We start from the raw sequence: 72,089 nt of genomic DNA on the forward strand, positions 1-72,089 counted from the left end.
GACACATCATTGGGTTTAGGGCCCACCTGGATGATCCAGGATGATCTCTTGAGATCCCTAACTTAATTACATTTGCAAAGACCCTTTTTGCAAATATGAGCCTACTCACGGGTTCCACGGGTTAGGGGGTGGACATATCTTTTTTTTTTGGGGGGGGTCACCATTCAACCCACTAAGCTCTTTAAAATGGGAGTTTTACTAAAACACGTAGCTTCATATTACAGTACATAAAAGGACAGGAAATATGAGGGACTTTTTAAAATACCACGCTTTATCAATACCAAAACAAAATGACAAAAAATAAAAACAATTGACAAGGCAAGATTCACCTACCAAACACTCAAACGAGGGAATAAATCTTTTCTTTGTAAAAAGGATTCACAACAGAGCTTTCCATGGCAAACTATTTCAGTATATTAATATGTGATTGTTTACAAATTTCATAAATTCAAAAGGATACAGAATTTTTGGAGTATACCTCTCCTAACCCTTAACATATTTCAAAGCTCTGACAGGGATTTTAAAGCCTTCAATTTGCTTCATCAGCTTAAAGCTGAATTTGACCCTTTGCCCTTTAGCAATAGCATGAACTGAGAGGCAAAGAAATGGCCCAAATAGCTTTCTTATTGGTTTTCTCCCAGAAAAGCAAGTGATGAATTCTTAAAACCCAGTTCCTTAACACAGTTTACATATCAGAGTAATACCCCTTCACCAGGGAAAGAACAAAATTAATGTGTTTTTTAACTGAAATTCTGAAATTTAACTCAAACTATATGACCCTTCACAATGCTTCTAAAAGCACAGGCCAAGTCCTCCTTTTAAAGAGCAATGGATAGATTATCAAATAACATGAGTCAGTTTTAGAGAGGGCTGTGCCAGGAGGTAAATGAAAAAGCCTTTTACAAAGGTGAAAATGTGAGAAGTGAAAATATAACATCCACACAAAAACATGTACAAGAATGTTCATGGCAGCATTACTCATTTCTGAAAAGTGGAAACAACCCAAACATCCATCAGCTGATGGATGGTGTGCTGGTTTGGATGTATTATGGCCCCAAAACACCATTATCTTTGATGCAATCTTGTGGGGGCAGATTGATTAATCTTTTTTATTCGGTGTGACCTTTTGATTGGATATTTCCATGGAGATATGTCCCACCCAACTGTGGGTGATGACTTTGATTGGATAATTTCCATGGAAGTGTTACCCCACCCATTCAGGGTGGGCCTGAATTAGATCACTGGAGCCATATAAATGAACTGACAAACAGAAGGTCCTCAGAGCAACTGAGTGATATTTTGAAGAAGAGCTGCAGCTAATAGAGGACAAAACACCCCAAGAGCAACATTTTGGAGAAAGCCATTTTGAAACGCAACCTGGAAGCAAGCAGACGCCAGCCACATGCCTTCCCAGCTAACAGAGGTTTTCCAGACGCCAATGGCCATTCTCCAGTGAAGGTACTCTATTGTTGATGCCTTACCTTGGACACTTTATGGCCTTAAAACTGTAACTGTGTAACCAAATAAAACCCCTTTATAAAAAGCCAATCCATTTCTGGTATTCTGCTTAACGGCAGCATTAGCAAACCGGAACAGATGGATAAATAAAATACGGTCTCTTCAAACAATGAAATTATTATTTGGCAATAAAAAAAGAAGTACTGATAACATGTTACAACATGGATGAACCTTGAAAACATTAAGTGAAAGAAGCCAGTCACAAAGGACCACATATTATATGATTCCATTTAAATGAAATGCCAGAATAGGCAAATCTAGAGAGACAGAAAATAGATGAGTGTTTATCTAGGGGATTCAGGAGGGGAAATGAGGAGTGGTTGCTAAGGATACGGGGTTTCTTTTGGGTGATGAAAATGTTCCAAAATTGGGATGATTGCATAACTCTGTGAGTACACTAAAAACTACTGAGTTGTACACTTTTAATAGGTGAATTGTATATTATGTGAATTATATCTCAATAAAGCTGTATAAAAGAAAAAATATGAGTAATCAACTATATCAAATGCCAGTAAGAGACCTTGTAAAACAATGACTGAAAATGGAATGTTGGATTTTAGCAATGTGTAAGTCATCTGTGACCTTGGCAAGGGCAGTCTGATTGGAGTGAGTTCAAGAGATGACAAAAGATAAGGGGACAGCAAGTAAAGACAACTCTTTTAAGCTGTTTTTCAATAAAGGAGATCAGAATGAAGTGGGCACACCCAGAGAGGGCTACAAGGTCAAGAGAGGATTTGATGAGACTCATAACAGCAGCTTTGCATGCTAGCAGGAATGATGCAGAAGAGAAGGGAAACCGGTGATGCAAGAGAGGGCAGGGATAATTCAGGTGTAGGCAGGAGGGGATGGAAGTCGGTGCACACTGGGGGGCTAGCCTTTATATGAGCACAGTTCATCTGTCAGTGGGAAGGAAAGAGCACATGGATGTTGATGCTGGCAAGCTGGAGGATTCAGGTGGTAGAAAAGAGAAGTTTTCAGTTGCCTTATTCTGGGTGATATAAGAGGCAGTTGAGAAGGAGAGGGAAAGGCAAGTAGGAGAGTGTACTGGGGAAGGAAAGACAGTGGATTTCCAGGCATTGCTGAGGGCTGTGGTCAAAAATGAATAGAGCAGAGTCGGCAGGACTGTGTTTTGCTCCAACCATGTTCATCTTCTCCAGTGCAGCAACTGAATAGATGAGAGGCAGATTTTACCAAGGTTGGGTTTTGGAGTAATTATCATGAGCCATATAAAATCTAGAGAGCAAGGAAGGACATGAGGGCAATGAACAGGGAAAATGTGGTTGGGTCAATGGATTGAACATTCTACAAGTATTAAAGAAACGATGGAAGGGGTAGTCTATGGTAGATTATTGTTCAGATATATTCACACACACACCACCTCCAGGGTGTTAGTGTACTTCCTTGCCCTTTGACTTTGGGCTTAGCCATGTGACTTGCTTTAGCCAGTGAAATATGGGTGGGTATGCTGTCAACAAATGTTTGAAAGGCTGTGTGCAATTGGTATTGTGCTGCTGCACCTCTGCCACTACTGAGGGATTAGCCTTCACCTTCTGGGGGTCCCAGGAGGATGAGAGACATGACGTAGAGCTGTACCAGCCAACCTGCCCCAGCTGAGCCCAGCCTAGATCAGCCAGTCCCCAGCTGACTCAGACACATGAGTGATCTAAGTGAATGTTATTTTAAGCCACTGAGTTGTGAGATGGTTAGTTACTAAGCAAAAGCTGACCAAGATAGGGCCCAAAGGGGACTGGGCTAGATAGGTGTGGTGGATCAGATATATCCAGTAATCACTACACAACCCTACAGAGGTAAGAACAATTATTGGTCTCCTTTGGAGGTGAGGAAATTTGGACTTGCTCAAGTTCCCACAGGTAGAAAACAACAAACCTTGGATTTGAATCCAGGTGTGTCTGGTTCTAAAGCCACTATAATATACTGCCTCTCACTAATTTTATCCTCCTTCTAAACTTGGTTCAGAAAATCTTAGCTGTATCTTAATATCACTTAAGAAGAATGTCATTACATAGTCCCTTCCCAGGAAGTAAAACCTCACTGAGGAAAGTTAACTTCATTAGTATTTACCTATGAAAATCACTATAAGAGGTCCCCAGAGCAAAACAGGGACACTTCCATATGTCAAGTTTTTATATATGGGAAACATTTAGATAGTGGGATTTTAACTGTCAACTTATTTTTAGACTACGGAATAGAATGAAGAAGACGACAATCTAAAAACTCTGTCTTTCTGTGTACAACTGATATTGAAATAAATAACCTCCTTCTCTCTATTGTCAAATTATATTAATTTTTATGAGTTTATCTTATATATTTAATACTATAAAGATACATTACCATAGTAATGGGTATAAATGGATAAATTATTTGCTATGTCTGCCAATGTAACAGTTTTCAAAGCACACTTGATTACAGGAGGAATTTAGACAGGAGAGTTTGACAAGGAGGGTTAAGAAGTTTGAGCTAAAAGACAGAAAGGCTGTATTTGTCTACTAGTGATCTAATGGTTCCTGAAGCCAAAGATCTCAAGAAATTCCTAACAGTAAGTGCAAACTGATTTTAAAGATCTGTCAGGAAAGGAATAAGGATTTTCCAGGAAACAAGTTTTATTTATTATTCAGAATTGCCACCAACTTTAAAGTCTACCCATGATTTTCAAGCATGGTAGGCAAATATGGGTTTTAAGAAAAAAGAAAAAAAAAAAACTAGTGGTTCTGAGCTACTACTTATAAAACACATAGTCAGGTAAGTAAGTGATAAGAGAGTGAAGTCATATTCAGAGTAAGGAGTTTGCTATTTTCCCAACAGAATTAAAGTTCTGGTCCTCAGTATCTCAGAAGGTTGTCCAAGGCTATTGATTTAAATAAAGGACATAGGATTCTCACAATATTGGTACTTTATTTTTAAGAGTAAGCATCTGAAAACAGGTAATGTCCACAGTGGCTCATTCCAAGTTATATATGGAGCAGAAAGAAATCAAATACCATTTCTTCTATTGTTAAGTATGGGTTATTTTATTGTAAAAATGTAAGCATTTACAAATCAGTCTGTTGCAATTCAGTGCTACATTAGCATAAATGTAATTCCAAGAGAAAGAAATGATGCATCTGATAAATTCCAAGCAGGAATAAAGGGCATTAAGCCATGATGGTGCTAATGTTATTCTCAGAAGAAAAGGATGCATTAATGTGTTTTTCTTATAAGGAACTTAGAAAAATAAAATTTCTGGGTGGATCATTTTATCTTTTCTTTTTGTATAATTACAGTCATGATTTTATGTAATACGCAATACATAAACATACCCATTTCACCAAGATGTTTTCTTTCCAAATCGTATTTCTGCTAGAAAATTTCCTCCTCATCCTTTTAACTGAATAATCCAACCAACTGTCAAAAGCAAATACATGTTTCTTTGAAATGATCGTTAAAGCCCTTTCATTGTCCCCTAGGAAGACAGTATTAAAAGCCATTAGTGGATTATTTGCTATAGAAACCTGGATCATAACTTTAAAGACATTAGCTTATATTTGCCAAGTAGCTCAGGAGAGTCTTCTATCCAGAGATGAGTGGGTTGTGCGTGTACACGGTAGGCTTTGCTTCTCCGGGGCCCGAGCCTCACAGATTGGCCTTCTCCTTCGCAGCCAAGTGAGATCCATGCTGCATATAGGTGTGAATCGCGTTCTGTTTAAAAAGAAAGGGACCAGCAGGTTGAGTCAGTCACTCAATGAAATGAAAATAATAATGATTCAGCTTTTGTTCACCTTAAACTATCTTAAATGGACCAGAGATGAAAAGTGTGTGTTTTATGGGTAAGTTCCTTTTATCTCAAGTGAGTTTCTGAATAGCAGCTTTAGCTGCAGGTAATGGCCCCTGAGGAGAATAATGCCTAGAAGGAAACCAAACTATGCCTGATCTAATCCGGGACACTCATCCTTCTGCCACCGCCAGGCTACCTGGGGCTCACCTTAGGTTTCTCCGCGTTGTATTTGTCCAGGAGAGCCTGGACCCGAGCCCCATAGTCAGGATGGACGTCACTGAAGTTCTTGACCTGAAAACAAATGAAAACGCACGTAAACATCACCCCAAACCCCTACTATGCCACTCCCCAGTATATCTGTTTCAGTGTTTCTCTGACTGGGGAGGAGGCAGTGTGGAGTAAGACTTGAGGGTCCAGTGAAGACCCTGACATACACTGGCTGAGCACCCCTGGATAAGTCACTTAACTTGCCCCCTGCTTCCATAAAAGGAGTGAGATAATGAAGTCTACCTCTCTGACTATTGTGAGAAAGATGCATACAAGGGGAAGTGCATTTACTGCCTGTAGAGAGTTGAGCTAAGAGTAAGTACTAAGCGAGTTACAGTGATGTGTATCATGAAATGGGCCCAGACACTGCCTGAATTTAAAATGAAGTGTACAAAGACACCGGACCTTCTGGGCAATGCCACATGCGTCAAGCAGAAATTCCTGGCCAGAATCCGAGACCAAGCAGAGAGCAGGAGGCAGTGGGCATCATGGACCCATATGAAGCCTTATCCTTTCAGCATATGTGAGTGAAGAATGCCAAGGGCCTGAGCCCAGTTCTGTTACTGACAAGCTATCTTACCCCTTTTCATTAGTAAAACAATGTAAGACCTGCCATGTCGATCTCACAAAGCAATTACCGGGCTCTCTGCTGGAGAAATCAATAAACAAACAGTGCTTTTTTAAAGAATTATTTTTCACACACACACACCTGCACACACATCCATGAAAGAGTTACAGACACAGATTTCTGCCTGCAGAGAGTGTCCAGCTCCTACTGGTACCTGTCCCCATGTCCCTGAGCACATCTCAGCTGGCAGCCAACCCAGCTGCCCTCATGAACAGAGGAGGAGGAACCAAAGGACAGGGAAGTTGTGGTGTTTCCTAGATTTACAAGAAGCCTCCTCTGTGGGAGGTCAAGAAACCAGAAGTGAGTGGCCATCAGAAATATCCTGGCAGCTAGCTAAAGAGCTCAGCCTGACATTTAGAAGCAGCTCGATTCTCAGACCAGAAAGTGTTCAAGTTTCTGGTTTGCTTCCGAAGAAGGGTCAGATGTCACGACATTGAGCCTTTAGACAGGCTTCACACTACAAAAATGTAAGCTGTACTTCTCATATTCTAGTGTTTAAGGAAAATCGTGGTATGGCCCACATTCTGATATTGGACATTTACTATCCTGCACAGAACATGGCTACAGCCAAATTAAACGATAAAGAAGTGAATTCACTCGGAACTCAACTAAATTATTACACACTGGATCAAAGAATATTTATACCATATAAAACATGAAGAGAAAGCAGAGATTTATTGGAAGGTTATTAACATTATTTTTGGAGTCCCCTTAGAACAAGTAAAATAACAAATATCACTTCCTTTTAAGCTGCACTATCTTCTCCTGCCAGCAGATGTCACCCTTTAGCTTTCAAAATAAGCATCACTCACAGCTTTCTTCTGGATGAAAAGTTGTGCGTCTTTCAGATGGCCAGCAATGTTCTCACATAGACGGATCCTCTGCTCTTCATTCAGCACAGTGGTATAGAACGTTCGCACCTGCTCAGTGGAAAAGTGCAGACAACTGAACAATCAGTTTATCAGGAACCCAACTTACTTTTTAAATCATCAAAAAAAATTTTAATTTAAGAATAATTTAAAATTATGGTTGAAACTCTCATTTGTATTTGAGTCCCTCATTAGTTTTAAGAGAAACAGGAAGATTTCAGTCATTGATAGTAGCTCATAACTGCTTTTTTATTAATGTCTTTCGTAGTCACTGCTTATAAATCCCTTACAAACAGAAGTCAGGATAGCCTACAATTTAAAATTCCCTACACTCAATACTGACAAGTCCAGAATGTGCAAGCTATCATCAAATATGAACTTATCTCATTAAAAAGAATATAACTTTTCTGCTAAGAGATGATATGTCTATATCTATCACCATACAACCTTTGTTCAATTTACCCAAAACCTTGGAGAAAAACTAACCGACTCATTGAAATATATATCCTTAGTTATTCATTAGCCAAGATTCTTCGGCAAGACAGATGCTAACACAGTGACATTTTGCTTAGATTTTTATTGGGTTTGCCTCTAAAATAAACACCAATAGATTAAAAAAAGACAGGAACTTAACATCAGCTGTATGAAGGCATCCTAGTATCTATCCTCTGCCCATCTCTGAAATCAACCATGCTAGGCTGTAGCTATGATTTCACGCTAACATTTCATTCATTCGTTCTTTCAAAAAACAGTTATTTATTGAATAAATGTGCCAGGCTCTGTTCTATGCACTGTTCTGTTACTGTTTAGAAAGTCGAATAATATCTAATTATCCAAAATATCAAGTTCTTAAAATATTGAAATATTCTCAGCTTTTCTAAGCAAGTTATCAAACAGCAGGCTTATATATAGTTGAATTTTTACAGTCTGAGCAAAGTTTAACTCTGATACCAAAGTTTAAATATCAGACCATCTGGATTTAATAGATACTAACACAAACCAATCAAAATACTGCATTTTGAGGATTTCCTCAGATTTGTCTCCCTATTCACTAATACCCTCTTCTGCTGTATCCAACATACTGTTTAATACATCCACTGAGTCACTCTGTTGGATTTTTATTTCAGACTATTCTTCATTTCCAAAAATTTCTATTTGGTTCTTTTTCAAATTCACCTGTTTTTTCCCTCCCACAACCTATTCTTGTAGTAGAAGCTATTCCTTTCTGTATTTCCTTAAGTGTGATTATATTCATGCCTATTTTAAAGCTCCTTTCAGATTATATTACCTATACTCTTGAGGTTATGTGTCTACTGTGACTGTATGGATTTCCCAACTCCACAGGTTAAGTGGCATGCAGATAGCTTGAAATTAGCCCTGAAGGAATATTTTCATCATGAAAACTGACAAATGATTTTTTCCCTGGAGGATTTTCCACCCCAGAGAACCAGTTGTTAAAGATTTACAAACACAACACTGAAAAGAAAATACGTAAAATATTTTCCAGGAATGTGGTTAATCTACAATTTTAAGAGGTAAAATATATACATATATACACACACACAAAGATAGACAGTGTACCTATTTCAGCATGTGGCATAAGAAGACTACTCTGCAAAAAGTATGTAATTCTTATCACCTAGCCCGTGCTTCAGCATTCACCACTGTTGAGGTAAAAAGCAGGTTGGGACTTGAACCATGAAGAAGACTCCAAAGTGATCTGATGTGTATATTCTCATGCCTGGCTAACAAACACCGTATATATATAGCTCAGTCACTCAATACAGGAGGGCGTGGACTCCACAAGTGTAACAGCTGTTCTATTTTATTAACCAGATCAGGTTTCTGAACCATTTTGTAAGCTCGACACTTTAAACATAGATCCTCAATGTCAGGATCAAATTCTTTTTAAAGGAAAAGTGACATTTTTACTGGTCAATATAAAGTAAGGGAATGACTTTTTTCCCCTCTTTAGTGAAACTTTTAAATTTAGGTGTAGCATGCCTACAGGAAAGGGTAAAAGTCCTAAGTGTTAAAAACAATGACTTTTCAGTGAACACAACTGCGTAACAAATACCCACAGCAAGAAACAGAACATCACACACACCTTGGAAATACTCCCAACAGGACCCTCCCGGTCACTATGCCCTCTCTCCTCACCAAAGGTACTTTTTTTAACTTCTAAAATCATAAATGTGTTTTGACTCTTTTTGAAATGTATATAAATGGAACCATATGGTCTATACTCTGGAGTCCGGCATTTTTGCTCAGTGTTGCTTGTGAGATTCACCCATGCTGTTGCTTGCTGCAATAATACCTTAATTTTCATTATGATACATTGTGTGACTATACCACTATTTATTTATCCATTCTATTGTTAATGAATACTGGGCAACTGTGAACACCTTTGAACACTTCTGCTATACATATATCTGTCAGGTACATACTTAAGTGTGTACTTTCTAGGTCAAAGGGTATGCATATATCCAGCTTTAACAGATAATGCCAAAGAGTTTTTCCAAACAACTGAGTCAATTTATACTCATATTAGATTTAGACTTTTTCCCCATTCTCATAACACTTGGTATGATAAGTTTTTTTTAATTCTAGCTATACTGGTGGGTGTGCAGTGGTATCTTTCTGTGGTTTTATTTTGCATTTCCCTGAGGACTAACAAGAGAAAGCACTTTTCTCTATGTCTTTCAGCCATTTGGATATCTCCTTTTGTGATGTACCTATTCAAGTCTTATGCCTTTTTTTCTATTCAGTTGTCTGTCTCTTTTATTATTGCTTTGTAGGAGTTCTTCATATATTCTGTATATGAGCCCTTTGTTAGTTAGATGAATTGCAAATATATTCTCCCATTCAGTGGCTTCACTTTTCAATCTCTTAATGGTGTCTCATAATGAAAAGAAGTTTTAATTTCCTCTCCATGAGTCAATTTTGATGATATCTACTGTTCTCTTTCACTAACCATCCCTTCAGCTGTGTTCAGCCCCCTTTTAAACCCACCTACTGAGTTCTTAAATTCAGTTCTTGCATTTTTTAGCTTAATATATCTCATTTCTCTTTTTATATCTTTATCTTCTCTTATTAAATTATCCATGTTGCTGTCTATTTTCCTGAGTATGTTAATCACAGTTCCTAGACCTGACAAGTCCTTTATATGAATTTCTGGAGTTCTCCTTCTAATGTCAGATTTTTTCCTCTTGGTTTTCATCATTAGGTCTTATGTGTTGGGCACGCTTGTTAATCTATTATTTATTGCTGGAAATTTGTGTATGAAAAGGTTCAGAGATAATTTGAGGCTCTACGTTCCTCCAAAGAAGGTGTATATTTGCTTTTAGCAGGCAATTATGATAAAGGGAGATCATCTTAATCCAGGTTCCAAAGCTGCATTCAGTTGCGTGAGGGCAAGTTTAGTTCAGATGTGTCCTTATCCTGAGGCAAGCCCTTCAGGCATTCCAAATGAAAGCCTCGGGTGGTAACTATGGGCCATTTCCTCTTCTGAGCAGACCCTGAACTCAAATTTTGTCCCCTCTAGATCCATGAGACTGCAGTAAGCTCTGCTCAGCATCTTGGCCAATGCTTCTGAACTGATACATGCCTCAAGAGGAAAGGGCACCAGATATCAAGCTAGCCTCTCTGTACTCCCTTTCTGTCTGGGATCTTGGCATCTCAAATCCTTGTTGCTTTGTTAGCTCTCCAAAGTCTTCACACAGATGCTTTTGTATTTCATCTAGCTTTCCAACGTTCTCCATGAGAAGATAAATCTGACATAAATAGTCTGCCAGAGCCAGAAGTAGAAGTCCAAGTGAATCCTTTTTAAAAGTAAAAATCTGGATCTTCTTCTGTATTTCCCATGCAGTTTGAATGGTCAAAAACTTACGCAATGAACCTATACCTGTGTTTTGACTGCTTAAAAACATGAGTCCTATAAAGTAACAGGAAAATCTCTCAATAAAATAAGAATGAACATATAGTAAATTTTAATGTGTTAGCAATAGATTCATGATCTAAAATTAATTTTTACAGGGGTTGTATGAGCTGACTTAACCTCTGTATAAATCCCATGCAGGCAAAATTCGAGAGGTAGGCAGTTTACTGTAATATACTTGGTGTGATGGTTAAGTTCATGTGTCATCTTGACTAGGTTAAAGTGTCCTATTGTTTAGTTAAGCAAGCACTGGCCTGACAGTTACTGTGAGGGTATTTTGTGGATTTAAATCACTAGTCAGTTGAATGCATCTGTAGCTGATTACATCTACAATGAACAAAAGACTGCTTTCAGCTGAAAGTTTCACCCACTCAGTCGAAGGCCTTAAAGGGAGAACCGATCATTTCAAAAGTCAGAAAAAAGAATTTCTATCTCTACTTCAACCAGCCAACTTTGCATTGGGAATTCTTCGAAATCTTCATCAGTTCCCAATTTGCAACCTGCCCTATGGAATGAGGACTTGCCAATCCCCATGGTCACATAAGCCAATTCCTATAACAAATGTCTTAATATTTAGATACATATATATATACACATATAGAATATTTATCACTTTTGTTTCTCTGGAGAACCCTCACCTATATATTTGGCATCACCTGCATCACCAAGAATAATGTACTTACTATAAAAGGCTTCCAGGACATGTGTAAGTTCATCTAAATGTGGTTTATATCCTACTATAAAGTAATTTCTTTTCATATATAAATATACATATGTGTGTGTGTGTGTGTGTGTGTGTATTCATAAATGTCAAATGAGGATACCTTCACAGTGAATTAATTCATGTATTTAATTATATTTTACTTGGAATCTGTGCCAGTTTGGATGTACTATGTCCCCCAAAATGCCATTATCTTTGATGCAATCTTGTGGGGGAAGACATATTAATGTTGATTAGGTGGGAATCTTTGGATTAGGCTGTTTCCATTGAAATGTGACCCACCCAACTGTGGGTAATACCTCTGATTAGATTATTTCCATGGAGGTGTGGCCCCGCCCATTCAGTATGGGTCTTGATTAGTTTACTGGAGCCATATAGAAGGAGCTCAGTGCTACAGCTGAGAGAGACATTTTGAAGATAGCCATTGAAAGCTGATGCTGACATTTTGGAGAACGCCATTGTGAAACGCAACCTGGGAGCAACCACACGCCAGCCACATGCCTTCCCAGCTAACAGAGGTTTTCTGGATGCCAATGGCCTTTCTCCAGTGAAGATACCTTATTGCCGATGTCTTACCTTGGACACTTTATGGCCTTAAGACTGTAACTTTGTAACCAAATAAACCACCTTTATAAAAGCCAATCCATTTCTGGTGTTTTGCAAAATGGCAGCATTAGCAAACTGGAACAGAATCCACATTCAGAAACTGAGAAACTAGGAATAGGTCCTATTCTACTTTAAACATTAACACCAACTAACCAAGCAGAGCTTTAAGACAACCATACTTTTTACCTTCATTCTTTTCTTCTATGTGGTTTAAGCTACACTGGACACATCAATGAAGTGGCTGCACACCCACAGGTCCTTCTAAGTCTAACAGCCTCTTTCATGGCATCTACTGAAAATATAGCCCTTAGGCAGCGACAGTTGATTGAAAAGTGGATAGGCACTTGACCTACAGGCAGTTATCACAGGCCAGCCAAAGGCCAGCAATGTATCTTGGGGTAAAAAGATTAAATGAATCAATCCAATTCCCTCTCGAGAATCTGATATAGGAAGTATTGTGAGAAAGTATGAAGGGTGGTCAAAAAATAATAATAATAATACATGGAGAGAGAAGCCATAATGTAGAGTCAGACCATGGTCATGGCACAGACAGCGCAATGGTGAAAACAGAGGCTATGAGGCAGAGAGGAGAGAAACAGAAGGACAGGGTAAGAATTAGCAATTGGCATTGGAAAGCAGAAGTAGACAAATGGAGAATAACAGAGTCACATGAATGGCGTGCCCTGGAGTACAAATGCCCACACTCTTGCAACTGAGGCTCCTAGAACTATTCTGGATTCAGTTTTGTTTCCTTTGACTCTGGGCTGTACTTATACTTGCTCATTTCTTGAACTTCTATGAGGTTACTGGATGGGAACTGAAAAAGAGTCCCTGTTGAATTATCAACATTTTTTCTGGACCACCTCGGCATCCATCTTACTTTGGCTAAACCACTTGTGGTGGTTTGACCCGTATGTATCCCAGAAAAACATGTTCTTAAACTTCATCCATTCCTGAATGTGTGATCCCATTGTAAGTAGGAATTTTTGGTGAGAATGCTTCAGTTAAGGTGTGGTCCAACTCTCAGAATGAGTCTCAGTCCTATTACTGGAGTCCTTTATGAGGGAATGAAATTCAGACAGAAAGACAAAAGCCACAGGAAGCAAGAAGCTGGAGGTCAGTGGAAACCAGGAGAGAAGGGAGAGGTCAAGAGAGGCTGCCACATGCACTGCCATGTGACAGAAGAGCCCAGGACCAAGGACCAACCAGCAGCCAGCCCCACAATGCCCGTCTTCAGGAAGAAAGCATCATTTCCAGTCTCAAAACTAGGAGCTGACAAATTCCCATTGTTAAAATTAACCTATCGCATGATGTTTGCTTGAGCAGCCCAGGAAACTAATATAGATTTTGGTAGCAGGAGAGTAGGGTGCTGCCATGGCAAATACCAAAGTGTGGAAACAGGTTTGGAATTGGGTAATGGGTAGGGGGTGGAAAAATTGTGAGGTTCTTCATTGAAAAAGCCTAGACTGCTCTGAAGACACTGTTGGCAGAAATATGGATGCTAAAGGTACTTCCTATGAGGCCTTAGAAGGAAATGACAAATGTGTTATTGGAAATTGGAGGAAAGGTGATCCTTGTTTTAAAGTGGCGGACAACTTAGCAAAATTGAGTTGTCAGATGGAAGACAGAACTTGAAAGTGATGAATTCGGATAATTAGCTGAGGAGATTTCCAAGCTAAGTGTGAAAAGTGAAGCCTGGTTTCTCCTTGCAGCTGAGAGTGAAATCTGTGAGGAAAGGAATAAGCTGAGAACTGAACTCTTCAACACAAAGAAACCAGAAATTGGTGGTTTCGGAAATTCTGAGCCTATCCAGATGGTACGCTCTGAGACTACAACCAGAAGTGGCTCTCTCAGGGACCTCAGTGAGCTTCTGGAAAGCGAGTCCCTGAAGCACAGGGCTCCATGTGAGGGTTTAACTGATGTGGACCCTGTCAGCCATTTCAGTATCTCCAACTCTTGGGGCTGGTGAAGCCTGTGTTCTCGGAGAAGCTGGCTGCACCCCAGTGTTCAGAGGTGGGGACTTTATCCCAGGTTTGCAGAAAGCCTGGCCACCATCCAATACTTGGAGAGGGTGGAGCCTGCACCCTGCGTTCAGAGAAAGTAAGGCTCTGCACAAGTGCTTGGAAGATGTGGAACTGCTGCTCCATCAGGCCCAAAGGACAACACATTGATCCATAGATAATCTCAGACCTTGACATCTAATGGAGTTTGGCCTGCTGATTTTCAGAATTGTTTGGGACCTATGACCCCTATTTTCCTTCCAATTTCTCCTACTGGAATGGAAATGTTTATCCTATGCCTGTCCTTCTGCGTATACTAGAAGCAGATAACTTGCTCTCTAGATTTCATAGGTCTAGGGACAGGGGAATTGTGCCCCAGGACAGACCAATAGTGATGAGACTTTGTACTCAGCATTGTCATTGAAATGATTTAAGGCTTTTGTGATGTTCTGATGGAATGAATGTATACAGAAAGAACATGTCTTTTGGGGGTCCAGAGGATGGAGTGTGGTGGTTTGGAACTGTATGAATTCCCACTGTTTAAACCAATCCATTGCATGGCATTTGCTTGAGTAGCCCAGGAAATTAAAACACAACTTGCCTTACAACTGACCTTTGGCCTAGTTAATAAGCAGCTTTCCAGCCCTGGGGCATAAACTTTCTCCGAGCCCAAACCCACATTTGCAGCCGCCACCCACACCACCCACACACCTCACCCAAAACCCACAACTGGTCCCAAATGATAAGCTAACCTTCCCCACCACCCTCAGAACCCCAGTCCCCCTTCCTTTTCATACACATTTGCTTTAAACTAACCAATCCTTGACTCCTGCAGGAAATCTACTAGCCTCTAACCCCAGACCACAATAAAGGCACAAGCCCCATGTCCTTCTTGCTCTGCTTGTGTGCTCCCCACCAGAGCCAATCATGCTTCCCGATGACCCATCAAGGCTCCCTTCTCTCTGGGACATGTGAGTAACAAACTGTCTTTTATAGTCTTGGTTTCCCACTGTGTCACACCTGACCTCCACTAGGACCCAAATTTAAAATCCAATTTAATTATTTCAGAACAAGTGGTGCAGTGAGCAGAGTGTGCTGTTCACAACCATGGGAAATGAGGCATAATGCCTTTTGGCTGCTCCTGGCTTACTAATGGCCCTCCCAGATAGCTATTCTACCTGGGAAGAGGCCACGGCTTGCTGGCATCTGTCCATGCTGCTTTGTGTGGCCACCTGTCACCTATGCAGGGTGTTCCCTAAGCTTCCCACCCTAAATTGGTGGTCGCAGATTTGAGTCCTCCCCAGAAGCCGCAAATGCTCAGCTCTAGTACAGAAGAGGGGACATCCTGTGGTTTTTAGTGCTCCCCCAAATGGGATGCCTGGCATCAGGTGACCCTGACACTGAGAAACAATGACTACCTAATGAAGATCTTGTTGCAGTTCCCAAAGAAAGAGCCTGCAAGGCAGGAGACAGGTGACCACTACCTGAAGGGAGGCAGCTAGAGCTAAACGCACATGGGCTTGGAAGGGAAGGTGTAGACCCACCCAGCCTGGACCACAGCAGCTGGGAGACTGCTGGGGGAGACTCCAACCGCTGTGTCTGTGGGCCACACATCCGGGTCTTAAACCCACCCCTCGCTTGAGGGGCACACCTCATCCATGGGAAGCGTAATGGCACCCTGCAAACAATGGTGCTGCTAGAGTCTGCGAGCCTCATGTAGCTGCTGCCCCTGCTGCTGTCACTCTTTGTCCCCTGAAACCACGGAATATAGAAATTCTAACCCCTGGTATGAGGTGCCCAAAGAACTATCAAGTAAAAAAAAAAGGGGAGAGGGAGCCCTGAGCATATTTGGCCAGTTCCCCTCTAAGCCACCAGAAGAAGTTTCTGAGTTGCTTAAGAAATGTAAGACTCCCATGCAACGTGCATGGGCCCCATTCCGTGCTGCTGCTTACCAGCTACAAAGCTCTGGTGTTGTGCTCCCACGGTCTGGGGTTGAGCGTGATGATCCCACCACTATCATGCCAGTGAAAAAAAATCCCAACCCCCATGAGGTCAACTGGGACGCCCTAGAGAGAGAAGTGGTTGCCTACGAGTCTGGTCCTTGGGAACCACAAATCTCCACTGTCACCACGGGTAAGGTTAAGCAGGACCTCAAAAAAGAGCCCAAATAAAAAACTAAAATTCAAAATTTTATTTGATTGGAGATTCCAAATCATACTTAAAAGTTTTGTTCAAGGGGACAAGAAGAAAGGGGCAGATTAGTTGCTGAGAGTCTTTAATATGGGGTCTGAGTTGCCACTCTCATTCCAAAAAAAAAAAAAACAGGAGAGGCAATCGGCTGGTATCACTAAAGACTCTAACCACCCCCCCACAAGTGACCAAAAAAAAAAAAGAGACACCAAGCCACCAGTCCACAGCAGGTATGACCAACAAGGCAAATGCCCACTGGCAGGCAATGAATGAGGGCTCACTGCTGCTGAAAAAGGTTGAGGTGATGCAGTCGGCATAACATTTCTTTGAGCATTCAGACCAGAGACCTGGAACTCATCTCCGACGCTGAGGAGGCCCCTGATGTCACTAATTAGTGGGAAAGTTTCTTACAGGGAGCCCCCTCCCCCCCATTACTGGGCAGCCTTGCTCAGCCTCAGCAGCAGGACTCAGGGTATCTGGAGGCTGTGGATGGGGTGGAGCTGTTGGCAGAACTGAGGGGGGCTCGGATCCAAGCCACAGATCCTGCTTACAAGGCCCAGCCGGCCACCCTACAGGGGACCACCGCCTCCTCCTCCTGCCTATCAAAGGCCCAGTCCCCCGCCCTACTGGGAGCTGTGACTAATGGAAAAATTCTTCTTAAACAGCTACCCCAAGTGGTGGCACTTTTGTTCCTGCTTTTCCCATATAGATATCGATGCTTTAACCACTGCCTGGAATAAGATCAAATCCTCGTCTCCCTTGGTGAGCCACTTCAAGTGGGACCCCAGTGGAACTGCTCCTGCCAGTCAAGGTAATAAACACCACCATATCACCGGAAAGGTGGGGCTCCAGCCTACAATCCCAGATTTCCTCACGAGGGAGCCATTATACCTAACATCTCCCCATAACACAGCCCTTTTGGGCCAGTTCTAAAAGATTCCGCCAGTGAAGGGTGATTAAACATCAGTTATACCAGCCTTAATGCCCAAGTCCTTCCCATCAGAGCTCCTACTCCTAACATCATCTAATTAATAAAAGTATACAAAGGAGCATGGGCCATTGCTTTGCTGTGACAGGCTTGGCCAATATGTTTTACTCAGTACCAGAACCTAAAAAAAAAGAAATCCTAACTGCTGCCAACAAGACCTTAACAAATAAATGGTCTTTTTAAAAATGCTTAATAATGGCACTATATAAAAGATATGCGATTAAGGGGCAATTCCAAAGAGGGTCTCAGAGAGGACCTAGCCACACTCACACACTGTTTACAAAAATGAGGCTGGGCAATAGCACCCCATAAATATAAGGGCTATCAAACTGCTAAATTCCCAGGCATCTTCTGGTCCTCTCAAAACAATCAGATTCCCACTACCATCAAACACAAGCCCACAGCAGACCCTAAGACATGCCCCAACACCTATGAAGCTTACACACACCCTCATTCTCATTTCGGCCCACAGTCAAAATCGCACATGTCCATCTGCTGCTTTCTCTACTGGGAGAACCCTAACAATATGCCTTAGAGTTGGCCCCACAGGCCATTTACCAAGCCATGGCCCTTGTCCCACTTGGAACAGATTTTAGATTAAAGGTTTCACTACCTCCGAGTATGCCTCTTGGAGCCTTTGGACTAAACATGGCAAACAATGGCTTCCTGGTTTTTTTGGACTGAGGCTCCCCTTGTCTGTCACCCAATATGCCCTCTTAAAAGGGCACATCCTGGCTGCTTAATTGGGCCTTCTAAAAATGGAGGTGCTTACAGGACAACCGGCCAGCCTGTGCACAAAGATTCCCGTAACGCCATGGGTGAGAGATGGTTTCCAGCAGGAACTCAGCGCAGCCACTGAAGCCTCATGGTAAAATGGAAATGGCACCTACAGGAGAGGATGAACCCGATGCATAGGGCCTTTCTAAATTACAGCAGGATGTGGCCTCCCCCATTTTCAGCCCTTTGCCCACAGATCTTGAGATGCTGGCGATGCACTCCCATTGCCTCCTCTAGCCAAGTGGGGAGCCCTTGGGAACAACTGTCTGACATGGAAAGAGAGTTAGTATATCAAACCGATGGTAACGCTGTCCATCATACAGCTTGCACAGCTTGCATTTTACCCTGCCTCAAACACCCCATGAGCCCAAGATGGCTGTTTGGGGTCTACACAGTTAGCAGAGCTGGAAGCCATCCAGTTAGCCCTCCAGGATGCTCTGAGCTGTCAGCTGCCCAATCTCTGCATCTTCACTAATTCTTGCGTAGTAGCCAAAGGGCTTGCAGGGGGATAGGCTAATGAAAACAAAATAATTTTCCCATACAAAGAAACAGCTTGTATGTTTCCACATTTGGAAACAGCTAACAGCCTCACCCATTTCCACACATGCTCAACTCACCACACAGAATACACTGCTGAAAAACTACCAATAAAACCCTCTACAACATATCCAGGGGGTCCCTCGGAGACTGTCCACTCAGGCCCCCCGAGCTTCCCCTACCAAGTGAGGGTCTGAGCCCTTAGTACCTCAGGCCCCAGAGACTCCTCCACCATGATGGAATGAGCACATAAAAAGGGAATGCTTCAAAATAAAAAGAAAAGGTGGGGGTGGGGGAGGGGGAGTGCCTGTAGACTCATCACTGGCCAACTTAGTTACAAAGGCTATGACTTGTGCTCCAAAACCAAACATTGGCATCCCACAAATAGGGTCACTTTCCATGGGGTGGAGATAAACCCTTCTCCCATTGCCATATTAATTACTTGGGGCCACTTCCCATCACTGCAGGAGCCACCAGGAAGTAGAGATTATAGCTCCCAAACCAAGCAGTGGAACAGTCTGTGTCACCTTTAGCGGTAAAGGAAAGCTATGTCTAGTGGATGCCAGGCACATCAAAAAATTACTTTCTTCTGCCCTGCCATGAGTGCCCACTACCCACACAAGGCAAACACATGGGCTAATAAACACGACATAGCTCAAGCCCTGAGAGAAAAGTATTATGCACTCTCTCAGCAAGGGAGAAACAACACCAGGTTCAGTAGTCACGACAAAAATAGCAGACCCAAAAGCCGGTCCTCGCCAACCAGTGCCATGTCAGTGTTCACCCTGGCTCTGGGTTTTAGTATTTTTGCTGGCTGCATGCGTCCTAGGTTACTTACCAACCCACAAGGCCTCACCATGCAGGTTCAGGAATACTCAAACAATATTTGGCTAATCCTAAAATTGTACCCAGGCATGGGACAGAGGAGATGGCTGGCTATGGCCCCTCAACCACCTGTACCCAGCAAGTCACCGAGCATCGCTGAGGACCCAAAGCTCTCCAGCCTATATACCAAGTGGGTCCACTGACACCAATATATAAACAACTCTCAACCCAGGAGTAACCTAATAAGAGTCTCATACAACACGAACGGCTTCGCAAATATAATCAAATCAAACCTGCATGGCTAATTTTCTTCTACCCCAGCCTGCAGGACATACTATTCTAAGACAAGAACTTAGATTGCAAAGAGGGTCTACAAAGAATTAACACCCAGCTGGCATGTAAGTTCAAAGAAAGCATATTCTCCCTGTCGGGGGAAGTGCAGGGCAGCCAAACCCTGTGCCAGGTGAGCTCCTAAAAGTCATGGAGCTCTGTGATGACAACCATTTTGTAGAAACATAAAGAGATATCATGACTAGAACTGCCCAATGGTATTTAAAAGCCCACGACAACATTCCCCATCCTTTATGGACTGCTACTTGGGATACCCACTCCTCGGTTGGCCCCTGGTGATACTAACTAGCCTCAGACAGCATCTCTCCAGCCAAAGAGTTCACCCAAGACCACCACGGAGGGTCACCCACCACTGCTCCTGTCACCCCCAACAAATCCAGAGCCACCTCTATGCTCGAGGCAGCTGATAAACCCAGATGCTGCCTTGAGAAATGGAAATAAAATCAGACTACTACCTGGCTAAAACAACAGAGTGCCAAACCATGGATCCCACTTCCCTGTGTGATGCTTGTCACCGTGAGTCACACCCCTCACAACTATAAAGCCACCTTGCACTCTATCACCTCCCTACTGGCTTGCTAAACACTGTGCCTTTAGTACCAGACAGCAGGGACAACCTTCCAACATCTAGAGGCTCACGGGTTTGCCCTGAGTTCCTTTGCCTAAGCTCCAGTCCCTCGATATGCTAAGAAGGGCTAACACAACAACAGATAGATTCTCTAGCCTTAGACTACCTCTGGTCGAAAAAAGGGGAGTGTCTGCACCATAAGAAGCACCTCCTGCTGCATGTATATTAATAATTTGGGAGCAGGTCAAAATCAAGTTACAAAAGATGGCCTTTCACAATATAACCAAGGTTTTTTCAACTAACACCTCAGACCCTACAAAACCATCTGACATTTTGCCCTAGCTCTCCCCTGAAGGGTGGGGGAAATGGTTATACAAAGGCTTCCAGCTCTTAGTTGTACCATTTATTGATATTTTTACAATAACCAATAACCTCAAGTGCTTTATGAGCTGGCTCATTAAGGCTATGCCCCTGGAAGGAAATATATCAGCCACCCAAACTGCCACACTCCTCCAAATAAATGATGCCGAGGCATCACGGAATTGATAGTTGTAACTATCGAATGTTTTTGTGTGCTGCCTTGCATCCGTCTTACTTTGGCTGAGCCACCTGCCTCCACACTGACCTCTGGCCTAGTTAATAAGCAGCTTTTCAACCCTGGGGCATAAACTCCCCCAGAGCCCCAACCCACATCTGCTGTCACCACCCACACCACCCACACCACCCACACGCCTCACCCAGAACCCCACCTAGTCCCAAATGATAAGCTAACCTTCCCCACCCTCCTCGGAACCCTAGTCCTTTTCCCTTTCCACACATGTTTGCTTTAACCAGTCCTTTACTCCCGTGGAAAATCTATGATCCAGGACCACAATAAAGACGCAAGCCCCCAGGCCCCTCTCGCTCTGCCTGTGTGCTCCCCACCTGCTGGCTGAGCCACCTGAGCCAATCCCACTTCCCATGACCCCTGATGGCTCTCCTCTCTCTCTAGGACCTGTGAGAAACAAACTTTTCTCATGCATTATGGCCTCGGTTTCCCACTGTGTAGCACCTGACTACAACCCAAATTTAAAATCCAACTTAATCAATTTGGAACAGTCCCCTTACTGTCAAGTGAAAGAGCTTAGTAACACATCTCTTCAAATCCACCCAGTAAAGGGACTAACTTTCTATTACAGATAAGTCTTCTCTGAATTCAGTAAGACACAACAGACACTTTAAGAGACGAGAAATATGCAGACTTGCAAGTGACTCCCAAGTGACAAAGAAGCCATTACCTGAGTGACGTTATCATCGTTGGCACTGTTGAAACGCTGCAGCTGCACGTCCCCGTAACTTCGGGTGCTGTGCTCCAGGGCAGCATGCTGTTGTTCTGGGGCACTAAAGCTGTTGGGGTAGTAATTTGGAGCACCGCCTTTAAAGGAAAAACAGGAAGATTCACTTAGGAAGAGGAAAAATGAAGTCTGCAAATAACCAATGTAATAAATAAATTCAAGTGACAATCTCATATATATATATACACACACACATATACACACACACATATATATATACACATATAGCATACATAACACTATACACCAAAATACACACACATACATTTAGTTACAAGCAGAATGAAGATTCTTAGATAGCACTGTCATCTTCTGATTGGGCTGTCTCATCCTGGTGCTTAATGAGGAGATCGCAAATTCCACTTGAACACTTAAAATGATGCAATCTATAAAATCTTCTGATTCTTACCAGCACAAAGGTAAATGTTTAAAGGTTTGATTTGGCCACCATACAATATGAAACCCAAGGACATATTTCAAATTTCCAGGTTTCGTTTGGGCTTGGGCTCAACTCAAACACTGGACACCGAGTTCTTGGAATCAACCATGAGCTGCTGGCTCTGCCCCCTCAGTTTACAGACACAGAAATCGAGCCTGAGGTGTCAACTTACTGTTGCAGGGTCACGCAGTTACTCAGTGGTAGATCTGAGACTAGAATGCTGGTACTTTCATCTCTTCTGGAACTCTACTTCTCTCTTCCTTAAATGTGTTTAAGATTCTCAGGATAGCTCTCCTTTAGTGACTGATGACTTCATTCAATTCCACCTTCACTTTCCTCTCCCTCCACAGACGAATTACAAAGGGATTTTTTTAACTTGATATTTCTAATTATGTCAGCTCTCATTTCCAGAGACAAATAGAATCTAAACATTTTTATGACTTCTGGCATAAATTATGAGAATTCTTTTTTTATTTTGGCAGACGTATTTTCCCAACTATGCTTTGCGTAGGCTGATACTAGCATACACTTAAATTAGAAGAAGTGGCCTAGTGTTTTCTATATTAAGAATTAGCTTTGTGAAATGTGCCTATTTGAATAATTAAAAAATTCTATTTCCAAATAAACTCTGACTTTTAGTCAAAGTGGGGGTTTTCTTTACATCAGTGACTACTGGAAACAATCACACTCTTCTTTCATCAAGCTTCAAGAGCCCAGCTTACGTCAGTGACTACTGGAAACAATCACGCTCTTCTTTCATCAAGCTTCAAGAGCCCAGCCCAAATCTCTACTGTTAAAATTAGGCAAAGGGTATGTCAAAATACATGCTGACATAGTTTTTTCATACCTAATCACTATAATGGTAAACAAGAATCAAGCAATTACTTCTTAATGAATTCTGAAACCTAAATGAACCTTTCTGCTAAAGCCAGTTTCAATAACGAAAGAACTGAGGAATGTGAATGAAAACAAGAATTGAAGAATAAAAATGCCAGGTAAAATGCAAAAGCCAGACACAGGAAGTACCAATTATACCCTATGCTTTTGTAAACTTCAGAGAGCAGAAATACTGCAACTTCCTAATATAATTAGTAAGCAAGTTAACTTGTTAAATACATAGGAAAGGCTTAGTAAACGATCTTAAGTGTATAAAAAATATTCACAGAAAAGACTGGCAAAATAACAGTTGTAGCCTTTGGGTTTTTCTTCTCTCTGCTTTTTTTCCCCTGTATTTTCCAAATTTCTTTTGGGGCATGTGTAACATTTTTGTCATAGAAAAATAAACTTTGTTTATATTACCCAAAGACATCTATGGCTATAAATATAAATCAGTAAAATTTCTGAAGGGACTGATGTAAGCAGCCTATTACCAAAGCACATGTCCTAAATGTGGAAACAAATAAAGAAAAGTATGATCTAAATTAAACTCTGGAATATTAAAAGGAAAAACATTAATCAAGCATTCTTGACTGATTAAAATGAGGAATTAGAAATAGATGCTGATGTACATGGCACCAAAAAAAAAGTGGTTAAAACAAAAAAGATCATAAATTTGGTAAACGATTTACAAAGAACAAAATGCAATGGAGTCCCAGCTCACCAATTAATTTGCCTGAATTTAACCACACTCAGCAAAAACAAGGTGGGGAGAGAATCCCTTTATTTGCCCCATTATCCCCTCTCTGACCCCTTCCCTCCAAGTTCTAACTAGACTTGCTCCTCCAAGGCCCCAACAGAAGTGCAGAGAAGCAAAAAAAAAACACGAACTCTCAGCTTTTGCACTTCCAAGAATCAAGTCCTGATGATTTAAGAGTGATTTAAGGAACTATCTGTTGTGTAGAGAGTCTTGGAGAATTTAATCCCTAACTGGGATGCTACTCTACCACGACCAGTGCCAAAGACCATTCTTAAACGATCAGGTAAAACCTGAGGTAGGGGCTCTCAATAAAATATATTTTAAAAAGATATAAGCATGGCGAGTCCTCAGGCAGTTTAATTTCACAGGGCATGAGGTCCCAGTGGCCCCTGTGAAAATCACTGGCCTGACATCCATCCCTCTGCTCTGGCAGTGCCCTCCCCTGCAGGGGAACTGACACTCTCCGTCCTACCTTGATTGTCGAGAAAACACATAGGGCCGTCACGCTGGTAGTTGGCCACCCGAGCACGGAAGGGACAGTTCACAGGTATCTGAAGATAGTTCGGTCCCAGGCGGTGGCGGTGAGTGTCAGGATAGGCAAAAAGGCGGCCCTACGGTTGGAAATGAAACAGGCACTGTCTGCAGCAACATATAAAACAGAAATGGTCTACAAACTTCATTCCAAAACTTAAAGTACAAAGCACTCCACATGGACACCACAAAACCCCGCCTGTCCCAGAGTGACATCAGAAACTTGGCAACCTAAGACACCTCCTGAAAAAAGCCTCCCCAGAGACTTAGCAAATAAAAGGTCAAATTCCACTTGCTTAGAACTCTGGAGAATGGTCGAGACTAGAGAGGGACTCCACAAACGCTGAATCAAGGACAGAGAAAATCCTTGGGTGGAATTCTGTCTCCAACACCGGTCGGTTCCTGTCCCCTCCACCCCGCCACTCAGTTCCGCACAGCTTGGGGGTCACAGGCGCAGCACGGCCCAGGTCCCTCCCACCACAGATGAGACTGTGGAGCAACTCGCAGCAGCAAGTCAGAACTCCGTGTATATATCCACCTACAGGGACGTAAGTCTATAGAGATCCAGGGCAGAACACAAGCTGCTGTGGAGTGCCCCAGGGCAAGAGAGAGAGCGAGAGAGACTGCGAGAGAGTGAGAGAGAGAGAGAGAGAGCGCACACATGCAATCATGGGCACTAGAAAAGCTGGTAAGAACTGCTGTGCCCTCACTCAACTCAGTTTCAGTCCCTGGACCCCTAAAGACACCCCCCAAATAACAAGTTAGCACCCAACTTATAATATTTCCTATTCCTAAATCTAGCAGAACCCAACTTTGGTGGTTTGAAGCTCTATGTACCCCAGGAAGCCATGTTCTTAAACTTAATCCATTCCTGTGGGTGTGAATCCATTGTAAGTAGGCTATTTTGATGAGGTTATTCCAGTAAAAGCGTGGCTCACCTCAATCAGCCACTCCTACTACTGGAGTCCTTTATAAGCAGAATGAAATTCAGACAGATGGAGAGAAAGCCACAGAGGGAGCAGCCAGAGGCTGAACATCCACAGAACCCAGAAGAGATGGGAGGGGCCAGGAGAGGCCCCCACAAGCATCGCCACGTGACAGAGGAGCCCAGGATCAAGGATCACTGGCAGCCAGCCCCAGAACACCAGTCTCTGGGAAGAAAGCATCGCCTTGATGATGCCCTGACTTGTACTTCTCCAAGTCTCAAAACCGTGAACCAGTAAATTCCCATTTTTCAAAGCAACCCATTGCATGGCATTTCCTCGAGCAGCCCAGGGAACTAAAACACCACTAATCAGAATCCTGAATTAATTCCACTCCTTCTCATTCCCCTACCTCAGGTGAGGGATCAACCATTTGCTCTTAACAAAACCAAATAAATTAATACAAAACCAACTGTATTAAGTACCATGTTACATTCTGAATTATCTTAGTTAAAGTTGGAGCTCTGAAACTTTCTAGATATAAACAAAGTACTACACAATGGAAGCTGAGGTTCAAAATAATGACCTACAATGTCAGAAATTATATTATATATTTACCATGACAGGATGGTAAGCATTTTGAAATTTCTTTCAGTTAGTACTGAAACAAAAAGTTTTATGATTAACTCTGTATTAATCTTTGTATTCAATTATTTAAGAATTCTCATTAAAGTTTTACTCTGTGATCAATTTTTCTTTTATTGACTTTATCACTGGCCCTGAAGTTGAAAGGGTATTCTTATATGCCTAACTTTACGAGGCAAAGCAAAAACCAAGGAAATAGGTCAACTTCTGCAATATTTTTTTTGTACCAAATACTCATACCAACAGGCTTAATCCAGTTCCACTGCTCTGTTGATAATCTGCTTTTGGCAGAGTGACCCTGCCTCCCATAATCATAGACTCCTCTAGCTTGGAAGCTGGTTGCCTCCTTTGGATCAAAATAGACTAAGCTGTAGTCGAACTCTACCAACTGGACAGAGGCACAACTGGGCCATGAGCAGCCCCTGAGAGGTAGCTTTATCATATAATTCCATTCTTGTGTCACCTTATGTTTTAAGGCAACCTTACCCCACCTGTGGAGAGACACCCACAAGGTCAAGGTTGGGAAATGGGTACAGTGAGGCTGTACCCTGACACCAGCTTGAATCTAGGCCTTACCCAACGCCCTGTGCCTGGATTCCTCTACTGGGCCTGGGTCAGAATGCAGAACAAGTTCTCACACAGAAGCAACCAGTTGCTCCAACTCCTTCCCCTACTCTTCTCAAATTCCTGATAAACTGCAGAGTATGGAAGTGAAGAAAGGCTGTGTCTATGCCACTCGGTACTGCAAGGACAGTCTCTGTGACTAAAGGTTACCACCCTTGCACAATACTTTGACCATCTCGCTGTAGCCCAGCTTATCACCTTGGTTAACAAAGCTTTAAAATGTATTAATGTGGCTTTGTTGAGAGGTAACTGAGAACACTGCCCATTCATATACCAACTGCTACCACCAGAGATAAGGTGCTCATCAGCTCTCATTGAAAGTAATTTCAAAGTCCTCCTAGCCGGCCCTGCTTTTCTAGTCCCTTCTCCAATAATACATCCTACACATTCCTCTCAAAGGAATCTTCCTAAGGCTCCACTTAGATTATATTACTTACCTACTCAAAACACCTTAAATGAGTCCCCACTGATCACTAAGTGGTTGAATGAGTACAAAAGACCCTCCCCAATTGTAAAGCTCCTAAAAAGCTCTATGGTATTAGAAGTCACAGTTAATGACCTAAGAAGTTATGGGAAAAATGAGGCTGGGAACTGATAACTTGACTAAACCTATGAAATCTCTTTCATACACTTTTTAAAACTCACTTAGAACAAACTACAAGGAATGCACACCAAATTTAAAATATATGTATTTGCCATCACTGAAATGAAAATTAAGAAACTGTATGATTAAATTCCATTCAACATCCTTTTTCAGGTCTGTCTTCCCCACAGCTTCAATGAGATGCTTAAACATTTGTTTTCTTTTGTTATAGAGAATATGTACTTACTAGGAGGTCCTTTACCCTAGGCCTCATCCTTCCTTCAAATCTTTAATCTTCTAATTTTATAACTCAGTGTCACTGACTACCTCTGTAGACCCAGAGACCCAGTGTGACCTGGGATCTTGTGAAGACTCTGGGTGGCATTTTATTCTTCAACCGGTTCCCCAACACCCACAGTGACACAGTCCCAGCTCTGCCCTTGACAATCGCATGCCTTCACAAATCCCATTAGCCTCTCCTTTCCAAGTTCTGCTCTTCTCAGTCACCAGGAGGGGAGGCTTGGGGCCCAGTGGTACACTGGCTTGACTTCCTCCACTCCCCAGTTTCAGTGCAAGCACGTCTGCTCATCCTCTGTAATCTGTTTGACTTCCCTTTTCTATTCCGGACCCCTAGTATGGTGGCTTAGAGTTACGGACCCTAGAAAAACATATTCTTAATCTTTGTGAGTGTGAACCTTTTATAAATAGGATCTTGTAATGAGGTTTACTTCAGTTAAAGTGAGGCCCAGCTGGATCAGGATGGGTCCTAATCCTGCAGTCCTGACTATCAAAGGAAATTAGACACAGAGAGAGAAGCCACCAGGAGCAGCCAGAAGCTGGAAGTCGACGGAAGCCAGAAGAAAAAGAGGACACTGCCATGTGCACTGCCATGTGACACAAACGCCAAGGCCCCAGCCCCAGAATACCACAGTCTTCCTGATGCCTCAATTTTGGACTTCTAAAACAGTGAGCCTATAAATTCCCACTGTTTAAATCAACCCATTGTATGGTACTCGTTTTAGCGGCCAGGAAACTAAAATACCCAGTTCCCTTTCCTCCCATTCTAATACCAAGTGGAATCCTCAGGAGTCATTCTAATTGCTATACACCAGACCATATTTCTCAAAACTGAAAAAAACTTTTATTTTCCTAGAAGGGACAATTGTACAAACTTCTCATTCAAAGATTTAAGGTCCCCTCTGACATACGCCCAATGTACCTGTCTAAATCTCAGTTCCTCTAACTCAGCAAAGAGTGACTGCTCACAGCTGGTTCACAAAACTTTGGTCAGCGTCCCTCCCAACAGGCCCAGTTTCTCTCTCTGCTTCACCATGGCTCTCTCCCTCACATTACAGTTATCCTGTGTTTTTATATTCCTTATAAAATCCTCCGGTCTATCACATGCAGTAGACAGGCACCCAGTTCATACTAATAAACTGAACTACAAACTAATGAAAACCCTACTTTCTATAAAAGCCTCAGATGTTATTAAAAAAATTATAAAAGAAAACAACAAGGTGTTCTTAGCTTGACCTCCATGGAAGACTGATATGTGCACTAGAATCAGCTGCTTTACATAAGAAGCAACCGTCAGTCCCTATGGCCTGATCTAAGGTATAATCTTTAACCTTTGTTTCACGGTCACAGTCCAAAAATATAAAACATTGATTTACTCGGTAATTATTAAACCAATTGTTTTCCTAATGATTTTTGGTCCAAAGAATTTTTTGCTCTTTGTACACTTGAAAGAACATATCAGAGAGCGCCTAGGAACAAAAGAAAGACAAAGGGGTTAAATTAACCCATTGCCTTTAGTCACCAGCAATCCAAATTTAGTTCTTAAACTTCACCTCCAGATATCTTTTTACAGATGGAAAATTCAAGTATCACCATGGAAGAGGAAACGAATAGATATCCTGACAAAGGTATTACAATCAATTAACTATATTCCCTCCCTTTAGTTAGACTGAACAAATAGTGCTTTACTCTACAAACACTTAAGGCATTTCTAAAATTCCCTTTTTAAAGTTGAGACACTAAATGCACAAGTCTTAGCATCTTGAGGGACTTTACTATGGAATTTGGTGTATGCTTGGTTTATTCAAGTAGTACCCATCTAAGGATGATTTCACCTCAATCAGTCCCCCAAGGAACAAAGGAGCTGCATTAATTAAAGTTTAAGTGATGTGCAGTAAATTCTTCATATAAAGATAATGCCATATTATACTGTTTGTGTGAGTGTGTGTGTGTGAGAGAGAGAGAGATGTGCACCCACCCTAGAACATCTCAGTCCAGCAGCCTTACCTGAAGCATCTTGTCAGGGCTAGGTTCAATGCCAGGAGGCATGTTGCTTGGGTCAAAGGCCAACTGTTCAACTTCAGCAAAGTAATTGACCGGGTTCCGGTTTAAGACCAGTTTACCAACTGGGATAAGAGGATAGTCATTATGAGGCCAAACCTGAAAATAATGTCATAGTCACAATTACCATACAACCAACTGAAGAAAATTAAAACTACCCTTCAAAATGCCAGCACTCAAATCTAATGAAGCCAGTGATGATGAGTGAAAATGACAATTTTTTTAATCCAGTGAAACATAAGTGCTCAAGGTAAGTGCACTGACTGAATCTTGCACAAAAGTAAATGGTAAATAAATATTGACACTTTTCCTGGGCAAACATACATCAATAATTTTTCCCTGCTAATAACACTATCTCAAGCTACCTAAATGAATTCATCAAACATGAACATGGAACTGAGCTACTAGTGAGCATTCAAAAGTTGTGCGACTATATTTCGTAAATACCTTCCTGATCGTTACAAATGCTTGGCTGCAAAATGTTCTTGATTAGGTAAGAGATTTTTTAAAAGTAAACAATTTCAGTTATTAACTGGCTCACCTTGGTGACATCAAATGGATTAAATGGAAAAGTTTCGGCCTGTTGAAATGTCATGACCTGCATGTAAAAAGTCCAAGAGGGGTAGTTGCTAGTGGCGATGGCGTTGAAGAGATCCCGGATGCCATAATCAGGATCTTCCTGGGAAAGTCTTGCGGCATCTTCAACAGAAAGGTTTTTGATGCCCTGGTCAGTCTACAGAATGAAAGAAAGAAAAGTTCAAACTGAAAATTGTTGGCAAAGTTACTGAATTTTAATCAGTAATTCACTGAAGAATTATTAGGCTCTACCATGAATTCTTCATGGCTGCATCACTAACGAAAGACTGAATTTTCCTTGCGACTGTATCTCCAGTGTTCCAATCTGATGCCGATAAGAACTTATCAACAAGGAATTCTACTTGATTATCCCAATGATTTTAAATGTTAAGGAAACTGAGTCTACAAATTTCATATTTAAAATTAGTCCTATCTTTCCCTGTTTGTACTTCTATATATTGTGAATGTTTACACCCATGTTCTGTTCTGAATCAGAAAAAAATTAAAATATATTTTAAAATAAGCAGATGACTGATAAAATTAAAGGACTCTCCACTTTTTTTTTTATATGAAATGACTCTTTTTTTTTTAATACCCCATGTCATGATAGTTCAAATCAATTACTGAGATTGTACTTAGCTACTATCCCCTCTATCCACACTTTTCCTTTTTTTTTAAGAAGTCATAGAATCCTAATTATTAGAGCTGAAAACTTCAGTCCAGCTGCGCCCTGAATAGGGGCAGTCAAAATTAGTATTCTGATTCTAAAGAAGCCATTAAGACCCAAGGAAGTTAAGTCCCTTGAACAAGTCCTCCTATTACCATACCATTCTGCTCTTCAGTGGATTTCCCACGTATACCTTATTCTGAAAGATCCCCTACAAGCCAAGTGCCATGGAAAGATTTTCTTAGCAAACGCCCACTCTTCCTGGTCCATGAGTAACACATAAATCCCAACTCTCTCCTCTCCAGCTAGTGGCAAGACTGGAGCCCTTCTTTTACTATTGTGGAACAGAAGTGAAGCCAACTTCAGGATTAAAAAAGTGAAGGTCACTCTGTGGCGATAACACAGAGAGCTAATACATTAAATTGTGCAATCATATTACAACACCTTTCTAATTTTAACTAAATCCCTTGGGTTTAGGAAAGAATAATCTTAATAATCTAGATTATTCCAGGACTGATGAATCCCTGCAGCATTCAGGATATCTTCAGGGCCCTCTGCTAAACAGAGCCATAAGCAATACAAACTTGCCAGGACTGTGGGCAGCTGGTGTCCTTATGCCAATTGCAAAGTGAAAAAAACTGGAACTCAGAGAATTTTTAAAAATATGGACAAGGTCACAGTTATCTAGAAGAGTGAAGATTTGAGTTAAAGTTGGTCTCACTCCAAAGCTCCAACCCTGCTGGCCATTCCAGGTATAATCATTTAGCCTTGCTCTAAGTGACACCGCATAGCTTTCTTTGGCAATTACCAGCCAACAGGACAACAATTTCTTAAACCTGTTCCTATTCAAAGACTATAGTTCCAGGTCCTAAGTATAAAGAGGGGTGAAAGTTTTCCTGTTTGATATACCTGCACAAGTTGTTCAGATAAATGTTAAGGCAAGAAAAAAGAAAACAGTCATTTTGGATATTAAGAGGAAGATTTTGCTGAAAGTTCATTTCTGTGGGAATTTTTGCTGTAGTATTTGGAAACAGAAGTGCTTAGGCAACCAGAGGTTTTTACCTCACCTCTGGAGAGAGAACATGCAGTTCTTCTAAATGAGCAGCATGGATCTATCTACTCAGGCGGTAGCCAACAAACAAATTCTCATACTGCTGATCATCTGGATTGGTACTTCCCATTCTTTAGGGTAGAGATAGGGGAAAAGTCGGGAGAAGCCAGCCAATCCTCAGGAGAGATAAGCAGAAGTGAGGAGACAGGAGTCTTACACCTCCTGCCCCAAAGGCAACATCTACCTTATAATGGAATTTGCAATAAACTGCCTCTCCATTCGCATTAACCAGTTTGAAAGTATGCGATCCATATCCATTCATGTGCCGATGGCCATCAGGAATCCCTCGATCACTGAACAAGAAAGAAACCTAAGGAACAGAAACATAAAGTCTAACATTTTTCAGTTTAAAGCAAAACACCCCAGATTTTTAAGACATTCCTAAGTTTCTGGAAAATCCCTTAATTACATGGAGCATGCTAGCCAAATACCCCTGGGAAGAATTACCATGATTTCACTTACAGAAAATAACAAGCAGAAGACTTTTAAAGTAGAATGATAAATAAATTATTAATGTCATGGCTCAAAATTCTAAGAAGGAAAGCTAAAACAAATCTGAAAACTAGCCTTTGTTATTGAAAACATCTTTTAACAGACAATGTGTTTAGTATTCCCTCTCTGAATACAAACACCTCATACCAGAGACTGTGATCCTTAAAACTGTTAAATACCAACCATAATGTTTCTAATTATATATCATCATTATTTAAGGACTCTGGATGGGGAACAACTAACAAAATCAATCATCATAAAATTCTTCATGATCAAGAAATCTGAGGAAGCCTCCCAAAAAGAAAGTCAGATGCCAACTCCAGTAAAATAACCAAGATGACAGAAACCCCGTACGTTGCATAATTAACAGTTCCACCCCAGGAGATGACAATAATACAGTGGAAAAATAAACGCCCCCACCTGATGCAGAGACTCAGGACGCAAGCTCCAGAAGTCCCAGACCATGTCCGGATCCTTCAAGTGCGTTTGAGGGTTTCTCTTTTGGCTATGGATAAAGGACGGGAACTAAATGGAAAATGAGAAAAAGAATTCAAAAGTTAAGTTTGCAGGAATTATGGCATCTTATGTTATATGCTGCCTATTTCTAGGTTTATGGATTATAATTCTAAATAATACAACCCTAGACTTTTAAACTGCCAAACACTAAAATGAAATTTACTGAACAGATACAGGTGGTGCCTAAAATATCCTAAAGTATTTCAAATATACTCAAAGCTATTGTATCTCTTTAAGGGAAAAAAGTACATATGTATGTACACACGCACACCCCTCCTGCTGACCCAGAGCATATGTAAATGCCCTCTACTCATTTCTAGGGCAAAGTGCCGCTTTTTACTACTCCTCTGAGCTCTGCAAGAAATACTGGACTCTGCCTATTAAGTCAATAAATCTTGAAATGCCAAATCTAAGACTAATGGTAACAGTTGTTATTTAAGCTATTAAAAGACATTAAGTACAGAAAAAACATTTTTAAAAAGGCAATCCAGCTAATCCAAATTCTCTTCTTTCTGCCTTTCCCAGGGACTCTCCTCAAATGCCCACCTATACAAAGTACTTGAAATCAATTCAAGTCAACAAACATTTGTAGAAGGCACAAGTACAATATCACCTACCAATATGGCATCCCTGATGAAGAAAATGGGTGTGTTATTCCCAACGAGATCCCAGTTACCATCTTCTGTGTAAAATTTCACTGCAAACCCACGAGGGTCACGAACTGTGTCAGCTGAGCCCGATTCTCCAGCTAAAGGATACAAATAGGGAAAAATGAAGCATTAGCCAGAGTACTTCATACCCAAAAAGCTCAATGCCATAAAGAAACATTGGGATCTATCCTTTCCAATTCATTTTCTACAAATAAATTAGCTATTTAGGTGTCTGGGTTATTATTCTACCACCCACCAGCTAATTGAGTCTACAAATTAAGTAAAATAATTGAGAGAGATAAGAACATATGTAATAACTGCCAGAAAGATTACCCACTTAAAATAATAAGATAGCTTTGTTCAAACAGGTAATTAAAACTTAAATTTAAATAGTGGAAGAGAAAAATTATGAAGATTTAAAGTTTGAACAAAAAGCGTGAGTTGTCAAAATTATGAGGTTAACATTAAGAAAATGAATTAAAATATCAGTTCTTGTTCTTAATTTCAGTTATTTTTGCATTCTATGGTATTTAAAAATTCTATGGTATTTAAAAATGCAAAAACAGAAAAAAATACAGAAATGGAATTAATCATGTTGTGATGTCAAGATATAAAATGACAGATCTAACACTTACTAGCTCTGTGACATGAAGAAACTCTCTTAACCTCTCTGAAATGGAAATAATCCCACCTTGCAAAGTAGATCTATGGATTAGAGATAATATCTGTAAAGCACCTAACCATGGCTGGCACATGGTTAATTCTCAATAGATGGCAGCCATTATCATGGTGATTGACTAAGAAACTCATTCTAACAGCACCACCTGATCACTTGTAGGAAAGTGCTTTCCAACTGTCACAGAATTGCAGAGGTGGCTTCTGTGTGTTACTTCCTAAGACCCCAGCAAACTGAAACAGAAGTAACTTCCTTCATCCCCCACCAAATTTTTTTCTATTGTAAAACCTTGCCACAATTTGGAGAAGTGCTTGTTTCCTATTTTCTAATAAGTTTCTCTTGAAATTAAATTATAAATGCCCCAAATAAGGTAGAGGGTTGAGTTTACAAAGCAATAACAGCCATGCAAATAGACGACTTACCAACAGTGGAGAACCGCACCGCTATGGGAGTCCTCTTTCCAATATGCTCAAAGACCTTTGCCTTGGAGTATTTGGTAATGTCGTGAGTGACCTCGAAGTAGCCAAAGGCCCCTGAGAAAGAAGACAAAGAAACCCTCCCCGTGAGACCCTGGCTCAGTCCTTCCAGCTCTCCGCCCTCCCCCAGGCTTCTGGATACTACAAGAGAAATGGATGGTTTAGCACTGGCCTTCTGGGGAAGGGCAGACACCCAAACACAAATGAATGAGAGTAAAATACAAAACCCTCTACCATTCAGTGCTAAACTGCTCTACAGAGCAGAAGCCAGGAGGAGGTAGAGAATGGGGCTGGGAGCAGTTAGACAAGGTTGACCAAAGGACACAGGCCCGGAAGAGAAAGACAAGAAAGGGAGGAGAGGAGGAGATCTTCAGGGAAGGAAATAATCATTTAAACACTAAGTAAAGACACTACAGAGCCAAACAACAAGCTGAATAGCATATCAAAATCGTGATGAAAAACACAACATGCAATAAGCTGGAGGAGATGGGAAGAAATCTTATCTAGGAAGAAGAGATGAAGAAATTTGGAAGCCCAAATAAGCAAGCTAAACAAAAACATTATCTTCCTTTTCTGTCACACTTTCTTTTTCCTGCTGAATTTCAGCTTTCACCTAAACACCACCCCCATCTTTTGTTTCTGTTATAAAAGATAACAGTTTTGGTTTTACAGAAGTTTTGGACAAAAGGGAAGGAAAAATCACCCCAAACCCACCACCCTAACACAATTTTCCTCAATTTTGCACAGTTCATTCCAGCATTTAGCCAGTAAGTGTACCATTTAAAAGAAATTGCAATTACAGTGTGTGTATCTGTGTCTGTATTTCAGTATTTTTACTTCTTCACAAAACTGCAAAATGGGGGAAACGGTCATGAGTACTACTTTTTATTTTGAAAAAAATAAAACTATTTTATACATAATATTCTCTACAGAGAAATAACCATGATTTAATTACTAATTCTTCTAGATGGGCATTTTTTTGTTTTCTCTCAGGGATGGAGATTTGACACTTCTATTAAAGGAAGAGCAACCCTTTGGGAAATCATTTTTGACCAGGTAATATGAAACAATCCTTTTGCAATAAACAAACATAGCTCTCACCTGCTCCTTTAGCATGCACGACTCTCTCGGGAATTCTCTCTCGGTCAAAGTGAGCCATTTCATCAGTAAAAACCACATCCTGAACAAGAAGGGGCCCCCGGGGTCCTACTGTCATAATGTTAAGTTTATCCCCTACTGGGTTACCAGCTCCAGTGGTCAGGACATCAGGTTTCTAAGTGAACACAAGGAAAAGGAGTACAGGAGTCATTACAATCAAGCCTTTAATTTGCATATCACAGAATACATCATTTTGCAATTTGTAGACCTTCTTCTATAATTCTTTTTAAATTTCCTATGTCCAAAGTATTAAAATACTACAACATATGTCAATGCTTGATATTTATAGTCAGGTCTCAGAAATTCTTGATAGATCCCAACACCAATCTGCTGAAAAACTTACTCTGAAGAGCAGAAAGACGGCTAAATCAACTGCCCACTGCTCGACACCTCTTCTAGAGACCTGGCTCCACACAGGAAGCTCCCAACACACAGGTCCCCCAAAAAGGGATCACACTGAACATGCAAACTAATAGTGAGAAGACTCCTTCAGAGAAGCTATGGACGATTACTGCCTTACACAGAATTTATACATTTTGTTCCTGCTGTGGATGCTCAAGTGTGTCATCCCGTATAATGCATTCATTTCTCTCAAGCAGTGTACATCCGCTATTGGCAACATCTCTTTTCAACTCAGAAAATTAAAAAAAAAAAAAAAGCCACTCGCTTTTAATGTCACTGAAAATAACCTGCTGCTGGTAAGATGGATTATAGTATTAATTTTCTAAAGATGTCAACTGTCCCTGAAAACAGGATAGGTTATTTTACAGTCATAAAGAACAAGTTTCAATCCACCTAATTCTCTAATTTTACAGTGACATCAGAAGCCTCTCAGCTGTCCCTTCTCTAGGGTGGGGACAGAGTTCTAGAAGCCCCACATAATTCTGGGCAGCTCTTAGCTTCATCTCTTTTCATCACTCTATTTTTGTCTACTCCATTGTCTTCCCCAGTCCTTGGGAAATCAGGTAAATGTGAGTGTGAAGCAAAGCTAAGCCACCTCCATCCGGAGAGAACAGCTCAACCAGGTCTTCTAACAGGTACCAACTTCCCACACCCAGAGAAGCAATATTTTCGGAATTTTCACACCCTTGGTTCCCTGGGTTGTGGTGTTTAAACTGCATCTCTCCATGCATCATCCCATTTATTAAAACGAAGTTAATACCTGCCTCTTCTCTCGAACAGGAAACAAGGGGAGTGGGGTAACATGGTTGGAGAGAGACACATTAAACTATAAAGTACCGTGAGCTGTTTGGAAAAAGGCCCTGAATAAAAAAGATCTTGGAATTTGCAAAATTCAAACGCAAGACTTGCACACTCTAGTAAATCCCCATTGCCCCCTGGGGTTCTATTCACATCAAACTGGGAAGAGGCCAGTAGGTAGCATGGAGTAACCATGGAAGCCACCATCAGAAAGCCTGGCTTCAACTCCCAGCTCTGCCCATTACCAGCTCTGTAGCCCCTGGCAAGTTACTTATTGTTTTTATATCAAGGGACAGATTAACACATACCTCACCAAGTCAATACAGGAAATAAAAGGCACACTTATGCTACCACTTTACTGGCTGGGAGAAAATGGCCTAATAGCAGAAGGCGCAGGGCGTTTTATGTTTTATTTTTCTAGTAATCCTGACAGGCAGTCATCCATTCAGACTCTCTCCCCATCCCCTTACCCATCTAGTGTTGAGCAACCCCTTCCAAACTGTCAGGAAGTTTGAGGGTCTTAGCAGTTACCACATAGTTACACCATTTTCTTTTGCTGCTACATGTTTTAATACATGTGTCACTGTGTACTTTTTTTTTAAAAGTTGCACAATTTCACCTTTAGTTTAAACCGAAGTCTTGGTTTTCAAATTTGGCTCTACACTGGGATCCCCTGGGGAGCTTTAAAAGCATATTGATGCCAGTGTCTTACTCTTAGAGGCTTAATATTATTAGTCTGGGTGAGATCTGGGCATCAGGATTTTTTTTTTTTTAAAGCTCCCCAGGTGACTGCAAAGTGAAGCCAACTTTGAGAACCACTGAGGAAGCTGTTTAGATACTCCAAAATTAAAATAATAAAACAGCCTGAGCAAATTGAATCCATCCACTCCTTAAAACACTCTTCTCACCAGATAAGCAGGGCACTAAAAAAAACCTAAAAAAATAAAGAGGACATGCCATGAAGGAGAAGGGTACCAGGGAGGATTTCAAGAAGCTCAGTAAAAGGAAGAGTTAAACAGGTTAGTTGCATTTGCTTGCTGGTATTCCGAATGCAGGGAAGGAGGTGCCACTAACAAGGGAAAAGGGGAATTACAAGAAAGAAGTACATCATATGTCCCTTGCTAATACTGGGTCAGGGTGATAGTCAAGAATAAAAACCTCACCCAGAGTAGAAGGACACAGAATAAATGCCAATGAGTATCTGTGAGAAAGATGAATGATTGAATGAATGAACAAATGAACGAAGAACTAATGTATGAGATGGTCTCACCTGATTATGACTCTTAGACTGGGAATTGGAATTATGCCACCATTAGTCTCACCTCCCACCCAATGCATGCACCCCCTCCATTTCATCAACAATGTTAAGAAATGAAATCTGCATTGAAAAAAATCGTAGGTTGAAAATGCAGCACTCGGCAGGTAAACTCACTGCCCTCCCCGCTACGTGGTACAGGACTCCTAGAGATGGGATTGAGAAAGCCTTCCTGACCAAGAGGGGGAAAAGAAACAAAACAAAGTTTCAGTGGCTAAGAGTTTCAAATAGAGTTGGGAGGTGATTCTGGAGGTTATTTTTAGGCATTATATAGATATCCCTTTCTAATTTTTAGTGTATTGGAACAGCTACAAGGAAATACCTGAAACTGTTGAACCCAGTAGCCTTGATTTTTCCTTTTTTCAAAATTCAGTTTTATTGAGATATATTCACATACCATACAATCATCCAGTGTACAATCAATTGTTCACAGTACCATCATATAGTTGTGCATTCATCACCACAATTTCTAAACATTTTCATTGCTCCAAAAATAGATAATAACAATAAAAATGAAAGTATAAAAGAACACCCAAAACATTCCATCCCCCCATCCCATCCTATTTTTCATTTAATTTTTGTTCCCATTTTTCTACTTATCTGTCCATACATTGGATAAAGGATGTGTGAAACACAAGGTTTTTCCAACTGCAAAGTCACACCGTGTAAGCTACATAGTTACATAATCATCTTCAAGAATCAAGGTTACTGGGTTACAGGTTTGACAGTTTCAGGCATTTCCTTCTAGCTATTGCAATACACTAAAGACTAAAAAGAGATATCCACATAGCGCATAAGAACTCCCTCCAGAGTGTCCTCTAGTAGCCTTGATATTTGAAGACGATTGTATAATTATATAGCCTACACAGTGTGACTGTGTGATTGTGAAAACTTTGTAGCTCACACTCCCATTATCCAGTATATGGATAGATGAGTAGAAAAATGGGGATAAAAATTAAATGAAAAATAGGGGGGTGAGAGGGCCAGGATATTTTGGGTGTTCTTGTATTTTAATTCTTGTTTTATTATTTTTTGGAGTGATGAAAAGACAAAAATCGATTTTGGTGAATGAATGCACAACTATATGGTAGTACTGTGAACAACTGACTATGCATTGTGGATGATTGTATGTTACATGAATGTATCTCAATAAATCTGAATTTAAAAATAATAAAAAAAAACAAAAAATGCAGCACTCAGCATCTCTTCTAACTCCATACTCTACTAAATCACTGTACCCTAGTTTATAACAATTTTCCTCACCACAAGCTAATGTATATACAATTAGCCTTCAAAACAAGTGTGGCACTAAAAGCTTCCAAGAGGTCAGGAACATAGAAGGGAGCCCAGTGGGGAGACTAGAAAGGAAAAGATCCTCCAGTTCCAAGGGATATTTAGGACAAGATTAGGTAAGAGAAACTGACCTAAAATAAAAGATAAGGGGGCATTTACTAGAAGGTGAGGAGAAGAATACAATATACCTGTTGAGATGATAACAGTTCATGCAATGAAGATCTAATAAAATGAGAGAGTGAGCTGGGGGATGGACCACGGAAAGCAAATTTTTTAAGTCATTTCTGAAAAAAACACAAGGCTTTAGAGATGTTTCTAGATGTTTCTAGAAAATAACCAAATCCCTGTGACCAGAGGTATTGCCTTATAACGCCTTCTGAACTCAGCAATATCTTTATTTTGGAAGTAAAAATGGACACTCTGAGGTTAAGGATTCTCCCTCACAGAATCTTAGGACAAAAAGGAATAAAAAGCAGTTATTTAAATTCACTCAACAGCATTCAAAAAATATTTATTGAGTGCCTCCTATGTGTTAGGCCTGTTCTAGGTACTGGGGATTATAGCAGCAAACAGATAAAAATTACTACCCTCATGGAACTCACATTCTACTGGGGTTGTTATGTGTTAAATTATTTACAGTAACAAAAGCTGAGACAGCTTAATGTTCAAAAATAAGGGAACAATTAATTAATAATGGCACATCCATAAGATGAAATACTATGCCATCATTAAAAATTGTGCCCAGGGAAATTTTAATAACATTGACAGTATTATAATATTTAGGTGATATATTCATAGGCCATTTAAATTTTATTTATACTTTTTTCTATTTTCCTTCATAAAATAAATTTTAAGTCAGAGAGTATCTTCCATATCTAATAAAATATCAGAAGCTTTTCAAATTATTATTTTTTTATATTGACTCAATGAAGGCAAAAAGATTCACTTTTGTGTAATGAACAAAGATCCTGAAAACACTTTTAATGAATATGTAGTTTCACTGCAAGTGTCTACTCCTAATCATTTTTCTAATAATTTTCTACAAAATTCCTAAACTAGGCTTAGTTTTCACTTGCATGGATAAACTGAGACACAATTGAAAGTGTTTTTGAAGTTATGCACATCTTCAGCTTAAACTGATTTCATATAAATACGTGCGTGTGTGTGTGTGTGTGTGTGTTTGTAATCATTTGTAAGGGAGAAGTCCCAAAAGAAGACCCCTTTCCTCCATTCTAATTACTACAAAGAAATAATAAGAACTCAAACCACTGTAGGGTACAAGCTCTAGACAAGTTTAAACCACCATATTTCATCAGTTATAAGATAAACATTTTTTTACATTTTGAGATCTCTGAATTGGGGTATGTCTTCCCATTGAATCTTAGCAATGAGACACGATTTAAATTGGCAGAGCTTCTTCTTTCTTAGCAGTATAAATATCAGTGTGTTTTACAAACGGCAACTAAGATTTGATGCAATATGGAACATTAGGTCAATGCTGGGAAAGCACTGCCTAAAAAATATCCAGCTTAAAAGAAAATTAAAGCATTAACAAAGCTTTTTTTTTTTTTACTGTGCTAATATAACTCTTGCCTATAATTCTTGCCTTCTGCAACCCACAAAAAGTATCAGTTAAGCAAAAAAGGAAATATTGAACAAAATAATTTTATTTACAAAAGCAGTGGCCATTAAATGTGTAAATGTTCTCTTTTGACAACTGATACACTGAAACCGTGACCACTAAACACGGATTGCAGTCGAGAAGGGTCGGGGAAGAGTGTGTGCTCCTGACCACGCGGGAGCCTGGCGTGGCAGAGGCGCAGGGGCAGGCAGGAGACACCCAAGGATAGACAGACCCAAGGACAGAGCACCCAGGAACAGCAACGCCATGCTTGGAGAAGAGACATCAGCAAAAGCGCCGGGATGTAGGAGGGAGGTGGGAGGAGAACAGGAGCCTGCCAGGAATCTAAGAACAGAGATTCTCAGGGAGGGCTGCTGTCAGAGGCACTGGCTGCAAAAAGGTCACGCACAATGAGGACGAAGGAGAGGCTACTGAGCCTGGAAATCTGGGGGACGCTGGTGACAGCACCATGACCATTTCAGTGGTACATAAAATAACAAATCAAGAGACAGCCAGACATAGACCAGTGATGACAGTAACATGAACTAGGGTTTATGATTAAGCCAACTGGGAGCATCTAAGATCCTATAAAAAGTTGTGTTTTTTTCCACTTTAAATCAATGGCACTGGAAGTGTAAGATTAAGCAACTTTAGGAATGAATAGGAGGGAAGGACGCAGAGGTTATGAATTTCGAGGATTCTGTCGATCAAAGGATGGAGAGAGTGGCGGAATTCAGAAAGAAGGCAGTGGGTGTCCCATGGTCAATCCTACAGTCAACTCCCTGCAGTGAAGCACTGGAGATCAACTCCAGCATAAATACAGTGAAACTTTCATTTTTAAAAAATTTCCACCATCATAGCAGACAATTCAGTGCTGGCAACTGCAGTCACAGTGCTGTGCTGCCATCAGCACCATCCGTCACCAAAACTTCCCCATTGCCCCAAACAGAAATGCTGTACCCACCAGGCAGTAACTCCCCATTCCCCTGCCCCTGGTACCCTGCAATCTACTTTTGGTCTTTATGAATTTGCGTATCCTAGGAACTTCAATTTTTAAGGACAGACTCCCAGCAATCTCACACATTTAGAATAATCTTCAACTAGCAAGTAGAAGACAGTGAAACCAACCCTCCAGAGCTAGAACAACAGCAAAAATCTCCAGGAAAGGAAAGACTTGGCAGATTATACCTGATTAGATGAGTAGAGGTAGATGAAGACACTGCCTGCACAAGCTGAGAAGGGCAGAGCTGACCAGAGGGAAAGAAAGGAGAGAAGAAGCGGGAAACCATGAAAAGTCTCACCAACAGGAGAGGACCCTGGCAAGGGTGATGAGAGCCACAGGATTGCAGACTTCAAATACTTGCTGGAGAGAAACGGCTGGAGAGAAAATTAAAACAGAGCTCGACTGCAGGCCGAGGACGCACAAGGTGGCCTTGGGTCACACGTGAAATCCAGCAACCCCAAGGTGGACCCCCCTGCAGGCTGGATGGTAGTGTCCAGAGGGTGCAGCATTTGAAACTAGGGTTCCTCAGGCTCACTCATTCATTCATTCACCAGACCTGGCCCCTGTCCTCCCCATGCCCGTGGACCAAACGGCTTGACGACAGGAATCTACATGTTACGCACATACAACAGCAAGGGTCTGTAGTCCTGGAGGACAGGGAGTGATGGTAAACCATAAAATAGTCACAACTTGTAGCCTGTGCTGTTATTTTTTATTAGAAGCAGCTAAAGGAAATAGCACCCCATGATGCAAAATCTGAGCCTTCTCTAGTGATGAGATGACTACATTAAGATGCATAATAAGATGCAACTATTGCTGAACTAAAGCTCACCAAAAAGGACAAAGGCTAAACTATACATAATATCTAACCTCCCCTTTTTAACTACCATTTCTGGGGCACCTACCCATAGGCAAGGCATTATCCTAGCTACCTTAACTCAACTTATCCTATGCAAGCCTCCCAAATAATCCAGTGAGATAAATGTCATTACTTCCATTTAATGGATGAAGCTACATGCTCAGAGAAGCTAACTTTACACAGGTTTCAATTCTGTGGCACAGCTTTACCTGTTACAGATACCAAGTACAGATGGGCAAAGATACTTCTTCTGACTTGCCAATTGTTTTTAACTCAGTGAAGGATCACTTCAGAACCAGGAATTGTTTTAAAGATAGAAGTTTTTCTGTTGGACCATTTTAAGAGCTATCTCTGAAGACAGTTTGTACCTATCAATGTTTTTATCTCTTCCTGGCTGCTAGTCATTTACTCCATCCATGCCCTTGGACATGCTTCTGCTGAAATGATCTCCTCACATGTCCCACCACTTCACATTACCCTTCAAGCTGGGCCAAGGGCATCCCCAGAGAACAAATCATACTTGCCTGTTTACCTCATTGTTTTCCCACTCTAAACAGTGAGCTCCTTTCACATCTACATCCCTGAGACCTGACACAATGCCAATACATTTAACAAATGCTTGTGAATTCAACACATAAAGTAAACTAGGGACCAAAATGAAATAGCCAAGAAAGATTATTTGAGAAAACAGCAAAAGCCTACCTCTCTCCCTGCATCCCCTCCCCACCCCCTCAAAAAAGCAAAAAAGGAAAAATTTTAATTTAATTCAAATTCCAGTCAAACAGCTTGAAGCAAATCTGTTATGAAAATCATTGCAGAAATTGGCAAAGAAGATACTTTGACTTGGCTAAAAACTGACATCATGATGGAAAATAGGGACTTAAAAAGAAAAGCAAAATTCCATTTTAGTTTTGCTGTTTTTATAAGCTTCATTTGGCTGGAGCTAATACATAAACGAGGAAATTTTCCTAGGAAGAGTAAGGTTGGCTTACTCTGGTGAAATATTTTATCAACATGGTTTCCACTTATTAGTACTCCTTGCTCACAGAAATTCCAAGAACTTAACAAATATATTCTTTCATTTTTTTTCAGTTTCAGTTATTTCCTTATTATGAAATATATATACAAAAAGGTAGTATCTTTCAAAGTATGATTTAACTAGTAGATATATAGGAAATTTCCAAAGTTATTATGAGTTATAGTACCATAGTTTTAGTTATTTCCTTACTGTGAAATCTGACATATATATACAAAAAGGTATAGCTTTCAAATTACATTTTAACAACTAGCTATAGAACAAATTTCAAAGGATGCTATGGGTTACAGTTCCACCATTTCAATCCTTTCCTTCTAACTATTCTAATATTCTAGCAACTAAGAAAAAGAAAACTATACGAAGATTCAGAAAACTATACGAAGATTCCAACTTGTCTGTTGCTATCCCTTCCTCTAGTTCAATCACCTTCCCGATCTTCAGGGATGTCTAGGCAGTGACATAGTCTCTCATTTTTAAATCGAAAAAGATTGACAATGCAAACTGCCCTAACTTTCAGTTTCCAAAGACTCACAATGACAGCTTCTCAAGCTCAGTGATCAACACAGGATGTACCAAACATTTTCTAGGAAATTACTGCCTAACACTCTGCATCTATTCAACAAATAAACGACTGCCTACAACGTGTACCCTCAGGAAAGGGAATCAAAGAATATCCTGGCCCTCAAATTTCTTAGTCTGTGGGAGGGAAATAACAAATATACAAAGAATATTATGTGCTGAGGTTGGGGGAAACCTCCTATTTGTGTGTTCGAGTTTTAGCTGGGAGGGAGGGGAGCCTCCTGCCCCACCCACTCCCAGACCCCCTGCTCTGGGGAAGGGGAGAGTCTTCCCTGACTGGGCAGTTTGGAGAAAGGGTTCAGGCCTGTACTCGGGCTTAGCTCGCCTCGGGCAGCCAGCACCCAACAGGGAGCACATATTCTTCCTGCTCCCTGAGAGCTGCCTAAATGCAGGGGGTAAATTCAACTCAGGAGTGCAATCTCAGCAAGCCTGCTTGGCCGACACTCCCAAACCACATTCTCCAACCAAGCCTCTAGCAGTAAAAAAAAAAAAAAGGCAGTTTTTTGATCTCCACCTGTCCCATTGACTGCTTGTTTCTCTCTCAGCTTGGGTATCGGGGAGGGGTGTCTTATTTATTAGATGTGCTCAAACCTCAAAACAGCAATAATGGCTTATTAAGCAGGCTCTTGGGTTATCACATTTAATCCATTCAACAACTCTCTGAAGTGAACACTATTATTATCCTCATTTTACACAAGAGGAAACTGAGGCACAAAGAGGTTATGCAACTTGCTCAAGATCATTGAGCTAAAAGGGGCAGTATCAGGACTTGAACCCAAGCAGACTGGCTCAAGAACCCAAGCTCTCAACCACAGCACCACACTGTCTCTTCAAACAACACAGCTAACATATCCTGCACACTTACTATGTACTGGGTACTCCCTACTCACAGTAGGGAGAATTAATTGTCCCATTTTTAAAGCTGGAAAAAACAAAGGGCAGGGAGAAGTAATTCACCTAATGGTCAAGCCAGGATTTGAACTATGACTCTATCTGCTGACTCTTCAACTGATTCGTGCCTTTCTTTTTTTTTTTTTTTTTAATCTTAAAAACATTCAAAGCATCAGAGGGTGGCCAACCATAAAATCACACCGCACTAGGAAAAGATTCTCAAGCACAAAATAAATGAATTCCCAACACTGGGGAAATTTTCTGATTACCTTAAAGGTTGAAAATGATATTTTCTGGGCTAAAAACTGAGACTTCATCATTGGGAGGCATTTATATATGTTTTAGGTTGAAATCATAATGATTAAGCCTCTAGGTACCTCAGTTGTGACAAGTTAATGACAAGTCACCCATTCCAAGCGCAGTAGCTAAGAATGAGTTTTCATTTTACTTTATTCATTGTCTAAATCATCCTACACACTCTGCTGAAATTACTGCCACTCCATAAAATATTAAATAATATATAATGGAAAAAGCAAAAACCAATAAGGGGAAGAAAAATAGGGCTGTGTTCTGGATTAAAGAACACAAAGGGTTACTGTTGGAACTAAACAAACTATGAGAGTTTAAAGCAGACCATCTCAGCAAAATGTTAAATAGATCTGCAACCTCTATTGCCTTTGAGAACAATAAATAAGATATCTTGGCAAACAAAGAATAGATGTCTAACTACATGGACAGAGGGGAAGCAAATGACAGAAAAAAAAATCAAAAGTGATTCCAAGGATCCCAGGAAAGACAACTTATGAATAGTTTTAATTACAGAGAAAATAAAATAGAATGAGGTCACAAGGCTGAGTCTCTGAGTGCCACGTGACTGACAGCTCCTCCCTCATCCAAATGAGAAATACCTGTTTACAAGCAAGACTGTTTCAGATTATTATGTATAAGAGTAATCATGTGACTTAAATGACTGTTAATATTTTTTCTCTCTTCTTGTTGAATTGCCAAGTCATTTACTTTGTTACTGAAATGTTTCCAGCCAGAAATGGTCAAAACATTGCCTCTGGTTTTCAAAAATTAGCAAATATTTAGAATAATACTACCAAAAAACAGAACCCTGAAAATACAGGATTATAACTATTACAAAAGAGGTCTCCCCTGCCTTGAAACTGTGTTAAACAAGTCTGGCAGCACTGGGAACTGGTCTAGACTTTAAAGATAATCCACAAAGGTAAAAGATTCCTTTGCTCTTTGTATCAGAAGCTGCAATAGTCACAGTCTCAGAAAAAGAGTTAAAGAACTAAATGAGGAAAAAAAAAACAAAAATAAAGATTTCTTGTTTTACATTTTGCAATCAGCCTGTCTTTTCTGCCGTCAATAAAAATCAGTAATGGCTAACAAATAAAAATGAAACCACAGAAATGGGGATTGCATCTCTCATAATGCCTCTCCCACTGCCACACTATGGCCTAGCAATTCCACGCTAAAGTATTTCCAAAGAGAAATGGATGGACGTGTGCACAAAAAGGTAGGTTAACTTAGTCACCCTTCCTTCACCCCAAATATCAGCAGTGTTACATCAAAGCCATTATTATCAAATTACCCTGAAAAGTATATAATGGAATTGCACAGGCTTTGTCTTATGACTCACTGACAGGAACAATAGGCTAAACCCAGCCTCTCTCCCAGGTAATAAATAAGGTGAATAAAAAAGTAAACCTTGCAATGTTGAAATTTTCCAAGTTTAAGGGATTAGAAACTACTAATTAAACCTAAGTATCCCAAAGGAAGAGCCCATGGCATCCTGAGCAATGAGCAACAAAGTTGCCATTTCAGTTCTATTCAAAGTGATTGGGAAATATCTGTAGAACCACATAACCTCCACCCAATATAAACTGAGAGCAAGACAGATTTTAAGTGGATCCAAGTCATACCTATGAACACATTTGGTTCAATTCTGGTTTATTAAATTTTACAGACCTCCCAGTTCACTGGTAAGCAACAAAATCCACGAGGCCAGATACCTAATTAACTGCCTTCACACTGGCTGACACTTCCAAAAGAGAATACACCCAGCCTGGGATTCTGCATCTCGTTCTTGAGGGAGGCGACAATAGGGTGCCCTCCTACAGTAGTTCCAAAACTTAAAGATCTCACAGTCCAGTAACAGATCAAAACAAATAAAGAGACCAGGCTTCTGGTCAACCACAACGGCAGTATAAAATGGTCCAGGGTGCTACTCCCCCACAGAATCTTTGAACAAATAGAAAAACTGGCAGATCCATCTTCCTCAAAACTGGAAAACAGTTAAAGGGCTGCAGTAACTGGGTGAGTGCCAAGTCAAAAAAAACACAGCTTTATAACTGGTAGGAGAGACCAAAAAACACTACAGCAAAGCTATTATAGCTAATTAACAAGTTCAGCAAAGTGGTGGGATGTAAGATCAACATGCAAAAATCAGTGGTGTATCTACATACTAGCAATGAGCTATCCGAGGAAGTAATCAAGAAAAAATTCCATTCACAATCACAACTAAAAGAACCAAATATCTAGGAAGAAACTTAACCAAGGATGTAAAGGACCTGTAGACAGAAAACTATAAACCACTGCTAAAAGAAATCAAAGAAGACCTAAATATATGGAAAGACATTCTGTGTTCATGGATTGGAAGGCTAAACGTCATTAAAATGTCAGTTCTGCCCAAACTGATCTACAGATTCAATGCAATATCAATCAAAAGCCTACTTTGCAGAAATGGAAAAACTAATTATCAAATTTATTTGGAAGGGAAAGGGGCCCTGAATAGCCAAAAACACCTTAAAAAAGAAGAATGAAGTGAGAGAACTCAAGCTTCCTGACTATGAGAACGGGTAATAAAGAAGTCTGGCCTGATTATTCACAATTGCCAAACAATGGAAACAACCCAAGTGTCCATCAACTGATGAATGGATAAACAAAATGTGGTATATACACATGAGGGAATATTATTCAGCAGTAAGAAGGAATGAAGTCCTGAAGCATGTGACAACATGGATGAACCCTGAGGATATTATGTTGCATGAAATAAGTCAAACACAAAAGGAAAAATATTGTATGATCTCATTAATATAAACCAATTACAATATGTAAACTAACAGACATAGAATCCAGAATATAGGCTACTGGGAGATAGAAAGAGACTAGAGAATAGGGAGCAGCTGCTTTAGGATGTGCAGAATTTTTAACTGGGCTGAATTTAAATATGTGGAAATGGACAGAGGTGATGGTAGCACATTATTGTGCTATAATTATTGTGCCACTAATTATTGATAATTAGTTTTTCCATTTCTGCCAAGTAGAACAACAGTGCTGAATGGTGGTACACTGACTGATAAAGGGAAGGGCAAACTGTGGTGTACATACAGCGGAAAATTGAACAGCTGCAAGAAGGAATGAAGTTGTTAACGCATGCAACGACATACATGAACTTTGAGGATATTATGTTGAGTGAAATAAGCCAGAAATGAAGATACAAATAATGTGTGGTCTCACTAATATAAACTAACCATAATGAGTAAACACTGAGAATTGAACTTGAGAGCATAGGTTATCATATGATAGAATGTGGGCAGAGATTGGGCAATTGATGATTTACAAGTACAGAACGTTCAATAAGGCTCATTATAAAGGTTCTCAGATTGTAAGCTCTTATAGCTGTCACATCTAGTCCTGAGTTTTAACTGTTATTTCTAAATTCTGAAATGCTGAGCTCTTTGGGTAAAGCCTGGTAGTTCCCTGGACCACTGGGTATCTGTGTGACACTTGAGACCCAAAGACAGAGTTCTGTGGCTCTAAAAGGCAGCATTATGCCATACAGCAACTGCTAAAGAAGCTGAAAAAGAGATCAGACTTCAAATAGAGAATGAATGAAACAGACTTGGTTAGGACTAAGGTAAATCATAACATAGGGTAAAGGATAATATTGATTGTATTTTAAAACTCCAACTTCTGTGTGATACCAAAGGAAGAGATGCTTATTTGGTACAAAATTTATATTTTCTGCAGCATACTATCTAATTTAACCTGTCTGATCAGTTTATTTAAACAACGTAATTACATGGAATCTAGAATAGGGAATGAGATCCTGTTATTCTGTACAGGTTAACGTAATACCATGATATATTCCAGAGTATTTGGGGCACAAAATAAAAAGTATTTGCAAAGTCCCTTTAAGGGATTAGGGAAAAATGCAGAAATATTAAAATTCCCCATCTGGGAAACTCCCGATACTCTCTCAAGCATTAGGGACTCCTAATTTAATAAGCCAAGCCCTCAATCTTGGGGCTTGCCCTTATGAAACTTATTCCTGCAAGGGAGAAGCTAAGCCTACTTACAAGTATGCCTAAGAATCACCCCCAGAGAATCTCTTTTGTTGCTCAGATGTGGCCTCTCTAAGCCAAATCTGCAAATAAACTCACTACCTTTCCCATACATGGGACATGATTCCCAGGGGTGTAAGTCTCCCTGGCAATGTGGGACATGTCTCCCAGAGATGAGTCTGGTCCTGGCATCATGGGATTGAGAATGCTGTCTTGACCAAAACGGGAAAAAGAAATGTAACAAAATAAAGTTTCAGTGGCTAAGAGATTTCAGAGTCGAGAGGTCATTCTGGAGGTTATTCTTATGCATTGTATAGGTATTCCTTTTTAGTTTCAAACTTATTAGACTACCTAGAAGGAAATTACCTGAAACTGTTGAAATGCAATCCAGTAGCCTTGATTCTTGATGATGACTGTATTCTTGATGATGACATATGGCTTTTATGGGGTGAATGATTGTGAAAACCTTGTGACTGACACTCCCTTTATCCAGTGTATGGGCAGATGAGTAATAAAATAAAGACAAAAAGGGAAATAATTAATGGGGGGGTGTAAGGGGTACAGGATGTTTTGGGTGTTCTTTTTTATTTAATTTAAATTTTTTTTTTGAGTAATGAAAATCTTCTAAAATTGACTATGGTGATGAATGCACAACTATATGATTATACTGTGAGCCACTGACTGTATTCTTTGGATGGATTATATTGTGTGTGAATATATTTCAATAAAATTGCATTAAAAAAAAGATTACCTGCTATAAGTCATACAATAGAGCACTCAGAAACCGAGATAGTCCCTTTCATAGGGAGTAGAAGGGGTGCTCAAATTCTGTAAATGAGGGAATTCCTAAGGCTCATGAGCAAGAACAAGCAAGGCCAGGACAAGATGCATGGTCAGAAAAGAAGAGGACCCTTCACTTTACATTCTCCTTGGGCTCATCTTATTGACCAGAGGATGAATCTCTGGTCAATAAGATGAGAGGAGAGTACCAGCCAACACAGAGCCAATTTTCAAAGAATGCGAAAGGTATTTTGGCAATGGTTTGTTTGTTTTATTAGTTCCTGGCACTCAAGGAAATCTCAATCATATCACCATCTGGATACAAACTAAAGCAACAGACAGCTTAAGAACTAAATCCCAGAGGTAACACCTTAAATATTAAAATGTACAGTGTTCAAAAAAAGATCATAAAATAACAAAGAAACAGGAACTGATGACCCATCCACAGGAACAAGATAAAAATCCAAAAACCATCAATGAAGAATACCATACTTTGAATATACCAAACAAAGACTAAAAAAATGATCTGCAATATGTCACAGGAGATAAAGAAAAACAAAGAGAAAGAGTAAAGGATATCAGAAAAACAATGAATGAATAATATTAAGAATCTCAACAAACAGACAAAAAAATTCAAAAATGAATGAAAGAGAAATACTGGAGTTAAAGACCAAAATAACTGAAATGAAAAACTCCCTAGCAAGCTATGACACCACAAATGGATCTGGTATAAGCAAGAATCAGCAGACCTAAAAACAAGACAACTGAAAAGACTCAGTTGAACAGATAGAAAAATAATGAGAAAAATGAACAGAGCCAAAGAGACCCCTGCGATACATCAAGATAACCAATATAAGCATTATGGGAGTCCAGAAGGAGAAGAAAGGGAGAAAGGGGTAGAAGGAATGGTCAAAGACATAATGGCAGAAAAGTTCCCAAATGTGAAAAAAGACATGAATATGCACATTCAAGAAGTCCACCAAACCCCAAACAGAATAAACTCAGAGAGAACCACACCCAGACATGTACAGTGAAACTCCTGAATGCCAAGGACAAAGAGGGAGTTCTGAAGCTTCAAGAAAAAAGGAATGTGTTATGTTAAATGCAGATTTCTCATCAGAAACCATGGAAACAAGAAGGCAGTAGGATGAAATATTTAAAGTGCTGAAAGAAAACAACTGCCAACAAAGAATTTTATACCCAGTCAGACTATCTTTCAAAAAATGAGGGAGAAATAAAGGCATTCCCAGATAAACAAAACCTGAGGGAGTTTGTCACTACTAGACCTACCCTACAAGCAATGCTAAAGATAGTTCTTCACACTGAAAGAAAAGGACACTAGACAATGGATCAAAGTGGCATAAAGAAATAACACTACTGGGAAAGGTAACCTTGTGTGTAATCATAAATGCTAGTACCACTGTATTGTATTTTTGGTATGTAACACTACTTTTTACTTCTTACAGGTTCTAAAGTGCTAAAGAAAAAAAGTAATGCCATAGCTTTGGTTTTGGACATACAATATATAAAAACCTAATTTTTAGCAAGTACAACAAAAAGGAAGGGGAACAGAGGAGTACAGGAACAGTGTATGTGTATGCTATTGAAGTTAAGTTGGTATAAAATCAAATGTGATTGTTATAGATTTAGGATGTTAAATTTAAGCTACATGGTAACCACAAAGAGAATGTATGAAATATATAGAGAGAAAGAATGATAAGGGACTCAAAATGGTACAATACAAAAAATCAACTAAGTATGAAAGTAGGCATTAACAGAAGAATTGATGGACAAAAAAGGTTAAGACTTACAAAGACCAAATAGCAAAATGGCAGAAGAAAGTCCTGCATTATCAGTAGTAACTTTAAATGTAAATGGATTTTAAACTCTCCATTCAAAAGGTCAAGATTAGCAGAATTGATTAAAAAAAAAAAGACCCAACTATATGCCATTTATGAAATGCACCTTAAATTCAAAGATGCAAGGAAGCAGAAAGTTAAAGGAGGGAAAAAAATATACCATACAAATAGTAACCAAAACAGAGCTGGGGTAGCTATACTAATATCAGACAAAGTAGACTTTAAATAAAAAATTGTTACAAGGAACAAAGAAAGTCATTATATACTGATAAATGGGTCCAATCAACAAGATATAACTATTATAAATATATATGTACCTAATGGCAGAGCTCCAAAATATATTAAGCAAATAAACTGACAGATTTGAAAGGCAAAAGAAATGGTTCTTAGGTTAATAGCAGAAGACTTCAATATGCCATTTTCAATAATGGATGTGACATGTAGACAGAAGATCAATAAGAAAATAGAAGAGTTGAACAATAATATAAACCAACTAGACCTAACAACTTAACAGCAGCAGAATAAACATTCTTCTCTAGTACAGATGGATCATTCTCCAGATGACTGTATGTTAGGTCACAACACAATTCTCAATAAATTCAAAAATACTGAAATCATACAATTTATCTTTTCCAAATACAATGGAATGAAGCTAGACATCAACAGCAAAGACAGAACTGGAAAATTCTCAAATACGTAGATATTTAAAAACACTCTTAAACAACAAGTTGGTTAAAGAAGAAATCACAAGGGAAATTAGGAAATACCTTGAGACAAATTAAAATGAAAACACAACATACCAAAACTTATTGGATGCAGCAAAAGCAGTGCTGAAAGGGAAATTTATAGCTTTAAATGCTTACATTAAAAAGGAAAAAAGATCTCAAATCAGAGACTTAATCTTAAAATTGGAGAATCTAGAAAAAGAAGTGCAAACTAAGCCCAAAGCAAATAGAACGAAGAATGTAACAAAGATTAGAGAGGAGACAAAGAAACAGAGAATAATTAAAAAAAAAAAAATAGTATCAACAAAACCAAACATTTGTGCTTTGAAAAGATCAAATAATCAACAAATCTTTAGCAAGACTGACAAAAAAAGAGGATGCAAATAACTAAAATATTATGCATATATTTTGGTAAATGTGACACAGCCTGCTTTCTGGACAGCAGAGATAGATTACATTTCCCAACCTTTCCTGCAGTTCAGCATGACCCTGTGACAGATTTCCAGCTAACGAAATGTGAGTGGAAGCAGCCCGCACCACTTCATACATATGAATATACCACAACAGAATACTATTCAGCAATAAAAACAACAAACTACTGATACATGCAGCAACAAGAATAAAACTTAAAAATATTCTTGCTGAATGAATAAAAGTCTTACAGAAAAGAAGTACATAAGCAATCAACAGTTTTAAAAAGTAAAAGCAGCGGTTGCCTGGGAGGAAGTTTCAGGATTGCAGGGAATGACTGGGAAACAGCACTGGTGAACTTTCAAGGCTGGTAATAATGTTCTATATCTTAACAAGGGTTTGGGATTCACAGATGTATTTATCAAAACTCATGGAATGGTACACTTACAATGTGTGCATTTCACTGTATATAAATATTACCTTAAAAACATACACATTGTACTCTGTTCATAATATGCTTGCTTAGCATGTAAAGGAGGAAGTATACTGATATCTACAACTTACTCTGAAATATCCCCCAAAATAAAATGGATTAATGGTGCATGAAGGGATGGACAGACAGAATAACGTGATAAAAGACATACAGCAAAATGTTACTTTGTAGAATCTAGATGATGGATATGTGGGTATTCACAATTCTTTCAACTTTTCTGAATGTTTGAAATTTTTCATAATAAGGCATTGGAAAATTATACAGGATAGGTGATGTGTGCAAAATTTCCTTTGGCAGGTAATGAGGGGTTCACCTCAAAGAAATAAGCAGTAATCACTCACAGCAGCTAAATCTAAGGTAAGAAACAAGACACCAAAATGTGCTTGCCAATCAGGATGGATGTGCGCAGTGCATTGAGAAGCTGTGAGCAAAGGAAACAGCAGCGATTTCAACTATGAGTCTCCTGAAAAATCATAAAGGCAGATGCTTCAAATTACAGCTGCTGCTTTGTATGCCAGCTGTTTCCCATACTGACATCTATGTAAACTAACAGCAGGGTCTTAATGATTTTGCAACAGTTAACGATTCCCCCAAGCAATGAAGACGGAAGCTAGTCTCAGAATCAAGGGGAGTCCTTTAAAGAGAATAAATTTTGCTTCATGAAAAATTCACTACATTGTCTGTATTTTTCTCCACTCATGGAGTATTCATGAAAACTGCAGTGTAAACCAGGATTTAGCAATCACTGGTTATGGAAAGAGCCCTGGCCCAAGGAAGCTGCATTCTAATCTTGGCTCTGCCACTAGCTAGCTGTGTGCTTGATCAAGACTCTTAAAAGTCTCTCTGGTTCACTTTAAAAACCACATGAAAAATTTCACTATCTTAGTGGCATACAATAAGGGACAAGACCAAGAAGAGAAGTTTTCCAGGCCCTTAGAGGAGAATGGCAGTGTTTTCACCAACAGGGAACCATTAAAGCAGTCCATGAGCACTGTAGCATTTATACCCCAGTTCAGGAGATTAAAACTGTTGAGAAAAAACACTAGGCAGAAAGCACGGTTGTAGTCCTCTAATTAACTAGCAGCCACGTGAACGGGGTAAGTCCCTTAGACCCTCTGGGCCAAATTTCAATCTGACAAGATAAAATGCCCACCTGCCTAATCCAATCTCCCAAAAAGTATACCCTTTGAGACTGTGCACCCCTTGGCACACACCAGGATGCCTCCTCCACCACAACTGGGCGCAAATCCTACTCATCTTTAAAGCTCTCGTTCAGATGTCACCTCGATTGGGAAGCCTTCCAGCCAAGTCGGTCCTCCCTTTACACTTTACAAATAACCTGTATTGGAGCCCTTACCACGTTGGACGGTAATCACTTGTTATGTCTTGTTTGGGCAACTAGACTTTGAGCTTCTCTGAGGCTTTGTACTTGAACTTTGTACACCTTGTCCCAGCAGAGCACCTGCCACATGCAGGCACTCAAAGAATACATATGGAATAAATGCATAAATTAATCCCTTTGTCCCTTCTTGCTCTAAAATGCTAGGCATGATGTTTTTACGTGCAAATAAAATAACGGATGTGAAACTATTTTGTATTCAGTCGTACTACGTCTCAGTCACGGTGCTGAGACAGAGATAACAAAACACGATCGGCGCCCTTGGCACCCCACAAATACGAAGCCTTGTGGTTATTATTTTAGCATGGTCAAAGCTGAAGCCTCTTCCCACTTCCTTCCCACGCCTGTCCCCCACCCCCACTTCCCTTTCTTGCAACTGCAGCTCTCTGCCTTTTTCCTCTGCGACTTAATTCCTCCCTGAGGCAGCGACCTCCGTCCCAGCTGGCAACAGCGCAAAATCCGGAGCTAACCACCCGCGCCCTGTTGCCGACAATTCTTGCAGGGTTTGCAAGCAGCGTGGGGCCCAGTGCCCCACACCCCTGAACCCTCTCCCCTCCTCACCGCGAATGTAACAGTCCATCGGGACCGAAAGGCAGCAGCCCACCCCCTCCCCCACGATCAAAGGTACAGCCCGTCAGTACGCCGCCGCGCTGGAGAAGCCCCGGCCGTTAGTCGCCAACGCCGGGCTCCCGGCGCTGACCCAAGAGCGGGTGCGTAGAGCACGGGGTGCACCTGCGAGGCCCGCTGCTCCTTCCAGAGCTTCATCTGGTCGCTGGCTGGATCCCGGCTGTCCGTCATGGTGTCCGACTGGACTTGCAGGCTGCCTCAGCTCGCACGTCTCCACCCTCAGTAGGCGAACGCGACTACAGCCTCACGGCCAAAACATAAGACTTCAAGCTTTGCCAATCAGCACCGCCCCTTTTTCCGCCCTCTCGGAAGTGGCCTCCTGATTGGACGCTCGAGTGCTAGGAGGAATGGGATTGGATGAGCGAGGAGCCAAGGTTCGGGAGGGAGGGGCAAGGGAGGTACCCGGGCGTGGAGAGAGAATGGGGAACGGAGTAAAGCGGTAAGGAAGACTCTAGATTGGTGGAGAGCTCCGCCCCTCCCAGGCCCGGCACCCACAGCAGGGCCCACCGAACCAAGGGCGGGTCCCCGTGTCCTTGGTCTTGACTCTCGCCCTGGTTATCAGCATACTTCAGGCTGCCCTGGGACGCGGTGGTTGGTGGCTTGCCAGTTTCTCAGAGGGAATGCTCAGGCCCTGTAGGTGGGGCTTTCCATTAGGTAATTATGCCTTCAGCTTTTAACAAGCCAGAAATGCAGGGTTGGAGTCTATGCAAAATTGCTTTGTTATACCCTAAAGTAAGTATTGTTTGCAACTGAAGAATTGATGGAATTTGGAATACATGTAAACACTGACTCAGCAGTTGAATATAACCAGTTATCTTACTCTCAAAATTTATGTTGCTTTTTCATCACAGGTTACACGTACAGTAAAAGGTGCCTTTAAAAAAAAACACCTACACAAAGAAAAATGAAACATTGACATGGTCTTAATGGTTTTAGTAGCCTAAAATCCATCGGAAGAAAGGTCAGCCTTTTGGCGTAGCAGCTCCCCTTTTTTGACTGTGTGCTTAGACACTGCTGGTATTTTTGCCAGACTATATAGTTTAGTCTTCACAGAAACCCTGTGATGAAAATTTTGTTAGTCTCCATTTTAAAGATAAAGAATCTCAATCTTAAGCAGTAGAGGAACTTACCTAAGTTTAAATGTCAGCTAAATGCCCAGATCCTTGGTCGTCTGATTTGCCTGGGCCGGAAGCAAAACCACTATGCTATCCTGCCTTTCTAAGAGGAATAACCTATTAGAAACCCAAGAAGATACCTATTACAGATTTTTTGCTTCTGTTCATATGATATCTTGATACTGCCATGCGGTTTTATTACCAAAAAGTAATAAAACTTTACCACTGCCTTTCACTTTATCCCTGAGCTTCACCCTGCTACTGACTTGCAGAGGGCCAGAGTGTTCAGGATTGGTTAAGGGAGGCTCAAGAATGGGTTGGACTACGTGGGATCAGACACCCAGGGAAGTGAATCTCCCTGGCAACGTGGAATATGACTCCCGGGGAGGAATGTAGACCCGGCATCGTGGGATGGAGAACATCTTCTTGACCAAAAGGGGGATGTGAAAGGAAATGAAAATAAGCTTCAGTGGCAGAGAGATTCCAAAACGAGCTGAGAGATCACTCTGGTGGGCACTCTTACGCACACTTTAGACAACCTTTTTTAGGTTCTAAAGAATTGGGGTAGCTGGTGGTGGATACCTGAAACTATTAAACTACAACCCAGAACACATGAATCTCGAAGACAGTTGTATAAAAATGTAGCTTATGAGGGGTGACAGTGGGATTGGGAATGCCATAAGGACCAAACTCCACTTTGACTAGTTTATGGATGGATGTGTAGAAAAGTAGGGGAAGCAAACAAACAGACAAAGGTACCCAGTGTTCTTTTTTACTTCAATTGCTCTTTTTCACTCTAATTATTATTCTTGTTATTTTTGTGTGTGTGCTAATGAAGGTGTCAGGGATTGATTTAGGTGATGAATGTACAACTATGTAATGGTACTGTAAACAACCGAAAGTACAATTTGTTTTGTATGACTGTGTGGTATGTGAATATATCTCAATAAAATGATGATTAAAAAAAAAAAAAAAAAAAAGAATGGGTTGGAGTCAAGGATATCGGGTTATATATATATCCTTGTAATAAAGAAGCAGTTTTTTTTGCATTTTGACCTAAATGAGTAGCAAAATATCTTTGTGGGATGTACATACATGGTTCTGGAAGTCTCTCTTTGGTCTCAAGCTAAACCCTCACCTCTGTTGCTTGTTCTACCTCTCCCACTGTCCTCACTGCAATCCCTCCAGATATCTGGGCTCTAATTCTTCTCTTTCCTTTATTTTCTAGAAATAAGAACATAATTCTCTCACCTTTCTATCTCTATGTTATTTTATCTTAGGAGAGTGTAGAACAAGGTGATTATGCTCCTCTTTAGACTTCACCACTTCCTAGCTGTGTGACCTTGGGCAAATTCTTAGCCTATCTGTGCCTCAGTTTCTTCTTACATAAAATTGAGGTAATAACAGTACCTACTCAAAGGGTGTCCTGAGTACTAACTGGGATATACGTGATTTTACACACTGCCTGGCACATAAAAAGTACTACAGTTGTTTAATATTGTGACTGTCATTATATCTAACCAACACCTCCTACCTGCCACTCTTCTCAACCCACATGATTGTCTCCTCTCTCAGTGTCACCTCCCTTTAATCTACATCCCTTCCTACCCTTCCAAAGAGCCCCCTGACATCCTTTTTCAATGAACCCCATGAAACCCTGAATCCTTTAAAGAAGCTTCTTTCTCTAATATATTTTTATCCTAAACTTCATTTTCTCTCTTCACTCTTTTCCTTAACTTATTCACAGATTATCTTCCCTTAGTAGGCTAATATACTAATTATTTAATATAAAACTCCTGAAACCTTATCTCAGTACAGAAGGGTATTTATTTTAAAACTACTTAATGTAGAGGAGTAGGCATGTGACTAGAAATATGACTACTAGGCATCCAACTCAGGCATATTATGCCAAATGGACTTCTTTAAAAACTGCTGAAATATGCTTCCCCAACTTTTAGCACCAGATGATTAAGAATTTTGAAAAACTCTGTGCCTTTAAGAAGCCATGTTGAGAAGTATTTAGTAATATTTGTAATATTTAGTAAAATATTTAGTAAGTCACTGGTTAGTCAATCAAATGGATTGAATGATTTCTGCATTTAATGGGTGCATACACAATTACAGAATTTCGGATGTCCAGTTCCACTAGATATAATGGGTGGGTATATGACAATGGAACTTTCAGACGTCCTTGATTTTACAAAAAAATATGATAAGAATCTAATCATAGAAGTTTAACTTTTGCACCTCTTTTTTCTTCATTATACATACGTAACTGTTCAGATGCTGTTAATCATATGATTTTTTTTTATGTCTTTCCCTACCCACCCCATCCATACTGCCACAAGACTGTCAGCTCTGTGAGGGCAGGGACATGTTTGATTTGTCCACTGTTGTGTTTTTCCACACCTAACACTTAACACTTAACTATGTACCAGGGACTGTTCTAAGCTCTTTGTTTGTATTTACTTAATCTTCCCAACAACCCTTTGAGTTAGGTACTATTATGAACCCTATAATACAGATGGGAAACTGAAAAACAGAAGAGGTTAAATAACTTGACCAAAGTTCCACCATTGTTAAGAGACAGAGTCAGGATTATAGCCCTACTCATTCATCTCCAGAGACCATGGTTTGTTGAATAAATGAATGTTGAAAGAATCAAACTAATTTTTTCGATAAAATAAACATTTCTGGATTCCTGTGTTAACCTTTGTTCTATGGTTTTTCCTATGTTTCTGTTACTGTTTGTTTGACTTTCTAAGGAATTGTTTTAGGTGAAAGAAAACTGGAGAAACAAGAATTGCTTTAGATCTTGTATCTTGTATGTTAAAACAATGTGTGCGCTTACGAGAATGACAATGAATTTATATTGGCTATATAACTAGAAGTCTATGCATTGGCTTTAAAACTACAATTTAATTATAGTTTAAGTGAAAACACTTTTACAAGTCAGCCCTAGTTTAAAAATACTTGAAGCCAAATCTGTTTGACTTCTAAAGGGAATTCCAAGTGATTGACCCGGGAAACAAATTGGGTACCAGATATTGATATTTAATTCATGTAGACACATGAGTACTTTTGTTGGTATTGAATAAAATTGTTACTTAGAAAATGCTGTACTCTGTTCAGAACTCATAAAATAAGATGTACTGGCACGAACCATAATGTCATTAATCCTGATGTCACCAAATCTAAAACCAAGCTCTCAAAGTAGACCATAGAATAAGTGTTTAAGAGAGAAAGGCGGACACTCAACTAGGAATCTTTATAGACGAATTTTCTTTCATCAGTATTTGGAAGACAAGAATGGAGAAAATGAACTGTATGTCTTTTGTTGGATGACAAGAAATAATAGAACTCAAGATAATTATCAGAGAATTATTTACTTCTGCTCCACATATTTCAATTTCATTCCCTTCACAATGGCCTTGTGAGTTGTAAAAGAAAAAAGGTGTGTTGTAATGGAGAATCAGCAGTTGGCCTTGAAGGAAGGGCAGTGAGCACCACCACAGCTCTGTGCTTCCCACCACAGTGGTCCAGGCCGGAGCAGGCAAGGGGAGCAAGTGGGATTTGCATTAAAAAGTGACCGATTCTATGTATGGTAGTGGTGGTGGCATGTACCCTCTGCTCTGCCTGTTTTGATTGACCATATCTTACTCCTGCTTTAGTAGGAAGATTACATCAGCAGGAGGCAATCTAGTGTCCCTTGGTGTCTGGGAACCAGACCAAGAAAAAACTCCATGTGCTTTTTCTTCCTCCACCCACCTCTTGCCTTCTTTGTGCCATGCTGTTGATCTGGGTGATTGTGGGCAAGGTGAGAGACACAAAAGCAAAAATCTGGAATTAGTTTTTACCTTAACTTTTTTTTTTTTTTATAATTTTAAGAATAATGTATATTTACTATAGCAGGCTTGGAAAATACAAAATAATATATACAATTAAAAATCATATTTTCTCTCATGTGAATATAAGGGTGTGAGAGAGAGATTTACAAAGAACTATATAGAATACATAATTTTGTGTTTTCTTTTTTCACTTAACATTATAGGGTGAAAATTTTCCTAAGTCATTAAATATTCTTCCAAAATGTGATTTTCCCCCATGTCTATACAATATGCAATCAAAGAACTGTCCCTTAATTTATTTAGTCATTCACTTATAGGGAATGTTTAAAATGTTTTTTTTCTACTAAATAACAGTATAGTGAACATCCATTCTCTATATTTCTGTTTATTGATTTAGAATCTATTTCTATATTCTAGGTTCAAATCATAAGAACATTTGAAAACCCTTTTGACATATTGTCAATTGTTTTCTGAGAGTGTGGATTAGAAATAAAATTTTAAAGATGGGTAATATTAGCTTCCTCGGTTTGGAGAATGCCTCTTATGTTATGTTCACCCATCACCACCACCCCACAAGATTCATACGATCTATTGGATGCCTACTACACCTCCCAGGCACTCCGTGTCCTAGGCTCTGAGGGTACAACAGGAAGGAGACAGCTGTAGGCAAGTAACTGTGTGGAGCGTGCTGTAAGAGGGGAAGGAGAGCCGCTGTAGAATACCCAATAAGGGCACCTAACAGGAACTTGAGGGATCACGGGAGGCTTCCTCGAAGAAATGATCGCTGAGGGAGTCTTGAAGGATGAAGAGTTAGTCAGGGCAGAGATTGGGCAACTGACGATTAAGGTGTACAGAATGTTCAGTAAAGCTCATTGTAAAGGTCCCTGGATTGTTAGCTCTTACAGCAGTCACCTCTATTCCTGAACTTTAACTGCTATCTCTAAATTCTGAAATGCTGAGCTCTTTATGTATAATATGGTAGTTCCCTGGAAATTTGGGTATATGTGTAACACCTGAGACTCAGAGTTAGAATTCAGCAGTTCTATAAGTTAATTTTACTCCAGACAGCAACTGCTAAAGAAACTTAAAAAGAGATCAGACTACAATTAGAGATATGAGTGAAACAGACTTGGTTAGGACTAAGTTAAATCAGAATACAGGGTAAAGGATGATATTGGCTGTATTTTAAAACTCCAACTTCTGTGTGAGACCCAAGGAAAAGAGGTTTATTTGGTACAAAATTTATATTTTCTGTAGCACACTATATAATTTAACATGCCTGTTCAGTTTATTTAAATAATGTGATTACATGGAACGTAGAATAAGGAATGAGTTCTTGTTATTCTGTACAGGCTAATATAATACCCCAGTACATCTCAGAATATTTTGGGCAGAAAATAAAAATGGATTTGCAAAGTCCCCTTGAGGGACTGGGGGGAAATGTGGAACTATTAAACTTCCCCACCTGGGAATTCATGCTATTCTCTTAAGCAATAGGGGCTCCCAATTTAATAAGCCAATTCTTCAACCTAGAGGCTTGCCCTTATGAAACATCTCTCCAATGGCGAAGCTAAGCTTGTTTATAACTATGCCTAAGAGTCACCCCCCCAGAGAACCTCTTTTGTTGCTCAGAGGTGGCCAACTCGGCAAACTGACTCACTACTCTCGTGGCACGTGTCTCCCGGGGGTGTAAGTCTCCCTGGCAACATGAGACATGACTTCCAGGGATGAGCCTGGCCCTGGCATCATGGGATTGACACAGTCTTCTTGACCAAAGAGGGGAAAAATGTAACAAAATAAAGTTTCAGTGGTTAAGAGATTTCAAATAGAGTCACAAGGTCATTCTGGAGGTGATTCTTATGCATTCCATAGATATTCCTTTTTAGTTTCTAGTGTATTAGAAGAGCTAGAAGGAAATACCTGAAACTGTTGAATTGTAATGCAGTAGCCTTGATTCTTGATAATGATTGTGTAACTATATAGCTTTTATTGTGTGACCATATGATTGTGCAAACCTTGTAACTGACACTCCCTGGATCTAGTGTGTGGGCAGATGAGTAATAAGATAAAGACAAAAAATATATAAATAATGGAGGGGAGTAAGGGGTATGGGATGTTTTAGGTGTCCTTTCTTATTTTTATTTTTCATATATTTTTATTTTGGGGAAGAGTAACAAAAATATTCTACAATTGATTGTGGTGATGAATGCACAACTATATGATTGTATGCTCTGGATGAATTATATGGTAAGTGAATGTATCTCCATAAAATTGCATTTAAAAAAAAGAGGCCAAAAATGAACGCTGCACCATCCACGCTCTTACCATGGAAATCTGAAGAAATTTCTTCCATTTTTCCTTAAAAGTCTGACTTCATTAATGATGGTACTGTGAGACCTGAAGTAGAACTCAGATAGCAAGCAAAGATTTACAGCCAGACTTTTAAGCCTTTTCCAAGTTTTCCCAACTACGCTGGCCTCTGTATCTGACTGGCTTTGACTGCTGCTGTTACCTACTTGCCCTCCTCTCAGCTAGTGTCCTGCGAGGCCTGTGTAAAACAGCCATGTTTAGCTACTGGGATTGATATGCCTGGCTGAAAGTTATTTTTCAGTGCTGCCATCTTTGGGGCATTTTGATTGCATCCTTGTTTCTGCTGCCAAGCATTGCACCTTTGCTTTATCAGGAGCTTAAATCTATATGCTAGACATGGGTTCTAGCAGTCTGACAATCAAAAAAAAATTACAAAAACTACAAACCAACACATTCAATAGACACAGAGACTACACAATCATAGATACATGAAGAAATGACTAGTTATAAAATGTACATGTTGGGTGAAACCATTGGCCATAGCTGAAGATGGTAACTAAGAAGATCGGAATAGGCACCTCTCTCCTCCCCTTCTTTTCCTATAAACACAGATCATAAACCAGCCATGCTTCACAAGGCAAGATAGCATGGCACACAGTCAAAAGCTCCAGCTCTGATGTCTGAGCACTTGGGTGTGAATTCTGCCATGGCCACTTATAAACAGGGCAATCTTGGGCAATTCACTTAACATTTCTAAGATTCCAGTGCTCTTTTGTAAGTGGAGACTCTGTAGTAACATCTTCTGTAACAGGTATGGTCTAAGCTGCTGTGATAAAAGGAACCAAAAATAGAATGCCTTAAAAAAGATAAACACTTATTTCTCACCACAGAACATCTGATATCTAGACAGGACTAGTTAGGTGACTCTGCCGTTCTCAATATGAGGCTTTCATCTCTGGGTCCCAGGTGATGGCCCCAGTTCACACCATCACAGCTGCATGCTGGCCAGTGGAAAGAGGGAAAGGGAAGCAAAGGAGAAAATGGGGCATGTGTTCGTTCCTTTTATGGGCACAATCTGAAAGTGGCCTGCTTCATTTCTGCTCACATTCCAGTGGCCAGAGTTTGGTCACATGGCCATGCCTCGCTGTAAAGAAGGCTGGGAAATGGAGTCTCGGGCTGGGTGACCCTGTGCTTGGCAAAACTCAGGCATTCTATCACCAAGGAGGAAAGGGAGGAACTGGTATTGGTGGTCAATTAGCAGCATCTGCCACTCTGACTCTTAGGGTTGTTGGGAGAATTAAGGGAGATGAGGCAAGTGGAAGTGGAAGTGTTAGTTTTCAGTGTTTCTTAGACCAGTGCTCTGGAGCCACAGCCCAAGCTACCGCTATTGTGAAAATACAGCAAACTGTGCATTAGCATATCATATTATATCCACCCCTGCGGGGTGTGCTGTAGTTAAGAGATTGTTTTGGCCTTTAAGCCACTGCACATAAGGCTCCAAACTCACATTGTGATGAACAAGTGCCAACTTCTGGCCTAAACCAAACCTCCTTATTCCACACAACCATCCTCTTGAAATATATTTTACTTATTTGACCACTTACATCACTCCTAGTATGTCCTAGGCACTACTCTAAAGGACTGCTAACACTTTTAATCCTTATAACAACTCTACAAGGAACTCTTATTATCTTCACTCTACAGAAGAGAACACTGAAGTACAGAAAAGTTAAGTAACCTCCCCAAAGTCCCATGGCTAGTTAGTGATGGAGCCAGGATTCAAACCAGGCAGTCTGGCTCTGGAGGTCACGTCTTAACCTTTGTATCATGTTGCCTACAACAAAGTGGGAAGGAATACAGGAAGTGGGAAAGTGTTCCATATTCTTATGGGCAAGTGTTCCATATTCTTAGAATGCAACTAAAGCATTGTACCTCCTGTCCACCTGAAGACCCAGTTTTATGGGAAGCACATTGACATGAACCAGTGGTGAAATCCATGTCTTGCACCCACATAATTGAGAAGGACCACGGGGAAATAACATTCCAGGCTGACTTTGAAAGAGAATAGGCAGTGATACAAGAGAATTGCAGGTCTAGAGAGCCACATGGGATGGAGGGACGGTCAAAGGAGACAATACAAGTGCTGGAGAAGAAGCAGCTTGTAGAAGCAGCAAGGACGAAGGGAGAAGTGTAAGATCCTCAGTTGCCCCTCCTTCCTGACATCCAAGGGCAGGCAGAGCATCAAACTTTCAAGAAAGTATGACTGATATTCCTTGGGAAACCATGTCCTTTAAAAGACTCTTAGCCCCTACCAGGCAAGAGAGTCCGTTGACCTGAATCATCCTGAAACTCCTGCTCCGGTATATATGGACATAGATTCAATTCTTAGACATTGTGACACGAAGCAAACTTCTCTTCATTGTGCCAAGTGCCAAAAACAATTGCCTCATGTAAACTGAAAACAAAGGTCTACTTGCTGTCTCAAAATATAAACGCTTACAATGCAAGATACAATATAGCTATTACACATTTATTGTCTAGCTTACTTTCTGCCAATAATCATTCAAAAATTTCCCCATTTATCCCTCCTGGTCCTCCTTTTTTTTTTCTTTTCTGTTTTTTTTTTTTTGGTCCCTTACTATAACTGTCTTTCATTATTTTACTTAGTACTCTGGCACCTTGCACTGGGGTTGCATCTTTCCCAAACTCCTCCCACCCCTATATTCTAAATACCTTTCTCCTCTCTGACCTTTGACATGTGCAACAACTTACTTAATGGGCAAATTATAGATGGTTCACTAATCAAACTTGTAAAGGGGACAGCCCTTTTACCTAATTCCTTTCTCACCTCTGCCTGTTCAAAGTACAGAAGCCACATTGCTGGCCTTTGGGCCTGTAGTTCACAACAATACCTTCTTAGGAAAGTCTTGCCTGACTTTATGTATTATTACAGCCTCCTCTGGTAGTCCCTGTTATGCCTTCCCTGCTTTACTTTTTTCTCCATCTCACCTGCTAACATAAATTCTGACTTAATTTGCTTTTTAAATGTTTCCTCCCACTAGGATAGAGGATTTTTTTTATCTGTTTATCCTTAGTACCTACAACAGTTTTTTGGCATTTAGTATGTGTTCAATAAATATTCGTTGACTCCGTGAATGAAAATACAAATGAATTAATGGGTGAGCTAAAACCAGGATAAACCATATTACAAATAAGCAGAATAGGTGGCAATTTGCCTTAAGAATTTGAGAAAGGTTATGATATGATCCCTTGCTCAACTATATTATGTACTCCTGTTTATTTTTAAATATATATATTCCTTTAGAATTTAAAAGTTTCCCCATATTTAGGAGTCCTCCTTTAAAAAAACCAATATATTACCATCACCATGAGCTTCCTCATATGATGTATTCAGAAGGATACCACATTACTTCTGTGATGTTCCTGCCAAAAATGCATAACCTGAATCTAAACATCAGCCAAACCCAAACTGAAGGACATTCTACAAAATGACTGGCCTGTACTTTTCAGAATATCAAGGTCACGAAAGTCCAAGAAAGATTGTTCCAGTTAAAAGGAGACCAAACAACGAGGCGGGGCAAGATGGCGGACTGGTGAGCTGTATGTTTTAGTTACTCCTACAGGAAAGTAGGTAGAAAGCCAGGAACTGCGTGGACTGGACACCACAGAGCAATCTGACTTTGGGCATACTTCATACAACACTCATGAAAACGTGGAACTGCTGAGATCAGCGAAATCTGTAAGTTTTTGTGGCCAGGGGACCCGCACCCCTCCCTGCCAGGCTCAGTCCCGTGGGAGGAGGGGCTGTCAGCTCCGGGAAGGAGAAGGGAGAACTGCAGTGGCTGCCCTTATTGGAAACTCATTCTACTGATCCAAACTCCAACCATAGATAGACTGAGACCAGACACCAGAGAATCTGAGAACAGCCAGCCCAGAAGAGAGGAGACAGGCATAGAAAAAAAACAACACGAAAAACTCCAAAATAAAAGAGGAGGATTTTTGGAGTTCTGGTGAACATAGAAAGGGGAAGGGCAGAGGCCCATATGCAAATCCTGAAGAAAAGCTGATCTCTCTGCCCTGTGGACCTTCCCTTAATGGCCCTGGTTGCTTTGTCTCTTAGCATTTCAATAACCCATTACTTCTGTGAGGAGGGCCCTTTTTTTTTTTTTTTTTTTTTTTTTAATCCTTTTTTCTTTTTCTAAAACAATTACTCTAAGAAGCCCAATACAGAAAGCTTCAAAGACTTGCAATTTGGGCAGGTCAAGTCAAGAGCAGAACTAAGAGAGCTCTGAGACAAAAGGCAATAATCCAGTGGCTGAGAAAATTCACTAAACACCACAACTTCCCAAGAAAAGGGGGGTGTCCGCTCACAGCCATCATCCTGGTGGACAGGAAACACTCCTGCCCGTCGCCAGCCCCATAGCCCAGAGCTGCCCAAGACAACCCAGTGTGACGGAAGTACTTCAAATAACAGGCACACACCACAAAACTGGGCGTGGACATTAGCCTTCCCTGCAACCTCAGCTGACTGTCCCTGACTTGGGAAGGTGGAGCAGTGTGAATTAACAAAGCCCCATTCAGCCATCATTTCAGCACACTGGGAGCCTCCCTACACAGCCCAGCAGCCCAGAACTGCCCTGGGGGTCGGCACTCACCTGTGACATAGCACAGTCATCCCTCAACAGAGGACCCGGGGTGCACAGCCTGGAAGAGGGGCCCACTTGCAAGTCTCAGGAGCCATACGCCAATACCAAGGACTTGTGGGTCAGTGGCAGAGACAAACTGTGGCAGGACTGAACTGAAGGATTATACTATTGCAGCAGCTTTAAAACTCTAGGATCACCAGGGAGATTTGATTGTTAGGGCCACCCCCCCTCCCTGATTACCCAGAAACACGCCCCATATACAGGGCAGGCAACACCAACTACACATGCAAGCTTGGTACACCAATTGGACCCCACAAGACTCACTCCCCCACTCACCAAAAAGGCTAAGCAGGGGAGAACTGGCTTGTGGAGAACAGGTGGCTCGTGGACACCACCTGCCGGTTAGTTAGAGAAAGTGTACTCCACGAAGCTGTAGATCTGATAAATTAGAGATAAGGACTTCAATTGGTCTACAAATCCTAAAAGAACCCTATCAAGTTCAGCAAATGCCACGAGGCCAAAAACAACAGAAAATTATAAAGCATATGAAAAAACCAGACGATATGGATAACCCAAGCCCAAGCACCCAAATCAAAAGATCAGAAGAGACACAGCACCTAGAGCAGCTACTCAAAGAACTAAAGATGAACAATGAGACCATAGTACGGGATACAAAGGATATCAAGAAGACCCTAGAAGAGCATAAAGAAGACATTGCAAGACTAAATAAAAAAATGGATGATCTTATGGAAATTAAAGAAACTGTTGACCAAATTAAAAAGATTCTGGACACTCATAGTACAAGACTAGAGGAAGCTGAACAACAAATCAGTGACCTAGAAGATGACAGAATGGAAAATGAAAGCATAAAAGAAAGAATGGGGAAAAAAATTGAAAAAATCGAAATGGACCTCAGGGATATGATAGATAATATGAAACGTCTGAATATAAGACTCATTGGTGTTCCAGAAGGGGAAGAAAAGGGTAAAGGTCTAGGAAGAGTATTCAAAGAAATTGTTGGGGAAAACTTCCCAAATCTTCTAAACAACATAAATACACAAATCATAAATGTTCAGCGAACTCCAAATAGAATAAATCCAAATAAACCCACTCCGAGACATATTCTGATCACACTGTCAAACACAGAAGAGAAGGAGCAAGTTCTGAAAGCAGCAAGAGAAAAGCAATTCACCACATACAAAGGAAACAGCATAAGACTAAGTAGTGACTACTCAGCAGCCACCATGGAGGCGAGAAGGCAGTAGCACGATATATTTAAAATTCTGAGTGAGAAAAATTTCCAGCCAAGAATACTTTATCCAGCAAAGCTCTCCTTCAAATTTGAGGGAGACCTTAAATTTTTCACAGACAAACAAATGCTGAGAGAATTTGCTAACAAGAGACCTGCCCTACTGGAGATACTACAGGGAGCCCTACAGACAGAGAAACAAAGAAAAGACAGAGAGACTTGGAGAAAGACTCAGTAATGAAGAGATTCAGTATGGGTACAATAAAGGATATTAATAGAGGGGAAAAATATGACAAACATAAACCAAAGGATAAGATGGCTGATTCAAGAAATGCCTTCACGGTTATAACATTGAATGTAAATGGATTAAATTCCCCAATTAAAAGATATAGATTTGCAGAATGGATCAAAAAAAATGAACCATCAATATGTTCCATACAACAGACTCATCTTAGACACAGGGACACAAAGAAACTGAAAGTGAAAGGATGGAAAAAAATATTTCATGCAAGCTACAGCCAAAAGAAAGCAGGTGTAGCAATATTAATCTCAGATAAAATAGACTTTAAATGCAGGGATGTTCTGAGAGACAAAGAAGGCCACTACATACTAATAAAAGGGGCAATTCAACAAGAAGAAATAACAATCGTAAATGTCTATGCACCCAATCAAGGTGCCACAAAATACATGAGAGAAACACTGGCAAAACTAAAGGAAGCAATTGATGTTTCCACAATAATTGTGGGAGACTTCAACACATCACTCTCTCCTATACATAGATCAACGAGACAGAAGACCAATAAGGAAATTGAAAACCTAAACAATCTGATAAATGAATTAGATTTAACAGACATATACAGGACATTACATCCCAAATCACCAGGATACACATACTTTTCTAGTGCTCATGGAACTTTCTCCAGAATAGATCATATGCTGGGACATAAAACAAGCCTCAATAAATTTAAAAAGATTGAAATTATTCAAAGCACATTCTCTGACCACAATGGAATACAATTAGAAGTCAATAACCATCAGAGTCTTAGAAAAATCGCAAATACCTGGAGGTTAAACAACACACTCCTAAACAATCAGTGGGTTAATGAAGAAATAGCAAGAGAAATTGCTAAATATATAGAGACGAATGAAAATGAGAACACAACATACCAAAACCTATGGGATGCAGCAAAAGCAGTGCTGAGGGGGAAATTTATAGCACTAAATGCATATATTAAAAAGGAAGAAAGAGCCAAAATCAAAGAACTAATGGATCAACTGAAGAAGCTAGAAAATGAACAGCAAACCAATCCTAAACCAAGTAGAAGAAAAGAAATAACAAGGATTAAAGCAGAAATAAATGACATAGAGAACAAAAAAACAATAGAGAGGATAAATATCACCAAAAGTTGGTTCTTTGAGAAGATTCACAAGCCCCTAGCTAGACTGACAAAATCAAAAAGAGAGAAGACCCATATAAACAAAATAATGAATGAAAAAGCTGACATAAGTGCAGATCCTGAAGAAATTAAAAAAATTATAAGAGGATACTATGAACAACTGTATGGCAACAAACTGGATAATGCAGAGGTAATGGACAATTTCCTGGAAACATATGAACAACCTAGACTGACCAGAGAAGAAATAGAAGACCTCAACCAACCCATCACAAGCAAAGAGATCCAATCAGTCATCAAAAATCTTCCCACAAATAAATGCCCAGGGCCAGATGGCTTCACAGGGGAATTCTACCAAACTTTCCAGAAAGAACTGACACCAATCTTACTCAAACTCTTTCAAAACATTGAAGAAAATGGAACACTACCTAACTCATTTTATGAAGCTAACATCAATCTAATACCAAAACCAGGCAAAGATGCTACAAAAAAGGAAAACTACCGGCCAATCTCCCTAATGAATATAAATGCAAAAATCCTCAACAAAATACTTGCAAATCGAATCCAAAGACACATTAAAAAAATCATACACCATGACCAAGTGGGGTTCATTCCAGGCATGCAAGGATGGTTCAACATAAGAAAATCAATCAATGTATTACAACACATTAACAAGTCAAAAGGGAAAAATCAATTGATCATCTCAATAGATGCTGAAAAAGCATTTGACAAAATCCAACATCCGTTTTTGATAAAAACACTTCAAAAGGTAGGAATTGAAGGAAACTTCCTCAACATGATAAAGAGCATATATGAAAAACCCACAGCCAGCATAGTACTCAATGGTGAGAGACTGAAAGCCTTCGCTCTAAGATCAGGAACAAGACAAGGATGCCCGCTGTCACCACTGTTATTCAACATTGTGCTGGAAGTGCTAGCCAGGGCAATCCAGCATGACAAAGAAATAAAAGGCATCCAAATTGGAAAAGAAGAAGTAAAACTGTCATTGTTTGCAGATGATATGATCTTATATCTAGAAAACCCTGAGAAATCGACGATACAGCTACTAGAGCTAATAAACAAATTTAGCAAAGTAGCGGGATACAAG

General features: G+C 40.2%; 1 protein-coding gene and 1 long non-coding RNA gene across 2 annotated transcripts; one reads left to right on the forward strand and one right to left on the reverse strand.

Moving 5' to 3' along the window:
* Positions 1 to 4,411: 4,411 nt before the first annotated feature.
* On the reverse strand, positions 4,412 to 56,656 carry CAT (catalase). Its single transcript, XM_037838917.1, has 13 exons — positions 56,504 to 56,656; positions 35,893 to 36,064; positions 34,738 to 34,848; positions 33,607 to 33,737; positions 32,894 to 32,998; positions 32,166 to 32,291; positions 30,169 to 30,360; positions 29,574 to 29,726; positions 24,436 to 24,574; positions 21,832 to 21,968; positions 6,998 to 7,105; positions 5,498 to 5,581; positions 4,412 to 5,214 (listed from the first exon to the last, which is right to left on the reverse strand). Exons 1-13 carry the CDS (start codon positions 56,567 to 56,569, stop codon positions 5,149 to 5,151), a joined length of 1,590 nt encoding a protein of 529 aa, XP_037694845.1. The 5' UTR covers positions 56,570 to 56,656; the 3' UTR covers positions 4,412 to 5,148.
* Positions 15,229 to 23,411, forward strand: LOC119536212. The gene is made up of 3 exons (XR_005217368.1): positions 15,229 to 15,289; positions 17,218 to 17,319; positions 21,733 to 23,411. It is a non-coding gene; the product is annotated as an uncharacterized LOC119536212 (long non-coding RNA).
* Positions 56,657 to 72,089: the final 15,433 nt, after the last annotated feature.

This window comes from Choloepus didactylus, chromosome 6 (genome assembly GCF_015220235.1).
Source record: "Choloepus didactylus isolate mChoDid1 chromosome 6, mChoDid1.pri, whole genome shotgun sequence".
Taxonomy (NCBI): domain Eukaryota; kingdom Metazoa; phylum Chordata; class Mammalia; order Pilosa; family Megalonychidae; genus Choloepus; species Choloepus didactylus.

Excerpts from the sequence above, each read along its gene's own strand:
- CAT (XM_037838917.1), bottom strand. The coding sequence starts at position 56,569 with ATGACGGACAGCCGGGATCCAGCCAGCGACCAGATGAAGCTCTGGAAG. Across the intron at positions 32,999-33,606 it reads TCATCAGGGATGCCATATTG|TTCCCGTCCTTTATCCATAG; the intron begins GTAGGTGATATT and ends TTTTCCATTTAG. Across the intron at positions 7,106-21,831 it reads ACGATGATAACGTCACTCAG|GTGCGAACGTTCTATACCAC; the intron begins GTAATGGCTTCT and ends TCCACTGAGCAG.